Source organism: Benincasa hispida, chromosome 8, assembly GCF_027475165.1.
Source record: "Benincasa hispida cultivar pf3 chromosome 8, pf3_genome.v1.1, whole genome shotgun sequence".
Taxonomy (NCBI): Eukaryota; Viridiplantae; Streptophyta; class Magnoliopsida; order Cucurbitales; family Cucurbitaceae; genus Benincasa; species Benincasa hispida.
This window is the reverse complement of record NC_143485.1, coordinates 22,549,022-22,621,110: the sequence shown is the minus strand read 5'-3', so window position 1 is coordinate 22,621,110 and position 72,089 is coordinate 22,549,022.

The following is a 72,089-nucleotide window of genomic DNA, read 5'->3' as shown; positions in this document are numbered from 1 at the left end:
GCATTAGTTGCATGGTTTTTAAATTTCTGTGAATGATGGAATAAAAAGAAATGAACACTGCAAAGTCTTATCGACTTGCGATTTTGATGAATTAAAAAGAAAAAATAAAAATCAGTATGCATTGCGATGATGGGTGCATCTTGTGCTGACAAGATACACTTTGCATCCATCTTACACAAATTCATTGCGCTGAGGGGTGTGTTGCGCGTTTATGTATTCGACGCCCATCCTTGGCGAAAACGTACTATGTCGAGGTAGTGTTGCGCCAGTAGAAATATAGTGCGCCCGTCCTCCAGAAATGTGCCGAGTTGAGGGGTGTGTTGCGCTAATACATGCGTTGTTGCCTGTCCTCTGTAAATATGTATTTGCGGTAACAGATGCACTGTGTTAATCTTTAACCTTGCACCCGTCTGAACAAGATACAAAGGATAAATTCAATTCATTATTTTTAAGTATAGAAGCTATTCCTTGATTCTTTGTACATGCTCAAATTTTGTATTGCGTATTTGTAATTCTTTGTATACTTGGTTAATTTTAATACAACTGAGTAACTATTCTTTTCGTATGCGTTAGCCTCTTTACTTATCATCCTTTGTCAATTATTGCGATGTTCTTTATCTTTTATTTTGCGTTATTCATTGCGCTGCCATGATGAGTAATATACATACCCTTAGCAACATTTCCCACACTTTGTATTTTCTGACTAACACTTAAATAATTCGTAGCAATAACACTGCTTTACCTTTTATACTTAAAGACTCTGCTCAAACCTTTTTTTCAAAATTTTGACTAAGTGTTTTGTCCATTCTGTCCAAAACAACATAATGAGAACCTTGCGCATCTCTAAATTTGGGGGTGGGGAAGGTCTGAGCAGATGCGATCAAGCGGATGCAGTTATCCTTAGAAAAATACGTTCATTATATATAAAAAAAATCATACAAACTCCAATGTTAGCGCAAGGGAAAATCCCAATCTGATAAGAGCTAAGTCATGAAAGGAACCTACTCGTAGTTGGATGTTCGCATGACACCCGTGGGAGCAAGCCAAAAAGAAGGTGGGTTCCCAAGAACGACGCAAGATGAAAAGAAAAAAAAAGAGAAAAAAAGAATATAAGAGACAACTCTACTGACCAGCAAAAGTAAAACTTAGCTGAAAATCAAGAGTTGAAGTTGAGATTGGCACACAACCATAGTTGGATGCTCACTTGACACCCGTGGGAGCAAGCCAAAATGAAGAGTGTAACCATGATCAACAGTCTCTAGTAAAACGATGCAAACTAGACTACCGCATACAGACGCACCAAGTTGTTTTTGCAAGAAGAGGTAAACATTCTTTTCAAAACAAGAAGAGTATTTTTGAGTAGAGATTTGTTGTATAAAAGAATAAAGTAGAGCATGTTTATGAATTATTAAAGGATAGAAGGAAATTGCGTTGTTAAGTAATGTTGAATAGGTGGAGCATTCAGAGCAACCAATCGATGCAAAGTTAGGATAGGAATTGAGCGATAGTGCCTTAGTTGAAGATATGTTTGAGGACAAGCATATATCTAAATTTGGGGGTGTGATAACTTGCAGAAATACAAGTTATTTATACTGTTTTATTTAGATATTGTGGCAAAAAGAAAGGAAATTTGCATCAATAGTATACAAATTGGCTAAGAAATGCGAAAATTATGAAATGTCGTAAATACACCCACTAACACCATTGCGATGGCGAGATAGAAGGTTTTAGTTTCTGTTTTGCAGGAAATAAGTCACCGCATGCGTTCATGGCTCGAAGACAAGATAAACAACGCATCTACGTTGCATTGCGCTCATCAATCAAGAACGAAAAGATGATCAATGCAATGACGGCACATGCGACAATCAATCAAGAGCTTTAGCGATCAACGCAATTTCAATTGCATGCGGTAATAAAAAACAACACCGCATACGGCGATAGATCGAAGATGTGAAGAGAAACGCATTTGCGGAAGATTCTGACAAGTGTACAATTTTCAGTTGTGCATTTCTAACGAATTGATTGCATAACAGAAGGAATTTTCCATTCCGCTGTTTCAGGAACTACCATAACTATATAGTGGGTGATAACTTGTAGAAATACAAGTTATTTATGCTGCCTTATCTAGATATTGCGACCAAAAGAGAAGGAATATGCGTTGATTGTATGAAAATTAGCTCAGAAATACAATAATTATGAATATACGCAATTACACCCACTAACATCGTCAAGATGGTAGAAGAGGATATTTTTACTCTGTTTTGCAAGAAACCAAGTCACCGCTTGCGATCAAGGCTCAACGAGAAACTGAACAATGCATCTCTGTTGCATTGCGCCCGTCAATCAATAATGAAGAGACGATTAATGCAATGACGGCGTAATGCGACAGTTGATCCTGAGCTGAGTTTCAACCGCATACGATAATAAAAAAAACACCGCATGCGAGCAACCGATCGAAAGATGCAGCCGAGCAACGCAAACGTGGAGGATTGCGACACGTGTACAACTAACTATTGTGCATATTTGATGGTCTGATTCCATAACAGAAGGAATATTTATTCCTCCATCTTCAGAATTTCCATAATAAGAAGTGGGGTCCATAGCCAAGAGTCAAAGCTTTTCACCTATAAATACCTCAATAGAATTCATAAAAGATATACTTGATACGGGTATAATTTATACGAGGGCTAATTGCTACTAAATTACCGAGAGAGAGGCTAAGCTGAGTACTGATTAGAAGAAATCTGGGAAGAAAAGAGACAAGGTCGAGAGGTGAGTCTCAGTGCAAATCTACCCGATCCCTGCCGCGAAGCTCTATGCTTAGATCCTTGCTATGGGTTGAGCAAGCATGAGAGGGAAGTTCATCCTTCCGCACGATCCATCCACACCGGCAAGTAAATCTCCATCCAAATCGGCGTTAAGATGTTGGCGTTTATTTTTATTTGTTTCTAACTCTATTTTCATCAAGTGTATTTCACCTTCTTAACCTCTTCATTCACAAATCATGTATTAGACGCTGAATAGAAATATTGAATGTCTCAATCGATTTCATATCCCCTTCTCTGTCTATTTCTGTTCCTCTATTTATCACTTTCTTCATAAAGTCTTCTTAATCTCGTGGTAATTAATATGGATTAAAAGAGTAACTTAATCTGTGATAAGGAGATAAATACATTTAGCTAAGGCATGCTAGACACATCTTCACTTGTGAGAGCAGAAGTGAAGATGTCATTCTGATCTGTCGAGAGAAGGTTAGAAGAATGCGTTAATTAAAGTGAGTAGTACTTCCAGAGTTGGAAGCAACCTTGTGTTCATTATGTTTGTCCCTGTTTCACCACAGAGATGTGGGAACGTGGCCGATCACTGAGAGGTGTACGTCAAGGGAAAAAAGGAACCGTATTTATAACTTTAACGCAATTAAGGAACTTGCGATGTTTGTATTAATTATCTTTTCTTTTTCTGCTTCATACATAAGACTTGTCACCGCATTACATGATCTTTGCATAATCTTCACAGCCAACCTTGACCTTAGTATCTTGTATCATGAAACCTGTATCTTGTATCATCTTAGCTTAGATTTACTTTAACACAATTTATTTTACTATCGCATCTTTACCGCTTTACTTTACGTTGTCGCATGTTTATATTCTTGTACACAATAACTTCTATTAATTGGAAAAACTCCTGGTCGCATGTATCACAAACATAATGCAATAACCTCAAACAGTCCCTGTGTTCGACCTCGGATCACACCGAGAAACTTGCGGTGAAATTATACTTGGTTTCAATGCAAGGAAACTTGTGACAACGCACAACATACTACAAGAACATTGTTAATTAATGCATATCTAGAAGTAGTATCACATGGATTTGTACCTTGTGTGCATCATTTTATAGTTTTTTTCGTTACAAGTTTATGACGCCATTGCTGGGGAATTGGTAATGGGGACATGGACTTGAATCTTGCATCATATGCATCCATGCGTTGTATGACATAAGATCAATTTCTAAGTTACAAGTTTATGGCACCGTTGCCGAGGACTGATTAACGGTTTATTGTTTGAGTGTGTTTGTGGTATTTGCAGGACAAATATCATTGTACTTACTGTTCAACACAGAGAGCAGCTTGACGGTTTATGAGTACTGGTGCTGAACAAGAATTCAAAGTTAACCCTAAGATCGAGCGTACCTTTCGCGTATGGGCACATCAGAATCGGATAAGGTGAAAGAAAGCAGCGAGTATAATAGATAATAACAACAGTACGGTTCCCGTAGTAAATCAAGAGGCTGTTATGCCAGCACAGGATCCTGTTTTCTTGGCTGCTGACCGTAACATCCCCATGAGGAATTATGTGGCACCCAACCTGTATGATTTTTCACCTAGGATTTTGAGGCCTATTGTTGAGGAGAACGCAAGGGTCGAAATAAAGCCGGTCATGCTACAAATGATCCAAAATGCAGGGCAATTTAAGGGTCTGTAAAGTGAAGACCCGTATGTCCACTTGACCAGCTTTGTCGAAATGTGTGGCAACTTCTCATTACCTAGCGTAACCCTGGAGAGTATTAGACTGTATTTGTTCCCTTACACCTTGAGGGACGAAGCCAAGAGGTGGGCTCACTTACTAGAGCCAAACGAGATCACATCATGGGATCAACTGGTGGAGTGATTCATGAAGAAGTTCTTCCCACTTGCCGTCAACACAAGGCAACGATTGCATTTTGATGGAGACCTTTTATAACGGTCTGAACAGATCGACGCAGGTTGTTGGTGATGCCTCTACGGTAGGAGTTTTATGGACAAAACGTATACTGAGGCTAAAGTCATCCTTCACTGCATATCACAGAACATGGACGAATGGATTGATGATGGCTATGGAGGCCGAGGCGCCGAAAGAAAAATGAATGAAACTGCCATTGTCCCTGCAGAGACAATGACCACGTTGGCTGCTCAAATGGTTGTGGTGACCTCGATCCTTCAATCGATGGGAATAAATCAAGAAGCCATCTCCTAACAATCAGGACAACCCGTTGCACTGACTCAAGTGGCTGCAATAAGTTGCGTTAATTGTGGAGGGGCTCATGTAGCAGAAATGTGCCCATCGAATCTCCAGCAAGTATGTGCCATCCAGAACAACCCCTTCAGCAACACTTACAATCCTGGCTGGAGGAGCCATCCTAACTTCGGTTGGGGTGGCAATCCAGACCAAGGGGGGCCAATCAACCATTAGAGTGGCAGTCAAGGTAATCCTCCTTTTCACCACAACTCAAACCAGGGGCAACCAAGGCAATCACATAACCAGTAACCCTCATCATCAAACACCTCTAGAAGCTCATTGGAGACCCTGCTAAAACAATATATGGACAAAAATGATGCAGTGATGCAAGTACAGGCGTCTTCAATTCGAAACTTAGAGATCCAAGTGGGCCAGCTGGCATCTGAGCTAAGAAATAGAGTGCCAGGAACGTTGTCCAGCAACTCAAAAGCCCTAGGATCCAATGGAAAGGAGCAATGTCCTTAGAACATTGGGCAGGCAAGCCGGACAGCTTGCAGAGATGTGGATTGCACTCATTCAAAGAAACGCATCTTTCGGTCCATATCTCACAACTATGTTTAATGCTTTCTTTAATTTCTGTCTTATTAAATTCTTAAATTTTGTCTTTACTTCTGCATTTAATTTGTTTCATGACTTTATGAATTTAATTCTTCATTTATTTCCTTTGCATTTATTTTTATACCATCTTTAATTCTTTTAACTTTTCTGTAATTAATGCGTTAGTCTTTAAATGGTTAATGATTGATAAATAAAGAGTGCCACAAGTCTTAGCAACTTGCGTTGATGAAAAAATAATATTAAAATAAAATTAATAAAATGAAACAATCAACATTTAGTATGCAAGGCGATAATGGACACATCTTGAACCAAGTAAGATGCACTTTGCGTTCATCCAACTCAAGGGCATTGAAACCGAGGGGTGTGTTGTGCGCGTATATGTCCTTTGCCCGTCCTTAGCTATATGCACTATGTTGAGGTATCCTCCAGAAATGTGTTAGTTAAGGGGTGTGTTGCGGGGTTGTATACGTTGTTGCCCGTCCTCTGCGAAGATACATTTGCATTGAGAGCACATTGCATTAATCTTTACATTGTGTCCATTTGAATAAAATATTAAAGAAATTTTTTTTTGCATTTGAGAAGTCCAATCATTTCGTATCCCAAAGCAATGATGATTTTGTAGACGAAAGGACATTTTTCTGAAAATTCATAAATGAGGGAAGTTTGAACGACGAGCCTTTTGAGCTTTTCAAGGCATGTCGTTGCAAAAATCGTGTTGGGCCCACTGCGACCCAACTTATAAATAGAAACCCTTCCCCATCTGTGAGATTTTTACCTCATTTGCACTTTGAAAAACTCTAGCGCCAGCATATGAAACCTTCTTCCTCCCAAAACCCTAACGATTTTTCCAGATCTTTCAACCAAGCTCCCATGGCTGACCAAGCTTCCCAGTCTTCTGCTTCACCCTCAACCCCTTCCTCTGACCAAATCACCATACGAGAGGTAGCATTCCTTGCTGCCAGTCGCCAGCTTCCGGCCCAACCCCATACTGTCCCGAGAATCGCCAGTAGAACCCAAAGAAACCCATTGTCCGTCTAGCCTCCTCAGTTCAAGAGGGGGCATAGCACTGAAAATACCCCAGTTCCAACTCCTTCCGTCTCAACTGAGAGCGAGAAGAAGAGGTGTGATGACAAGGAAGTGTTTGACAACATTCTGAGTCATTTGGAGCAAGGAGAGGGATTACCCGAGGCAGGGGTTGTAAACCAACCACTGTCCACGGAGGAGGTGGCTGAAGAGGTGGCGGTGGCTGAAGAAATGGTAGTGGCGGAGGCAATGGTGGTTGAAGAAAAGGCAGGAAGAGACACTCTGACCTTAAAGACTTCTGAGGTAACTGCCAATGCAGAAACCTATGACAGACCCTCCAGAATTGCGATGGAGGAGACTAAGGAGGCTGAAGTTATGGTAGAGACTCCTGAAATTGCAATGGAGACGCAACCAGAAGGAGCTGAAGAGGAAAAGAAGAAGAGGAAAGGAAAAGGGAGAAAGGCTAGAGAAGCTGAATCATATCATCATTGCAAGGAGAAAAAGAATACAGAGAAGAAGAATGATGATGAAGATGAGGAAGAGAAGAAGGAAAGGAAAAATAAGAAGGAAAGGAAGAAAAAGGAGAAGGAAGAAAGAAGAATGTGCCAGCGTGAAGAAAGGCGCCTAAAAAAGGAAAAAGAAAAGAAGCAGAGGGATACGAGCCCTGAAAAGGATTGAGAATCAACCTTCGTGAGGGAGGATAGGGGGAAACAATGCAATTGATGGAACTGGCGCAATCTGAAACAACGAAAATGGTTGTGGCGGAAGAAGGCGAAGAAGAAGAAGATACCCCCCTGATGCGGCGTCGCAGGGAGAATGCGCCGCAAGGGTCTTCTGTTGACCCTCAAAGATTAATAATCGAATTAGAAGAAAAAGAAAGAAAAAGAAAAGAAGAGGAGTAGAAGCAGGAGAAAATGGAGCGAGCGAAACTTATCACCGCAGAAGGTGATAGAAGAAGAAAATTGCATGATGAGGAAGTTCACCGCAATAACGAAATCTCAAGGCTTGAAGAAATAAGGCGGATTGAAGAGGAACAATGCCTTTTGTTGGCCTCTGAGCAGTTTGTGGAGGAGTTTGAGAGAGAAGAAAGAGAAGAAGAAGAGGAAGAGAATAAGAAGAGGGAAGAAGAGAAGAGGAGATTGGAAGAAGAGAAGGAGAAGAAGTGCAAAGCTAATAGAAGGCGCTTATAGAGGAAGAAAGGCAAGGAACTTGCTGAGCGAGAGAAAAAGGAACAACACAAGGAATGGGAAAGAAAACAAAGGCAACAATCCCGCCTTGCGTTGGCCAAAGAAAAGGGCAAAGCGGTCACAGAAAGTAGCAAGCCCGCGATGTCAAAGGCACGTCCATCCAGAAAGAAAGAAACTGACGACTTGTTGATAGAGATGGGCTTTTACCTTGCGCCAACGCCACTACCTGACCTCATCACGAGCGTGATTGTGGAGCATGGCTGGGATACATTTTGCCAGTGCCCAGCCATTGTTGTTCGAAAGGTAGTGCGTGACTTTTACCATGGGCGGCTACATGGCACCAGGGATGTGGTGACCATAAAAGGGCAAGTGGTGCCTTTCAGCGGAAAGGACATTAATGAACTATACCAAATGAAGGATAACCCAGATGCACCGGGTAACAAAATCATTGATGATCTCACAGAACAACAGTTGGTAGATGCGCTGCGAGTATTAATACAACCGGGCACAAAATGGTTGGTTTCTTTAAAAGGCATTAAGACCCTTGCATCCAAGACTTTGCTTCCGTAGGCAAGGCTTTGGGCTTATCTGGTTAAGAAGAGGTTAATCTCAACTTCCCATGACAAGACCATTTCAAGGGATCGAGTTATGGCTGTATATTGTATTGCGCGCAACATTCTTATCGATGTGGGCTGGTTCATCGCAAGTCAAATTCGAGGCTTTGTGGGGACATTAGAGGACAATGTTTCTTTCCATGGACTATCTTAAGTCTGTGCCTGTTAGTGGAGGTAGGCATTGAGGAAGAACCCATGCAAGAAGTCCATGGCCTCATCAATATCAAAATCCTGAGGCTGCTCCTCAAAGACTCCCCACATTGCCCAGAACTACCTTTAAAGAGGCCCGCAATCGATCTCAATGCGCCGCAAGAACCCAGGCCAAAGAGACAGCGCAGAGATGATAGGGGAAAAGGGAAAGTCCAAGAAGAAAGAACGCAAGATCCAGAACCTTTGGACCCTTTACCCTTAGTAATCCATCCTCCAAGCCCTTCGAGCTCACATGCACAACCTTCTTCTCCACTCCATGAGCATTTCACCAACCTTCTCCTCATTCCAAATTCTCCAACTGCATACCCACCAATTTACTCACCTGCAGCTTCATCACCACAACCTTCCATTCCACTGCCGCATATTGATGACCCACACAATTTGGGTAAAGGTACTTCTACCCAACCCCAACACGATACTGGCGAGACATTGCAGGTGCAACAGTCCATCCCTTCTTTGGCTGCAGAGTTGGCTGAAATGTGGTCCCTCTTTTCCCAACAACAGCAACTTTTTGCTCAACAACAAAACTTCTTCAACCAAAGATTTGAGGTGGTAATGGTGAAAATTGATGATATATAGTGCAGTGCTGCCAAATCTAGGGAGGCGTTGATCAATATTTAGTGTAATACTTTTAAAGTCCATTGCCATCAAAGATAGATTGTGGAGCGAAACCATGAGTACTTTAATTTTCTCACAGCTTATCTTCATGGTCCCATGATGCCTCCGCATCTCAGACAGCAACCGAATTTTGAAGAAGCTCTTGTAGTACCACCTCAAAACCCTCATCCAGTTCCTTCGACTCCTCAACAGTAAGTTTTACATTTTTGTGGCCATTCTATATTTTTATTCAATTCATTATTTTAAAAAGTTAACTAAATTCTTTTAGTTAATTCTTAGTTTAGTAGTACTTTACCTTTTATCTTTCAAAGTTCTGCTCAAACCTTCTTTTTGAAATTTTTATTCTAAGTGTTTGTCTAGTCTATCCAAACAACGAATGAGGATCTTGCTCATCTTTAAATTTGGGGGTGGGGAAGGTCTGAGCAGATAAGATCAAGAATATGCGATGATTAAGACAATGCTTTCATTTTCCATTTCCAAAAAAAAAAAAAAAAAAAAAATCTTATGCCAAACTCCAATGTCAGCGCAAGGGAAAATCTAAAAAGTGTTCCCAACCTGATAAGAGTTTAGTTGTGAAAGGAGCCTGCTCATAGTTGGATGTTTGTATGACACCTGTAGGAGCAAGCCAAAAAGAAGGTGGGTTTCCAAGAACAATGCAATAAAAGAGAAAATAAAAGAGTGTAAGAGACAACTCCTCTGAATATCACGAGTTAAAGTTGAAATTGGCACACAACCGTAGTTGGATGTTCGCATGACACCCGTAGGAACAAACCAAAACGAAGAGTCTAATCATGACCAACAGTGTCTATTAAATAACGCAAAGTTTGACCACTGCATATAGACATATCAAGTTGTTTTGACAAAGAAGAGATAAACACTCTGTTTTCAAAACTAGAAAAGCACCTTTGGGCAGAATTTTGTTATATAGAAGAATAAAGTAGGGCTTTGTTTAGAATTAGCAATGATAGAAGGAAATTGCGTTGTTAAGAAATGTGCCTGAGTGTAACATTTGGAGCAGCCAATCAACACAAAAATATAGGAGAGGAATTTAGCATTATTGTCTTAGTATAAGATATGCTTGAGGACAAACATATATCTAAATTTGAGGGTGTGATAACTTGTAGAAATACAAGTTATTTATGTTGCCTTATCTAGATATTGCCGCCAAAAGAGAAGGAATATGCGTTGATTGTATGAAAATTAGCTCAGAAATACAATAATTATGAATTAACGCAATTACACCCACTAACATCGTCAAGATGGTAGAAGAGGATATTTTTACTCTGTTTTGCAGGAAACTAAGTCACCACTTGCAAAGGCTCAACGAGAAACTGAACAATGCATCTCTGTGACATTGCGCCCGTCAATCAACAATGAAGAGACGATTAACGCAATGATGACATAATGCGACAGTGAGTTTCAATCGCATGCGGTAATAAAAACAACACTGCATGCGAGCAACCGATCGAAAGATGCAGCCGAGCAACGTAAATGCGGAGGATTGCGACACGTGTATAACTAACTATTGTGCAGATTTGACGGTCTGATTGCATAACAGAAGGAATATTTATTCCTCCATCTTCAGAATTTCCATAACAAGAAGTGGAGTCCACAGTCAAGAGTCAAAGCTTTTCACCTATAAATACCCCAATAGAATTCACAGAAGATATACTTGATACAGATATAATTGATACGAGGGCTAATTGCTGCTAAATTACTGAGAGAGAGGCTGAGCTGAGTACTGATTGGAAGAAATCTGAGAAGAAAAGAGACAAGGTCGAGAGGTGAGTCTCAGTGCGAATCTGCCAGATCCTCACCGCGAAGCTCTGTGCTTAGATCACTGCTACCGATTGAGCAAGCCTGAGAGGGAAGCTCATCCTTCCGCATGATCCATTCACACCGGCAAGCAAATCTCCATCCAGAACGGCGTTAAGACGTTGGCGTTTATTTGTATTTGTTTCTAACTCTATTTTCATCAAGTGTATTTCACCTTCTTAATCTCTTCATTCACAAATCATGTATCAGACACTGAATAGAAATATTGAATGTCTCGATCGATTTCATATCCCCTTCTCTGTCTTTTTTAATTCCTCCGTTTATCGCTTTCTTTATAAAGTCTTCTTAATCCCGTGGCAATTAACATGGATTAAACGAGTAACTTAATCTGTGATAAAGAGATAAATACGTTTAACTAAGGCATGCTAGACGACATCTTCATCTGTGAGAGCAGAAGTGAAGATGTCATTCTGATCTGTCGAGAGAAGGTTAGAAGAATGTGTTAACTAAAGTGAATAATACTTCCAGAGATGGAAGCAACCTTGCGTTCATTACGTTCATCCTTGTTTCACCATAGAGATGTGGGAACATGGCCGATCACTGAGAGGTGTACGTCAAGGGAAAAGCGGAATCGTATTTATAACTTTAACCCAATTAAAGAACTTGCGATGTTTGTATTAATTATCTTTTCTGTTTCTGCTTCATACATAAGACTTGTCATCGCATTACATGATCTTTGCATAACCTTCACAGCCAGTCTTGACCTCAGTATCTTGTATCATGAAACCTGTATCTTGTATCATCTTAGCTTAGATTTACTTTAACGCAATTTACTTTAACACAATTTATTTTATTATCGCATCTTTACCGCTTTACTTTACTTTGTGGCATGTTTATATTCTTGTACACAACAACTTTTATTAATTGGAAAAACTCCTGGTCGCATGTATCACAAACATAATGCAATAACCTCAAACAGTCACTGTGTTCGACCTCGGATCACACCGAGAAACTTGTAGTGAAATTATACTTGGTTTCAACGTAAGAAACTTGTGACAACGCACATCATACTACAAGAACATTGTTAATTAACACATATCTAGAAGTAGTATCACATGGAATTGTACCTTGCGTGCATCATTTTATAGTTTTTTTCGTACAAGTTTATGGTGTCGTTGCCAGGGAATTGGTAACGGGGACATGTTGAACCTTGCATCATATGCATCCATGCATTGTGTGACATAAGATCAATTTCTATGTTACAGTGGGGACCAGAAATTCAAAGAGCCAAGTCTCGCCTATAAATAGCTTCCTCAAATTCGCTGAAAAATATACATGTATACATAGAGACATGCATATATTGATTCTAAGAGAAAGGCTGGTCTGAAGCGACTGTCCAGAGTAAATCGAGGAGAACTATGAGACAAGGCTGAGAGGTGAGTCTTCGTGCAGAGAATTCTTCCAATGCTCGTAGTTGAAGCTCTTTGCGAAGGTCAATTCTACTAGGAAAGCAAGCCTGAGAGGGAAGCTTTCCTCTCCACCACGTCCACACGCCGGCAAGCACAATCACCGATCGGGATCTGTGTCAAGACGTTGACACTCTTTCCATATTTGTTTCTATTCTCTATTTCATCTTCTGTATTCATCTTCTTTACTCCTTCATTCACAACATGTATCAAATGCTTAATTTTAGAATTAAATGTTATCATCGTCACCATTATCATCTCTCTGTCTCTTTCCACACATTCATAATCCATTTTCTCCATGATGTATTCCTAATCCCTGAAGTAAATAGCGAGAATTAATTGAGTGAGTTAATTCGTGTTAAGAAATCAATTAAGTTTAGCTAAAGCATGCTTGATGACATCTTCACTTGTGAGAGCAGAATTGAAGATGTTATTCCGCCTATCGAGAGAAGGTTGGAAGAATGAGTTAACTAAAGCGAGAAGTATTTCCAGAGATGGAAACAACCTTGTGTTCATCACGTTCATCCCTATTTCGCAATAAAGATATGGGAACGCGGCCGATCACTGAGAGGTGTATGCCAAGGGAAAGTGGAACCTTAGTTGCGTCCTTAACGCAATTGACAAACTTATGATGTTTTTACTCTTTACTCTTTCTCTTTCTGCTTCATTCATAAAACTTGCCATCGCATACATCGATTCATTGGTACAACTTCACAGTCAGTTCTCGATCTCAGTATCATGTATCATATTAGTTTAGGATTTTTCTTTATCAATGCATTTTTACTTTCATCGCAATTTATATTTATGTATAAACCAACATTCTTTATTCATTGTTAAAACCGATCACATGTATCCTATAAGTATCGCATTAATGATAACAATCCCCGTGTTCGACCTCGGAACATTCTGAGAAACTTGTGTTGGAATTATACTTGGTTTCAGCGCAAGGAAACTTGTGACACGCAATATTTCATTGCATACTACGAGCATATCACTATCAACACATATATTTAGACATAGTATCGCATAAAATTGTCTTTATCGCAAAGCACCTGAGCACATTATATATCATCATAGTGCATGCATAATAAGGAAATATACATTATCCTTACAAGTTTATGGCAACATGAGCTTATATCATTCATATTCATCACTGTCTATATGCATAAAGATAAAGCATTAAAACTTATGGTCATCAGTTACATGTTATATATGATTTAATATATGATATATATATATATATATATTACTAATTAAAAAAAGGAGGGGTGTTATTTTGATAAGTTCCCTCAACCCCCTTTAACCACTCTCTCATAGACGTAAAAAAAAAAAAAAAAAAAAAAACAGAGAGTGAGGCTACTATTTTTTATTAGGTTCAACTTCTTCCTTCTTCCTCTCTGTGAGATCTCTGTTTCTCTTAGAAAGAAAAATCTCCCTTACCAAAATTAAAGATCAAAAGCTCACAACTCTCTGATTGTTCCTCAACCTTGTGAATAACAAGGAAGATGTTGTGGTTGTGTGCCATGGCTAATGTACATTTTGGGTTGCTATTCTTGTTGAGGAGTTTTGCTCGAGGTCATGTTGTGTTGGAGAGGAAGTGAGAAGATTGTGTTCTTCAAGGGTGAGTCTCGATCCCTTCTCCTTTCTTAAATTCACAATAGAGAAAGCATGCTTAATTGATTAGCTTATCCCTATTTCCGTCCTCTGAGTTTTCCATGTTTTGTAAAATGAAAACCGAGATACACACATTCATATGCTTCCACTTCGAGATATTCCAAATCCTTTAATTGGTATCAAAGCCGTCTCGTGTCTCTGATTTTCGTTTTTGAACATCAATTTAAAGTTGTTGGTGGGTGTATGATCTGCATTATGAATGTATGTTCTGGATTTTGCTCATTGGATGTTTCGAAATTGGCATAGTTTTTTACTACTTTATTCAGTCGGTTTGTAAGGGCCCGATGTATTTTTGGGCATTTAATTCTTGCAATCGAGTATGTATTTAGTTCGTGTCATTTGTGGAGAGTTTTCGGCTTCAATTAAAAAAACTTTGGAGTAAGAACGAAACAAGATGGATGAACGGGTGAAGCAGAGGAAGCTTTCTGCCTTAAGGCGTCGTGAAGTTCGCCCTATGCTGTAAAATAGAAAGCCCTGCGTCACAACAGTAAAGTGATGGAATACGAGACATACAAAGTGGAATTGGGACCTACACACTCTAATTGCTTCTAAATTAAAGGATAATAGCATGCAATTGAAGGAAAAACAGTGATTAAAAATGATGAGATGCTACCTTTGAAGCTCCCGAACAATGCTTTTTCTCGCCGAATCTCGACCCGAACACGGACGGACCACCACTAGAGTTGACCTACTATCCTTTGGACTCAGAACCATGTTGTGGGACCCGGTGGATGAAGAGAACCGAGAGAGAGAAAAGAGATGAAAATAAGGTATGGAATTTTGAGTACGTTTGGGTGTTTCCTTTGTTCTTCACAAAGTTGTAATTTTCCAGCCCAAATATCAAAAAACTAATTTTCAAAATGGCAAAAGTCTTTTAACTAAATTGAAAAACCCAATTTATAGAAAAAAGGCATGCAACAATGACACGAAAAAACTTCACAAAAAAGACAACACCTAGAATCCACTCACTTAGTGGGCTTAATGTCTCCGCTATAAGCCAACACCGAGCCCACTATTTTGTTAGTGGAATTATCCAACAAAAGGTTAGATTTTCCCACTAACTATAGTCAAAGGGCAAAATTGTCATTTGGTCAAAGTCAAACTTTGACCAAAAAGTCAACATTTTGACTTTTTATGATTTTATCCGTGTTGACTAATTTTGACCTCCCGAGCATGAATCAGCATTCATTTTTTCCAAATTCAAATCACATTTGAATATAAGGTCGGTCAAAGTTTGACTTTTCAAAGTCAAAAGTCAACTCTTTAACTTTTTACAACTTTGACCATTTCCATCATTTTCCTTCTTCCGAATATGAACGTATTTATATTCTTGATATTTAAATCACATTTAAATATTAAAGTTGTATCTCTAAGCTAACAAAAACCCGACCACTATATCACATATACTTGTCGGTTTCTCTCTCTACCTAATTCGAACAATTCAAATTATTCTATCATACTGTTCTAAGTTTATTCCATATGAGCTAGTAGGGGAACCTAATGGACCTATAGATCATGGGCTCCAACGATCCAAGATTAGCTAGCTAAACTCTTTAGACGGAGCTAATCAACATTCGTTAACTAACGGGTCATTCCACTAAAGTCTCGTAGTTGCACTCCCCTCACTATAGATATATTTGTGTCCATTTGATATACCCATGATGAGTGAGTTAATCCTTCACAGGTTGTTCGTAATTTCGGTTGGGTCATAAAAACCGTTTTACCCCCAAGACTACATCTTGTTCCTTAAGTTCCACTGATCTTCTACTGAACAATTGGTTTAAGGTCCAACCTATAAACCAAATCCCTCTCGAGCCAAGGAGAGGGTGGGACCCCTTGTTCAAGACCTGGATTCAGTACTAAAGAGAACAACCTATCTACTATCCCTATAATGAGTAGGAGTGAATTCCGTCTTGCACCTTATATTCCCAGCTATCCACCCGATCTTACCCTTGAAATGGGAGGCTTATTGGGCCAGCGATATTGAGCTGCCCTCATCTATGCAGATCTAAGAATAATTTTGGGTGAACAGGAGTTCATAGTTAGCTCGGATTAAGACTAAGTTACCTAGGTTATCAATTAACGAAATAGTCAGTTTTATACATAAAACGACATTTAGAACATAAAAAGTGATTATTTCATAGTTCAGTCTTATGTAAACTATTTACATAGGATACCCCCACTCACATATCTCTATATGAACGATTCAGGATCACATCGTTTGTACTATCTACAAAGGCCGCATCTATAGTGTCCCCAGAATAAGGCGCCCAACCTTATTCATATACTATAGACCATTTTGGCTATATATTTGAACTTGATCCACATTTATGTCACTACATAAAGTTCAAATTACATTAAATAGCCTCGGAACTTTAGTTTATTGGATTCAAGATTACAATTTCAATAACAACTTTATCAAAAAACAAAATAGAATATATTTATTAATTTACAAACTACGAGTTTTAGGACATAAAATAAAACATGAAGGCATCGCTACGCTCCAGTCGCAGCATCACGACACTGCAAACAATGTAGGGGTATGATATGGCAACATAAAAGTCATCGTCACGATGCTTAACTAGAGCATTGCAACACTCTGGATGTTCAACGCGTGTCTGAGGCCCTTTCTAGATCGTGTTTCGAGTCCTTTGCAAGCAGTTTCAAGCAATTTTTGTATTTTTAATTATTAGTTTGTAATAATTGATTATTTTATTTGTTTTTCATTAATTAAATTAATATAAGTGTTATAATAATTTAACTAATGTTTAGGATGCCAATTTCAGTTAATTGTTGTTTTTATAATTTTATCAAATGTGATGTATAGTTTATTTATTATATTACATAGTGTATGCCATATAATATAAAAATCACATCATAGGATAAACATTTTTTCATGCATCATTTTAATATAAATGTTATATTATATAGTTACATGTTTTAATTAAACATGCTCATACATCATATTTAATATAATTGTTATATTATATGATAACATGCATTTATAACATGTACATGCATCATTTTATATTATAAGTGTTATAATATAAAGGATGGTGAAAGGAATCACAAACAAAGATCTCCATGAGCAGTAAAAGTGGATCGTTCCAAATCCCATTTAGATTGAACACAACGATTACAGTCTTAAACGGAAACAAAAAGATTATGCATCAACAGGAATTATAGCATGCTATAAGAAATTCAAGGGATAGAGTATGTGTGACGCCCTAGGCCTAAGATTCGGACCAGGATTCAGAATTTGGATTCGACCCCTAATGGCCCCGACATTCTGAATCGTGGTCTGAATCCTGGGCCTTGGGCGTTACAGATGGTATCAGAGCAGAACTTCTCCCAGTAAGATGTGTTTTGAGGATGAACCAAGCAGAAGTTGGTGGGCATGTAATGACCCGAGTTCAGGAAAGATACATGAATGAACCGATATCACATTTGAATGAGAGGGATCTTGAGGACATGAAAGTATGGTTAAGAAAGGCTTAAAAAAATTGAAAGTTACTACCTATACCAACAAGGTGCAACTTCCTTTTCGTTGGCTCAATCATAGGAACTCCAAAGTTAAGCATGCTTAGCTTGGAGCAATCCAATGTTGGAGGATGACATAACCAAGTTGCAGGGGAATGTCAGGGCCATTTGATAACGGGCAAAAATGCACGTTATCATAGTGCTAAGTTCTTAAACAATGTTGGCTTGAATTGATAAAACATGTTAAATTGCATCATTAAGCATCAATTTCATAATATTGTGGTCGCATGCATTCATCGCATTAGAACAGTTGATTTTTGTATTTTTGTGCAGAATATGCGATGACGCAAGGCAAAAATTGCAATCATAGGAAATCATTGGTCGAGCGCAGCATTACCGCAAGGCTTTGCGGTGATCGTGTTCGCAAATATTCGCCTGAGAAGGATCGCCACAACTTGGTCAGCGCAACATGGTGGGCATATTTGGGTGAAAGGCTAATTAATCATGATGGGACAGGAAGATGATGACAGTTGAATCCGAATTAAGTTGACAGTCGATAACAATCACAAGTACATTCAGCTTTTCAGTGACCATTATTCAACGCATCAGTCAGGAATTAAAGCCATCCCATATGTACAATCATGAGAGAGAAGTCGCCTTTCACCATGGATGCTCTATAAATACCAAGGGCATCCTTCAGAAAAAGGGGTTTAGCAGTTAGAGATTTCATACTTCAGTTCACACATCTTTATTCATAGTTTTCTTTCGTTTAAGGTGGAGTAAGGGAAGAGTGGTGATGCCGGAGATCGCTCAGTAAACTCGAGAGAGAACCTTGGGGCGTAGAAGCAGAGAACGGGCCGAACTCTCGCGAGAGCGAGATTATCTTTTGAGCACGAGTAGAAAAACAGTGTAAACGCCTGAGCAGCAAGAAATTGCTACCCGACTCTTTATTCTATACTTGCATTGTTATTTTATACTTCATCTTCATATTTATACAATGGAAGTCTTATTTCTACATCTGTTCACTCTCTTAATAACCATGAGTAGCTAAACTAGTCGAATGGGTTGAGAAGAACTAAGCTAACATGACCTAGGAAGTTCATTGCTTGCGATTGTCTTGTTTTATGCTGTGCAAAACACCCCTTTAGAGTTACTCGAGAGAGAGTCTGAAGAAAGAACCTAAGACTCGAGAGAGCTAGGTTAGAATCTAGACTCGAAAGAGCAAGGTTAGAACTGTATAAACAAGATATAGGGACTTAGAGATAAGCTCTATTTGTCAACCTACATCACATGCATCCTAGAGATAGGAATGATAGTATGTGGTCGCCTTATTTGTGTGTGTGTTATCTTGTCATCGCATAAATAAGAATAGAGGCTTATGTGTAGGTCCTATAGACTTATCTCATATATCGCATGCGTTCTAGCATTAGAAGCCGTAGCATTCGCATTGAGAGATGGTTTACTATTGTATGCATGTTGCATGGTCGCAAAGCACGAATGCATTCTAGTAAGTGTTAGCCGAAACCCTTCTCAACCCGTTCACCGCATATTCATCGCATCTCCCGTTTACCAACTCTTTTCAAACTCTGCCACAATTGTTATTTTTCTTCATTAACGTAATCAACAACAAACCAATTTATTTATTTGGTTACCACAAGGGTTTCATAAAAATTACCAACGCAATCTATTTTCATAAGTCCCTGTGTTCGACCCTGGACTTGCCAGGAAACTCAGAGGAATTTACACTTGGATTCCACTGAGGAAACATGAGTGCACAATGCAAAACGAATATCACCCACATTTCCACTTCATAAAATCGAGCATCAAGTTTTTTGGTTCCGTTGTTGGGGACTTCAGCAAAATAGTGTGCTAACAGTAATTTTTTTTTTATTTCTTTGCAGACTTTCAATCTCTAGCAAATTATGACCCGGAGATTGAGAAAACGTTTAGACGGAGACTGAGAGACCGCCAACAAAAACCACAATCAGATAAAGAAGAGATGGCGGAGCAGCCTGGAAACAGAGCACCAAATGATAACAATGTCATGGCGAATCAAATCCTGCTGTCAAACGATCACAATAGACCCATTAGGGACTATGCATCGCCAAACCTCTATAATTTCTCTCCAGGAATCATGAGGCCTGCCCTCGATGGAAGTAGATTTGAAATGAAATTGGTGATGCTGCAGATGATCCAGACTGTAGGACAATTCGAAGGAAGGCATGGCGAGGACCCGCACGCCCACCTCCGAAGCTTTATTGAAATCTGCAATACTTTTGTGTTCCCAAACATCTCTGCCGAAGAAGTTCGACTAACTTTGTTCCCATTTTCTCTCTATGATCAGGCTAGGAAATGGGCGTATTCTCTCGAACCGGGAGAGATCACTTCTTGGGAATAGGTCATGGAGAAGTTTATGAAGAAATACTTTCCACCTACTGAGAATGTCAGACGAAGGAAACTCATTACAAATTTTGAACAAGAAGATGACGAATCGCTTAGCGATGCTTGGGCGAGGTTTAAGCGGCTGGTAAGAGACTATCCACACAATTGCTTACCAGATTGCCTGCAAATGGAGATTTTCTACCAAGGACTGAATCCCTCTTCGCAGACCACTGCCAATGCGGCAGCCGCTGGTGGTCTGCTCGACAAAACATATGAAGAGGCCAAGTGTATACTTGATCGCATTTCCAAAAATCACGAGGATTGAAGAGAAAGTGATTAGAGATTAAGAATCAAAGATAATGGTGCAAACAATGAGGCCATCACATCCCTGCAAAATCAAATGACTGCGATGATGAGTTTGATACAAGGCATCGCAATTAATAATACGAGAGCGAAGAAAGGCCCCAGTGCAATTACTTAAACGACCGCAAGTTGTGTCATTTGCAGAGATGCTCACCCAATGGAAGAATGCCTAATAAACCCGCAGTCGGTATGCTTCATGAGAAATAGTCCCTATTTCGATACATATAACCCTGGGTGGTGAAACCACCCAAATTTTGCGTGGAAAAATCAACAACAAAGCTTTCAACCTGTGGCATAAAAAGAAGGGCCACCCGAATTTTTCCCGCAAAACAATGGTCCAGCGCATAGCCAAGCTAGTAGCCCACAACTGCCGCACTTTTCGTCCTTAGAGAGCTTGTTGAAGCAATACATTGAGAAAAATGAATCAGTGCTTCAGAATCAAGTTACATCCATTAGAAATCTCGAAATTCAAATGGGAAAAATTGCGGGCGAGCTGAAAAACAGACCACAAGGAGCATTGCCGAGCTCAACTGAGCTCCCTCGCAATGCTGGGGGTAACGGGAAGAAACAATGCTTAGCAGTCTCCTTGCTAAGCGACAACATGCCTACAGAAGTAGTGGAGAAGCCCATTGCGACCAACTTGAATGCGGTGACAACCGAAGACCCGTTGCTTATAGTTTGGAGAAGCCCGAGAAAATTGACCTTGAAGTTGCGTCCACCCTTAAGCCTCTAGATCTTGAGATAGAAGAAATCCAACCACCAGCAACTCCGCAAAGATTGGAAGAGGAACAAAATGAGGAAGGAAAGATCGCAGTAGTGGCTGTAGCGCAAAATGCTATGATCCCACCTAAAATGGGCGACCCAAGAATCTTCATGATCCCATGCTCTATCGGAGGGACCTATAGTGGCCAAGCACTATGCGATCTTGGGGCAAGTATAAACATAATGCCGCTATCAATCTTCAAACACTTGAATGCCGACACACTTACGCCCACAAAGGAAACTCTCCTGCTCGTGAACAGATCTCGAATACACCCTGAAGGAGAGTTGAAAAATGCTACAATTTCAATCGATAAATTCATCCTACTGGCAAACTTCCTCATTTTGGATTATAAAGCGGACGAAGATGCGCCCATCATATTGAGACGACCATTCCTTTCAACCAGTCACACTCAAATTGATGTGCACAAAGGGGAAATTGTGATGAGTATTCATGGGAAAAAAATCCGGATTAAGGCAGTAAAGATCCTAGAGGACAAAGAAAAGAGAGAAAAGCCACCATGGACGTGAACAAATCTATGACCGCAACTCCAATGCCAAATCGGTATGAGTTTAGCCTGAGAAAGAATGCATTGGTCGTAGTTGGATGTCCGCATGACACCCGTGGGGGCAAGCCAAAACGAAGGGAAGGCACTCGGATTAGCGCAAGGTCAGAAAAAAATATATAGCAATAAAGAAAATTTTTGTGCAAGGATAAATCTTTTGTCACCCCGGTAGAAAATTTTCTTTTTGAAATAAATCATGCGATGTTCCAAGAATTTAGTAAAGTCCTTTTGAAAGTTAAACTTGCAGTCCCTAGGTCTTAAAAATATTTTAAGAGTAGACTTGAATAAGACTTAAGAAAATTCTAGTATATAGGATTTGAATGAAGAATCCTTGAGAAATCTAGGAAAAGAACTTTGCGGCTACCTTGCTAAAGGAATCTTTAGCTTATGCTTGAGGACAAGCATTGTTTAAATTTGGGGGTGTGATAACGACAAAAATGCACGTTATCATAGTACTAAGTTCTTAAAAAATGTTGGATTGCGTTGATAGAATATGTTAAATTGCGTCAATTAAGCATAAACTCTACAATATTGCGGACGCAGCATTAGGGCAGTTGATCTCTATATTTTTGTGTAGAATAATGCGTTAATGCAATACAAAGAATGCGATCATAGGAATACATCGGTCGATCCCAACTTCACCGCAAGATTTTGCATTGATCGTGCTCGCAAACATCCACCCAAGAAGAATCACTGAAACATGGTGGGCGCATCTAGATGAAAGGACAATTAAGATCGATGGGACAGAAAGCTGATAGTAGTCGGATCGAAATTAAGTTGACAACCGATAACGGTCACAAAGTACATCCAGCTTTATCGGTGACAATTATCTAGCACATCAGTCAGGAATTAAAGTTGTCCCATCTATACAGCCAGGAGAGAAAAGCCGCCTTTCACCTTTGATGCCCTATAAATACCAAGTGCATTCTTCAGAGAAGGGGTTAAACAGTCGATTACTTCATCACCTTACAAGTTCATACCTCTGTTCATAGTTTTCTTTTCCATTTCACGACAGAGCTAAAGAATAGTGGTGACGTCGAAGATCGTCCAAGGTAGCTCAAGAGAGGACCTTGGGGCGTAAGAGCAGAGAGTGGGTTGACTCTCGCAAAAGCGAGAATATCATTAGAGCACGAGTAGAACAGGGTAACTCCTGGTGGCAAGAAATTGCTTCAGGCTCTTTACTATACTTGCATTGTTATTCTGTAATTCATCTTTTATCTGTTCAATGGAAGTTATATTTCTATATCTGCTCACTCTCTTAATACGCATGAGTAGCTAAACTAGTTGAATGGGTTGAGAGGAACTAAGCTAACATGATCTAGGAAGTTCATTACTTACGATTGTCTTGTTTTATGCTATGCGAAACATCCCTTTAGAGTTGCTCGAGAGAGAATCTAAAGAAAGAACCTAATGTCTCAAGAGAGCTAGGTTAGGATTTGACATGAAAGAGCAAGATCAGGCCTGCATAAACAAGAAATAGGGACTTGGAGATAAGCTCTGTTTGTCAACTTGCATCGCATGCATCTTAAGAATAGGAATGATATTATATGGTCGATATTTGTGCGATTTTCATCGCATAAATAGAAACAGAGGTTTATGTGTAAACCTGTAGACTTATCGCATGCGTTCTAGCCTTAGAAGCCGTGGCATTCACGCCGAGAGGTGGTTTACTATTGTATGCATGTTGCATGATCGCAAGGCATGAACGCAACCTATGGAGTGTTAGTCGAAACCCTTCTCAACCTGTTCACCGTATATTCATCGTATTTCCCATTGCCAACTCTTTTCAAACTCTGCTGCATTTATCATTATTTCATTAACGTAACAACAAACCAACTACCTTATTTATTTTACCGGCTACTACAAAGTTTTCATAAGAAAATTATCAACGCAAACTATTCACAAGTCCCTGTGATCGACCTTGGACTTACCAGGAAACTCAGAGGAATTTACACTTGGATTCCGCTGGGGAAACTTGAGTGCACAACGCTATCCATCAACATATATCATCCATATTCCACACTTAATAAAATAATGCATCAGTTATGCAGTGAAGACTGCATGTTATATCCTGAACAACGTTCCCTCAAAAAGTGTTTCTGAAACACCTTTTGAGTTATGGAGAGGCCGTAAAGGTAGTTTACACCACTTTAGAATTTGGGGTTGTTTGGCACATGTGCTAGCGACTAACCCAAAGAAGTTGGAACCGCATTCGAAGGTTTGCCTCTTTGTAGGCTACCCCAAGGAAACGAGGGGAGGGTACTTCTATGATCCGAGTGAGAACAAAGTGTTTGTTTCCACAAATGCAATCTTCTTGGAAGAAGATCACATGAGGGATCATAAGCCACGAAGTAAGCTCATTTTACGTGAGATCTCAAGTGAGAATGAGACTGCTGAGGGTTCAACAAGAGTTGCTGAATAGGTTGATAGATCAACAAGAGTTGTTGAGGTCGAAACATCTAGTCAACCAGCTCAAGAGTTGAGACTGCCTCGACGTAGTGGGAGGGTTATGAACCCACCAGATCGCTACATGGGTTTTACTGAAGCCCTAAACATCATTACACTTGATGGGGTAAGACCTATTGGGTGTAAGTGGATCTATAAGTGAAAGAGAGGTGTAGATGGAAAGGTGCAAACCTTTAAGGCTAGACTCGTGGCAAAGGGTTATACCCAAGTTGAGGGAGTTGACTATGTGGAAACTTTCTCACCTGTTGTCATGCTAAATTCTATCAGGATTCTCCTGTCTATAGCCACATTTTATGATTATGAAATATGGCAAATGGACGTCAAGACTGCCTTTCTTAATGGTAATCTTGAGGAGACCATCTATATGACTCAACCAGAGGGGGTCCATAGTTTCAGATCAAGAGCAAAGAGTTTGCAAGCTTAATAGATCCATTTATGGGCTGAAACAAGCATCTAGATCTTGGAACATCAGATTTCACTCCATTGTCAAGTCGTTTGGCTTTGACCAGAACGTTGATGAGCCTCGTGTTTACAAGAAGATCATCAATAGCTCAGTAGCTTTCCTGGTATTGTATGTGGATGATATCCTACTCATTGGGAATGATGTAGGGTATCTGACTGACATTAAGAGTTGGCTGGCTGCCCAGTTCAAATAAAAGATTTGGGTGAGGCATAGTATGTTCTCGGGATTCAGATTATTCGGGATCGCAAGAACAAACGGTTAGCCCTGTCTCAGGCATTGTACATTGATCAAATGTTGATCAGGTACAGGATGCAGGATTCCAAGAGGGGTTCATTACCCTTCAGGCATGGAATCATTCTGTCTAAGGATAAATGTCCAAAGACACCTCAAGAGGTTGAGGAAATGAGACAGATTCCCTATGCTTCTGCTGTAGGAAGCTTAATGTATGCAATGTTGTGTACTAGACCCGACATTTGCTATGTAGTAGGGATTGTTAGTCGGTATCAGTCCAATCCAGGATTTGATCATTGGACGGCGGTTAAGACGATCCTCAGTATCTTCGAAGAATGAGGGACTACATGCTTGTGTATGGAGATAAAGATCTAGACCTTACAGGATACACAGGCTCTGACTTTCAGATCGATCGAGATTCTCGCAAATCGACATCAGGGTCAGTGTTTACTCTGAATGGAAGGGTTGTAGTCTGGCGAAGCATCAAGCAAGGATGCATCGCGGACTCCACTATGGAAGCCGAATACGTAGCGGCTTGTGAAGCAGCTAAAGAGGCTGTTTGGCTGAGGAAGTTCCTTTCAGATTTGGAAGTTGTTCCAAATATGGATTTGCCGATCACACTGTATTATGATAACAACGGGGCTGGGGTAAATTCGAAGGAGCCTCGAAGTCATCATCGGGGTAAGCACATAGAACATAAATATCACCTGATCAGGGAGATTGTGCATCGCGGTGATGTGATAGTCACGAAGATCGCATTGGAGCACAACGTTGCTGATCCCTTTACAAAGGCCCTCACGGCTAAAGTGTTCGAGAGTCACCTGGAGAGTCTGGGTCTGTGGGACATGTGGCATCTTGTCTAGGGCAAGTGGGAGATGATACTGGGTATGCCCTAGTTTATTGTATATTGTACAATTTTATTTTGTATTGTACATTAGTCTCCCGAGTCATTATGACAAGTGAGAGATTGTTGGGATTAGTGTCCTAATTCTCTCGGAGTCTCGTTTTTTTTTGTAAAGATACATATTGTTCAATGAATAAAATAAGTGTTATTTAATTCTGGCATTTATTCATATTCAATAAACAAAGCTCCTTGGTTATCTTATGTGAACTTAAGAATGTATATGTGATATACAAGTGGATCATACCTTAAGTGATAACCTAAATAGGTCTGTAGTATAAGGATTAAGGTGGGATACCTGATCCTGGTGACATTACAGATACGACCCGCTTTGTAGAGATTTGCAAGTGTTGTAAACTACTACAGATGGTAGATCCTGACCATTCATGTGGAGATGTGCGAGCGGGGATGTTCTATACAAAGAGTTTGTATAAGACCTTGACCACGAGATGACTAGACTCTTTATATAACGCTGTTGATACTAGAGACTTGCATCTCACCTAAGCGACCATAGGTGACACGACCTCAATCCTAAGTGTTCTGAGAACTCCTGCCTTTGAGGGCGGTCCTTTGATTAGTATGGGTGAAAGTGGCCAGATTGCCAACTCAACATGTCTACCTTTTTGGGGACTTGTATGATCTGGGAGCTGGGAACTCAATCCACAAGACGAAATTCACTCCTTTCCCGAAGCAGGGATAAGTAGAGAGATTACTCCCTTAAGGCTGATTTCGGGGCTTGAACATAGTGGCCACAACTTCTCTTTGGAAGAGGACTCAGTCATAGTAGGACTATGACTTACGTTCATTAGAGGGATCAGTGGTACTTAAGGAGACAGATGTAGCTACAAGGGCATAACGGTTATTGGCCCAACTATACTTACGAACGATCTGTGAATGGTTATCGTACTACTGATTGGTTAAGATGGACACATAATATATCTATGGTAAGGAGAGTTCAGCTGTCGGTCTTTAGTGGAGTGCCTAGTAGTTAACGGACGGTGGATCCCGAGACTAAAGAGTTTAGTCAGTTATTCACGTACCGTTGAAGCTTCGAGCTTCAGGTCAATGAGGTCCCCTTGGTAACTCAATGGTTTCAGTTGAGGATCAGTTCTTGGTGTTGATTTGAAATGTTCAAATTGACAAGAAGTATTTTGATTATATATGATATAATCGGTATGATGTATGAGATACATCTAGTGGAGGATTGATGTAAATGAGATTTATATTAAGTACCATGGAATAGAAAAAGAACTATGATTTATATGTTTCATGAGATGAAATATTAAAACTATAGGTTATAAATATAGTATGATAAGTTGGTTATCATTTATGTTTATAATAATATTAATTATTGGATAATTAATTCTTTTTGTTTAAATAACCAAAGTAGTGAGTGGTTATTGGATCATGGTAACAATGAGTTTAAAAGGAAAATGGTTTTCCTATTTTCAAAAGAAGTTTTTTTGCAAACGGTAAAAGGTATTGAGTTTTTTCTCTCGCGCAAAAGAAACTCACGAAGTCGTCAAGTAAATTCGGATTTACTAAAGGATGGCTGGGAGAGCTAAACGATGAAGTAGAGCTAAACGATCGTGCAATATTTACTAAACGATCACTGGCCTAAGGTAAAGGATCTTGTAGAGTCTGTAGGTGATAAACCAAGCTAAATGATGAGCTAAACGATCGCATAGATTTTGCTAGACGATCACTTAGCTTTATCTAAACGATTGGGCATCGACCTATACGATAGGTCTCCACCATCTCCCACTTGCCCAGCCGTTTACGCGATCGTTGTTTCCTCCATTCGCCTGCCTCATACCAAGTCCGAACAGAGCCCACCCTCTGGATTCTAACATTGAGAATACCAAGGTCGCCTTGTTGGTGGTGTCGGACTCAACTCGACACCATCGAGGTTTTTTGGAGGCCGTTCGTGGTGCTATGAAGGCCGTTCCCTGTTGCGGAGGAGATCGTGACCGAGGAGATCATTGAGGACGAGTGCGAAGAGTTTGTGCTATGTTACGGTCGTGTAGATCAAGCGTTCGAGGTTGCTAATTATTCGAGCAATCGCGCAATGGAGCGTGGAGATGCATCTTCATATGTGCGTAGAGTTTCTTTCTGTGCATTGTAGTTTTTCATGCTGTAATTTCTCTATATGAATAGTATAATCATTTGTTTGAAGTCGATTGTAAATTTATTGTTCATTCATGATTGTAATTTGGAATTATCTTTCTTCCGCTGCTCATGGAAATCTTGATTCCGATTTCCTTCAAGTATCTGGTTTTATGAGCATACGTGAGTGATGTAAGGTAATAAAATGGTTTATCACCTAGACATCATAGGCTTGAATCCAATTATAAAAGTTATACTTGGATAAACCACATAGACTTAGGGTTGTTTTATTAGTCGAAAAGAACCTAAGTATAAATCTACCAAAATAAAACACTTCAGTGGTAGTTTAATAACTTCTATATGATATTAGAAAACTTCAGTGGGAGATTAATAACATATACAATACATTATTTTTAGCTTTCACATCTCTAAGAGTTCACAATCCAGAATTAAGCGGTACTTTGTATCACCTTGGGAGTGACCTCTCTACGGAGAGTATTTTTTTTTTATCTTAAATCTAGATTTCGGTGGATAAGAGGAAGTTGTTCAAATATAAGTCTATTATACGATAAATAGATTTCAACCGCCACGTCTTTACATAGTTTACACCGTGAGATTCATATGATGCTTCGTGTCACCCAGGGAGTGACCTCCCTATGGAAAGTGTTTTGTATGAGTCAATATCAAGGTAAATGGAGGAAGTAGTTCATAGTAAGTGGGTGAAGGATATGTGTCAATATATTCTATGGCCGCCTCCATTATTCTGAACCATGAGATTCCTATGTTGCACCTGCTGGTTAGCTTTAAGAGACCCTTTGTTAGTCGTTTAGCGACGGTTATCCCTATGGAGGGTTGTAACATAGGATCCGGAACAACCCAGGCTTCAGTAAAATGAATAGGGTTTTATAGTTTCATCTAGGATATTGTCTTCTATTTTGGAGGCAAGTTCATACCATTCTATAAGATTTAAAAATGGCGAGTCACACTTACAAGAATTACTAAGTTGTTAGTAAAGATCTTGACTGAAAACGATAACTAAATGACTATAGGAATAAGAGTTATTCCGAAGACAATAGGAATAAGAGTTATTCCAGAGATAGTGTTTGGTCAAAATTGTTTGCTTTAGGGAAGGAGTATCTGACTGCCCCATGGTAGAACATATTCTGACTCACTAAAGTATCGTTGCAAATAAATAATGGTTATGGGTACATTATTACTTTTTTGCTAAAACTTGATTTTGGATTTAGTTACAATTTGCTAATTAGATTTTTTTTGAATTTTATCAACATGTTGAATTTCTCTCGAATACTCACTTCCGATGTACATAACAGTAAAATCAAATCGACAAACAAATTACTAGCATTTGATTATACCAAAAGTGTTTTAACAGAGGATTGTCCTCTATCTCCCAACTCATCTTAAATTATGAATTATGTAGATGGGAGTGCTGAATTCGAACAACAAGATAAATATGATTTACTTGTTATCAAAGCATATTTAGTGGAAAACGATAAAATCTGAATAATTGATTTAGGTGCCGCTAATCATGTTTGTACTATCTCACAGGAAACAAGTTCCTAGAGATAGTTGATAGAAGGTGAAACAATCTTTAAGGTAGGGACCGGGGAGATTGTTTCAGCCAAAGTAGTGGGAGATATGAAGTTATTTATAGGAGATAAGTACATTTATTTGAAAAAAGTATATTATATTCCTTCTATGAAAAGGAATCTAATTTTTGTCTCTTGTTTGCTAGAACAAAATCATAAAGTTTATTTTGAAAATGATGAAGTGTTCATCAATATAGGAAATAAATAGATTTGCTTTATAAAGCTAGAAAATAACTTGTACATGTTAAGACCAATTGAGGTCAAAGCTGTTTTGAACATAGAGATGTTTAAAACTATTGGGACTCATAAGAAGAGGAAAATTTCTCCAAATGTCTATCTTTGGCATTTGAGACTGGGTCACATAAATCCCAACAGGATTGAGAGATTGGTTAAGAACGATCATCTAAATAAGTTGGAAAATAGTTCATTACCACCATGTGAGTCCTGTCTCGAGGGTAAAATGACGAAAAGATCTTTTTCTGGAAAAGGTCTTAGAGCCAAAGAACCCCTAGAGCTGATTCACTCAGACCTTTGTGGGCCTCTAAATTTTAGAGCGAGAGGAGGGTATGAATATTTCATCAGTTTTATAGATGATTATTCCAGGTATGGGCATATTTACCTAACGCACCAAAAGTCTGAAACTTTTGAAAAGTTCAAAGAGTATAAAGCTGAGGTTGAGAACCAATTAGGTAAAAAGATTAAAACACTTTGATCAGATCAAGGTGGTAGTATATGGACATGGAATTCCCTAACTATTTGATAGAACATGGAATTCAGTCTCAACTCACAGCCCCTGACACACCTTAGCATAACGGTGTGGCAGAGAGGATTGGACATAGTTCGTTCCATGATGAGCTACACTTAGTTACCAAATTCTTTTTGGGGACACGCGGTTGAGACTGCGGTGTATATTTTGAACATAGTTCTCTTGAAAAGCGTTTCTGAAATGCCTTACGAGCTCTAGATGGGACATAAAGGAAATTTACGTCATTTCAGGATTTGGGGTTGTCCAGCACATGTGTTAGTGCAAAATCCTAGAAAGTTGGAACACTATTCAAAAGTGTGCCTATTTGTAGGCTACCCAAAAGAAACAAAAGGTGGTTTCTTTTATTATTCTCAGGAAGATAAAGTGTTTGTATCGACAAATGCAACATTCCTGGAGGAAATTATATAAAGAACCATCAAGCTCGTAGTAAGCTAGTAATAGAAGAAATGTCCAGAGAAACGACAAATACATCAACAAGAGTTGTTGATAGAGTAGGTCCTTCAATAAGAGTTATTGATAGAGCAGGTCCATCAACAAGAGTTGTTGATGAAACTGATTCTCCACATCATTCTCAAGAGTTGAGAATGCCTCATAATAGTGGGAGGGTTGTGCAACAGCTTGACTGGTACATGGGTTTAACTGAAACTCAACTCATCATACCAGATGATGGTTTAAAGGATCCATTGTCTTTTAATCAAGCAATGAACGATGTGGACAAAGACCAATGGATTAAAGCCATGGACCTTGAAATAGAATCTATGTATCTCAATTCTGTCTAGGATCTTGTAGATCAACTAGAAGGGGTAAAACCCATCGGTTGCAAGTGGATCTATAAGAGAAAATGAGACCTAGCTTGTAAGGTACAAACCTACAAAGCTAGACCTATGGCAAAAGGGTTTACCCAAAGAGAGGGGATAGTTTTTGAAGAAACTTTCTCTCCAATTACCATGATAAAGTCTATTAGAATACTCTTGTCCATAGCCACATTTTATGTTATGAAATATAACAAATGGATGTCAAGACATCTTTTCTGAATGGCTATCTTGAAGAGAGTATCTATATGTCTCAACTAGAAGGGTTTATACAGTAGGGTCAAGAGCAAAAGGTTTGCAATCTTAATCGATCCATTTATGGATTAAAACAAGCTCCTAGATCCTGAAATATGAGATTTGACGTTGCGATAAAAGCTTATGGCTTTGTACAAAATGTTGACGAACCCTGTGTATACAAGAAAATCGTCAACAAAACTGTCACTTTTCTGGTGTTGTATGTTGATGATATTCTACTTATTGGGAATGAGGTAGAATATCTAGCTGACGTCAAGAGATGGCTAGCTTCGCAATTCCAAATGAAAGATTTGGGAGAAGCACAATATGTTCTTGGAATCCAAATAGTTCGGAATCACAAGAACAGAACAGTGGCTTTATCTCAAGCATCTTATATAGACAAGATATTGTCTAGGTATAAAATGCAAAATTCCAAGAAAGGATTTTTACCTTTCAGGCATGGAATTCACCTTTCTAAGGAAGAGAGTCCTAAGAAACCTCAAGAGGTTGAGGAGATGAATTGAATTCCATATGCATCTGCAGTTGGGAGTCTGATGTATGCAATGTTGTGTACTCGTCTTGATATATGCCTTAGGAATTGTCAGCAGATTTTGATCCAATCCTGATCATGACGATTGGACTACTATTAAAAACATTCTCAAGTATCTTCGAAGAACGAGAGATTATATGCTCGTGTATGGTGCTAAGGATCTAATCCTTAATGGATATACTGATTCTGACTTTCAGACCAAGATTGATTCGAGAAAATAAACTTCAGGGTCGGTATTCACTCTTAACGGAGGAACAGTTGTGTGAAGAAACATCAAGCAAAGTTGTATTGCGGACTCCACAATGTAAACTGAGTATTTATTTGCAAGCAAAGCAGTAAAAGAAGCAGTATAGCTCAAAAAGTTCCTGACAGATCTAGAAGTAGTTCCTAATATGCACCTGCTTGTCACTCTGTATTGTGACAATAGTGGAGTAGTTGCAAATTCAAAGGAACCACGAAGCCATAAAGGGGAAAGCATATTGAGTGAAAGTACAATCTCTGGGAAAGCATATCGAGTGAAAGTACAATCTCATTAGGGAGATTGTACATACAGGAGATGTAATTGTCACCTAGATTGCTTCCCAAGACAACATAGCCGATCCATTTACGAAGGTCCTCTCGGCTAAAGTGTTCGAAGGTCACCTATTAAGACTAGGTCTACGATTTTTGTATCACTAGGGCAAGTGGGAGAATTTATGGGCATTGTAATGCCCTAGTTTATTGTATTTGCATATTTTATTCTCTCCATGTAAACTCAACATTGTATATATTTGTATATATTGATCCACTGGAGTTTTAGTTCAAATGGGAGTATTGTTGAATTTTATTCCTAAAACTCGCAGTTTGTAAAATGATAAACATTTTCTATAATCAATAAACTTATTATTGATTTCATAAATTGTATGAAAGTCTAAATCCAATAAACTAAGACTCATGACTATTGTATGAGTACTTGAACTTTATGTAGAGACATAAGAGTGGATCAGGTTCGAGTAAATAGTCAAAATGATATATGGTACATGAATAAGGTTGGGTATCTTATTCTGGTAACACTATTAGATCCGACCTACTCTGTAGTTGTTACAAAGAGTTGTAAAGTGCTACATACAATGTGATCCTAATTCATACATGTTATGACATGAGGGGTGGGGGCGTCTTATGCAATGACTTTGCATAAGATCAGGACCAAGAAATAAGTCACTCTTACTTTATAACGTTGTATAGTATTTAAGATTGACTATTTCTCGGTGTGATCATAGGTCGAACACAGCAACTATTTTAGGTTATTGCATTATGCTTGCGATACATGCGACCAAAGGTTTTTCAATTTATAAAAGAATTTGTGTACAAGAAATTAAACATGCGATAAAGTAAAGTAAAGCAGTAAAAATGTGATAATAACATAAATTGCGTTAAAGTAAATCTAAACTAAGATGATACAAGATACATGCTTTATGATACAAGATATTGTGGTCAAGGCTGGCTGTGAAGATTATGCAAAGATTGTATAATGTGGTGACAAGTATTATGTACGAAGCAGAAACAAAAAAGATAATTAATACAAACATCGCAAGTTTCCTAATTGCACTAAAGATATAAGTATGGTTCCACTTTTCCCTTGGCATACAAGTCTCAGTGATCGGCCACGTTCCCACATCTTTATGGTGAAACAGGGATGAACGTAATGAATGCAAGGTTGCTTCCATCTCTAGATGTACTACTCACTTTAGTTAACCCATTCTTTTAACCTTTTCTTGACAGATCAGAATGACATCTCCACTTCTGCTCTCGCAAGTGAAGATGCCGTCTAGCATGCTTTAACTAAACGCATTTATCTCTTTATCATAGATTAAGTTACTCATTTAATCCATATTAATTACCAAGGTATTAAGAAAACTTCATGGAGAAAACGATTAATGGAGGAACGGAAGTAGATAGACAAGTGGTAATGAAAGTGATCGAGACATTCAATAAAATTATTAAGCATCTGATACATGATTTGTGAATGAAGAGATTAAGAAGATGGAATACACTTGATGAAATAGAGTTGGAAACAAATACAAATAAGTGCCAACGTCTTAGCCGATCTGGGTGGAGATTTGCTTGCCGGTGTGGATAGATCGTACGAATGGATGAGCTCCCCTCTCAGGCTTGCTCAACAAGTAGTAGGGATCTAAGCACAGAGCTTCACAACGGGGATATGGCAGAATCACACTGAGACTCACCTCTCGGCCATGTCTCTTCTCTTCCCGGATTTCTTTCGATCAGTACTCAGCTCAGCCTCTCTCTCAATAATTCAACAGCAATTAGCCCTCGTATCAATTATACCCGTATCAAGTATATCTTCTATGAATTCTTTGGGGGTATTTATAGGTGAAAAGCTTTGACTCTTGGCTGTGGACCCCACTTCTTGTTATGGAAATTCTGAAGATGGAGGAATAAATATTCCTTCTGTTATGCAATCAGACCGTCAAATCTGCCCAACGGTTAGTTGTACATGTGTCGCAATCCTCCGCCTTTACGTTGCTCAGCTGCATCTTTCGATCGGTTGCTCACATGCGGTGTTGTTTTTATTACTGCATGCGGTTGAAACTCAGCTCAGAATCGACTGTTGCATTGCACCGTCATTGCGTTAATCATCTCTTCATTGTTGATTGACGGGTGCAATGTAACAGAGATGCGTTGTTTAGTTTCTCGTTGAGCCTTGATCGCAAGCGGTGACTTGGTTTCCTGCAAAATAGAGTAAAAATATTCTCTTCTACCATCTTGACGATGTTAGTGGGTGTAATTGCATTAATTCATAATTATTGTATTTTGGAGCTAATTTTTATACAATCAACGCATATTCCTTCTCTTTTTGCCGCAATATATAGATAAGGCAACATAAATAACTTGTATTTCTACAAGTTATCACACCCCCAAATTTAGATATATGCTTGTTCTCAAGCATATCTTCTACTAAGAAAATAATGCTAAATTCCTCTCCTATATTTTTTGCGTCGATTGGCTGCTTCGAATGTTACACTCAGGCACATTTCTTAACAACGCAATTTCCTTCTATCCTTGCTAATTCTGAACAAAGCCCTACTTTATTCTTTTATATAACAAAATTCTGCTTAAAGATGCTTTTCTAGTTTTGAAAACAGAATGTTTATCTCTTCTTTGTCAAAACCACTTGATATGTCTATATGCAGTGGTCAAACTTTGCGTTATTTAATAGAGACTGTTGGTCATGGTTACACTCTTCGTTTTGGTTTGTTCCCACGGGTGTCATGCGAACATCCAACTATTGTGTGCCAATTTCAACTTTAACTCATGATATTCAGAGGAGTTGTCTCTTACACTCTTTTATTGCGTTGTTCTTAGAAACCCACCTTCATTTTGGGTTGCTCTTACAGGTGTCATACAAACATCCAACTACGAGCATGCTCCTTTCACAACTAAACTCTTATCAGGTTGAGAACATTGTTGAGGTTTTTCCTTGCGCTGACATTGAAGTTCGGCATAATTTTTTTTTTTTTTTGAAATGGAAACGATTGCATTTTCTTAATCATCACATATTCTTGATCTTATCTGCTCAGACCTTCCCTACCCCCAAATTTAAAGATAAGCAAGGTTCTCATTGCATTGTTTGGATAGACTAGACAAACACTTAGAATAAAAATTTTAAAAAGAAGGTTTGAGCAGAACTTTGAAAGATCAAAGGTAAAGTACTGCTAAACTAAGAATTAACTAAGTGTTGATCAGAATTTACAAAGCATGAGAAATGTTTCTAAGTATAAACATATATTACATCATGGCAACACAATGAATAACGCAACAATAAAAGATCAGAACATCGCAAATATTGACAAAGGATGATAAAGAAAAAGGCATAGGCAGAAAGCAGTGAATATGTACTCAATTGTATTGAATATTAACAAAGTATATAAAGAATTAAAAATTAACGTAATGCAAAAATTTTTGCCTATACAAAGAATCAAAGAAAATTTGATTCAGATGGGTGCATGCTAAAATTTGACACCCCACTTCTAATAACGCAAATACATCTTTGCTGAGGACGAGCAACAACGCATGCACCCCCGCAGCACACCCCTTAACTAACACATTTCTTGAGGATACCTCAACATAGTGCATTTAGCTAAGGACGGGCAAAGGACACATACGCGTGCAATGCACCCCTTAACACAATGTATTTAGGTGTACTAGACGCAAGGTGTCTTTTGTTAACTCACAATGTACCCATCATTGCATTACATACTAATTTCTCTTCTTTTTATGTCATAAAAAGCGCAATTCGAAAAGACTTTGCGGTGTATAATGTTTCATCCAATCATTCACAAAAATTAAATAACAACGCTATTAATGTATACAAACTAAATGAATTAAGCATGACATGAAAAAATAAATTGAAGAGAATTACCAAAAACGTCAAACGCTACTTCTAAAATGCAGTAAATAACATGATTTAGAAAGCAGTAAAAGAAAACTATAAAGAAAGCAAGTAAACATAGATAAGGATGATGATTGAAAGAAGTTCTCAGAATTATCGCAATCACTTCCTCTGCAAGCAGTTTAATCCCACTTGCCCAAGTCAATGGTGTCCATGCATCGCTCGAAGTCACCTCCGTAGTACGGCTTAATCCATTGACCATTGACTTTAAACGTGTTGTTCCTGTCTAAAGTTGTTAGTTCCATTGCTCTGTGAGGGAAGATAGTCTTGATTTTGAACGACCCTGACCAGCGAGATTTCAACTTTCCTGGGAACATTCGCAAACGAGCGTTAAATAGTAATATTTGTTGACCTTCGGTGAATTTCGCTCATTTATGCGGTCATCATGCCACTTCTTGGTTTTCTCCTTATAGATCTTGGCATTTTCATAGGAGTCCCTTCACCATTCGACCAACTGATTCAATTGTAGCTTTCGAACTTTCCCCACACTTGCTAAATCAAACTGCAGCTTCTTGCATGCCCACATTGCCTTATGTTCCAACTTGAGTGGCAGATGACAAGCCTTTCCAAAGACCAGGGCATACGGGGACATGCCAATTGGTGTTTTATAGGTGGTCTTGTATGCCCACAGTGCTTCATCAAGCTTGGGTGACCAATCCTTCCTAGAAGTATTGACTACCTTCTCCAGGATAGTTTTGATCTCTTGGTTAGAAATCTCTACCTGCCCATTAGTCTGTGGGTGATAAGCAGTCGCAACTCGATGGCTGACGTTAAATTTAGTCAACAGGTTGACAATTATGCGGTTAATAAAATAAAAGCCCTCATCTCTGATAAAGGCTCGTGGCGTCCCATATCGAGCAAAAATATTCTTCTTAAGAAACTTCGCTGCTGTGGTCACATCATTCTTGGCACATGCGATAGCCTCAACCCATTTTGATACGTAATCAACCGTAACCAAAATATAGTGATGACCTTCTGATGGTGGAAACGGGCCCATGAAGTCAATTTCCCAAACATCAAATAATTCCACTTCTAAGATTGATGTCAATGGCATTTCATTTCTCTTTGACATATTCCCCATTCTCTGACATCTGTCGCATTGCACAATGTGAGCTTGGGCATCCTTGAACAGTGTTGGCTAGAAATAGCCACACTGTAGGACCTTTACAGCAGTCCGCTACCCCCCAAAGTGTCCTCCATATGGAGACTCATGACAAAGCTCTAGGATGTGCTTGACTTCGTGCTTAGGGACGCATCGACATAATATATTATCAGGACCAAGTCGATATAGGAATGGGTCGTCCCAAAAATAAAATTTGACATCATGTCTTAGCTTTTTCTTCTGCTGGTAAGTATAGTCCTCTGGTATTTGACCGCAAACAATGAAATTCACGATGTCCGCATACCAGGGAACATTGATGCCTACTGCCATCAGCAGCTCATCAGGGAATCTTTCTTCAATATCTTTTTCTTTACCTTGAACCTCATAATTCTCCAATCTTGATAAATGATCCGCGACTTAGTTTTCGGTGCCCTTCCGGTCTTTGGTCTCTAGGTCAAACTCTTGCAGTAGCAACACCCACCATATAAGCCTTGGTTTTGCATTCTTCTTTGTCATCAAGTACTTGATCATAGAGTGATCCGTCTACACCACAATGTTTGTTCCAATTAAGTATTGTCGGAATTTCTCCAGTGCAAATACCATCACGAGAATTTCCTTCTCTGTGGTTGTATAGTTCTCCTGCGCCTCATTCAACATTTTACTCGCATAATAAATAGGATACAATACCTTGTCCTTGCGCTGACTTAACACTACACCCATAGCATATCCGCCTACGTCACACATCAACACAAATGGTTGCATCCAATCTGGTGCCACCAGAATGGGCGCGGTGATGAGTGCATCTTTCAATGTGTTGAATACTTTGGTACATGCATCATCAAAATTATATTCTCAGTCAGCTTCAAGGTGCGCACTTAGGGGCCTTGCGATCTAGGAGAAGTTGCAAATAAATCTTCTATAAAACCCATCATGTCCTAGAAAGCTCCTAAGTGTTTTTACGTTCACTGGTGGGGGTAATTTGGAAATTGCGTCAATTTTTGCTTGATCATCTTCCAATCCTACTTTAGAGATTTTGTGACCTAAAACGATTTCTTCTTCCACCATAAAGTGGCATTTTTCCCAGTTCAAAACAATTATTTTTGCCATTCATCTCTTCAAGACCTTTTTAAGGTTAGATAGACAGGAATCGTAATTATTGCCGAAGACTGAAAAATCATCCATGAATACCTCGGCTAACTCCTTCAAGTAATCTGAGAATATTGCCATCATGCATCGTTGGAAAGTGCCTGGCGCATTGCAGAGTCCAAATGGCATGCGTCGAAATGCAAACGTACCAAATGGGCACGTGAATGTTGTCTTATCCTGATCTTCTGGCGCAATTGCTATTTGATTGTACCCTGAATAGCCGTCAAGAAAATAGAAAAATTCATTCCCCGCAAGTCTGTCTAGCATTTGATCAATGAACGGGAGTGGAAAATGGTCCTTTTTAGTGGCCAAGTTTAACTTACGATAATCCATGCAAATTCTCTACCTCGTAGTCGTTCTTGTGGGAATTAATTCATTCTTGTCATTAGTGACAACTGTCATCCCCCCTTTTTTTGGAACACACTGCACTGGGCTCACCCAGCTAGTATCAGATATGGGGTAGATAACTCCTGCGTCCAGCTACTTCACTATTTCCTTCTTTACGACCTCCCTCATAGCCGAGTTCAAGCGGTGTTGCCTTTCTACCGATCTTGTCTTTCCTTCTTCCAAACAAATCTTGTGCATACAATATGAAGGGTTGATTCCTCGAATGTCCGCCAAGGTCCATCCTAAGGCTTTTGCATTATTTCTTAGGATCTGTATGAGCACATCTTCTTTCTCCTTACTTAGTAATGCGGAAATGATAACTGGTAATGTGTTGTTACGTCCTAAGTAAGCATACTTAAGGTGCACGGGCAACGACTTTAACTCTAGCATAGGTGGCTCCTCTAAAGATGGCTTAATGCATTGTGATGTTCGTTCAGATAACTTGAGCGGTTCAAAATTTGATTCCACAAGAATCGCCGCGAATTCCTCCTCCAATATTGCGCCAATTTCAAGATCTTCTTCCTCTAGCTCCTTCAGGGGTTCGTGCCAACGTTCTTCCTACAGTTCCTCAATATATTGGCAGTTTTCCATGTCACCTTGGTACTTCAACGCATTGAACACGTTGAATTTCACTTCCTGATCGTCGACCCTGATGGTCAATTACCCTTTATGCACATCGATCAGTGCTCGCCCTATTGCGAGAAATGGCCCGACCCAAGATGATAGGGACTTCTCTGTCAGCTTCGTAATCTAATATGACAAAATCTGTCGGAAATTTAAACTTGTCCACTTGCACGAGTACATCTTCTATATTGCCCTCAGGATGCTTTATTGATCTATCGGCCAACTGTAATGTAATCGTGGTTAGTCTTGCGTTGCCGATATCTAGCTTCCTAAAAATCGACAAGGGAATTAGATTTATACTTGCCCCTAAATCGTACAGCGCATTCTCGACCATCTTCCCTCCTATCGTGTAGGGCAATGTAAAATTCCTAGGGTTCTTCATTTTAGTGGGGATATTGTTTTGAAACAATGTGCTGCATTCATACGTTAACGCAACTATTTCATTTTCCCCAATCTTTCTTTTATTGGCTAGGATATCCTTGAGAAATGTTACATAACTCGACATCTGCTCTAGTGCTTCTATTAAAGGAATGTTAATGTGTAGCTGTCGGAGAACATCTAGAAACCTCTGAAATTATTTGCTATCATTTTTCTTCTTCAGCCTGGATGGGAAAGGTGGAGGATCCTGCCTTTCTCCTTGTTTAGTTGGCTGCTTACTGAGGTCCTGTTCTTGTTGTGTTTCATTACCTTGAGATTGAGTTGATTGAGAATTCAAGTCTTGAGGAGCTTCATCTTTTGTAGGTGAACTTGCTTTTGAACTGGTAATTTTTCCCCTATTAGTTGATTGATCATCATTAATAATCAAATCTACTGGTGTTGTTGTCGCATCTGGTACTAATGGCATAGGGGTTGTTGTTCTGCCACTTCTCAATGTTACTGCATGACATTGTTCTTTACCTCGCTGCCCCGATGCTCCTGAGTTGCTATGCCACATACTAGGTGCATTCTTCGTTAATTCTCTCGTAACCTGATCTATCTGCTCTTCCAGTTCTTTAAGGGAGTCAACTTGCGATTGTCTCATTGCCTCGCTCTTTTCAATGTAATGTTTTAATGATGATTCCAGAGACGAGGTGCTGCAAGAGGTATCATATAAGAATGGTTGGTCGCAGGGTGGTATACCTTGAGAATTACCTGGGTTACAGTCCGGAGTAATGAAGACCAGAGGGTTGCTTCTATCCCCTTGATAACTGTTCTGATAGAAACTATGGCTCTCCTGGTTATGATTCCCATCCCAACTTGAAGTTGGGTGATCCCACCAACCAAGGTTATAGATGTTGCCAAACGATTCATCATAGACAGAATATACGGGTTGTTGATTCCATGGGCAGACTTCTATTGGATGTACCTCCAAACATTGGACGCAATTCATTGCGGCCACACGAGTCACCGCATTAACTTGCGCTGATCCTCAAGAGAGAGTTCTCTGTTGATTAGCCACCATCTGAAGAAGTGAAGTCATTGTGGTCATTTGATCGACTAGTGCGCTCATCGCATCAATTGACACATTGGCACTTTCTACTCTTTCTTGCTCTAGACCTCTTACCTCAAGCCCGATATCAATCCACTCATCAGAATGTCACGAGATGTGATCCAAGATATTCTTTGCTTTCGTATATGATCTATTCATTAATCCTCCTTCTGTAGATGCATCAGCAACTGCTTGCGTTGATTGGTCTAAGCCATTGTAAAAGGTTTCCATCAGAATACTATCAGAAATCCCGATATGCTGACAGCTCTTCACTAACTGTCGAAATTGCACCCAAGCGATTCAATGTTTCATAACCCTTTTGCTCAAAATTCAACACATCCCTCTATCTTCTTGCGTTGACGGCTGAAGGGAAGAATCTGTTCATGAACCTATCAACCAACTGTTCCCATGCTTTAATCTCATTTGGCTCTAATGATTGAGCCCACCTCTTTGCTTCATCCCGCAGTGTGTACGGGAAAAGATAAATCCTAAGTCTCTCTTGAGTCACATCAGTCATGGAGAATGCGCTGCACATATCTACAAAATTCGTCAAATGTGCATATGGGTCTTTTCCTTGTAATCCTTCAAATTGACCCATATTCTAAATCATCTGCAGCATGATTAGTCTGATTCCAAAGCTTACATTCTCCTCAACCGTTGGTCTTGAGATTCTTGGTGAGAAGTTATAAAAATCCAGCGCCGCATAATCTCTCATTGGGACGTCATGATCAGTAGCAAGAAATATAGAGCCTTGCACTGACTCATTTTCCCTTTGATTCCCTGCAGAAGCCTCGTTATTATTAGCCATGCTTCTTCACCACTTAATTCGGCCCTGATGAACTCTTGTGCGAATAATACACTTGGTCTCTGGGTCCACTCAGTATTTATGGATTACTCCAGCACTCATAAGCCGTCAGACTGCTCTTCGCGTTGAACAGCCAGTACAAAGAGATCTGTCCTGGAAAATACCACAAACGTACTCAAACAATAAACCGTTAACCAATCCCCGACTACGACGCCATAAACTTGTAACGAAAATTTTTATGAAATGTTTCTATCTTGGGCATACGCATAGTGATGTATGATGTGTGATACTACTTCTAGATATGCGTTATTGACAAATGTTCTTGTACTATGCTGTGCGTGTCATAAGTTTCCTTGCGTTGAAACCAAGTATAATTTCACTGCAAGTTTCTCGGTGTGATCCGAGGTCGAACACAGGGACTATTTTAGGTTATTGCGTTATGCTTGCGATACATACGACCAGGGGTTTTTCAATTTATAAAAGAATTTTTGTACAAGAAATTAAACATGCGATAAATTAAAGTAAAGTGGTAAAAATGCGATAATAACATAAATTGCGTTAAAGTAAATCTAAGCTAAGATGATATAAGATACAGGTTTCATGATACAAGATACTGAGGTCAAGGCTGACTGTGAAGATATACAAAATTTGTGTTATATGGTGGCAAGTCTCATGTGTGAAACAGAAAGAGAAAAGATAATTAATACAAACATCGCAAGTTTCCTAATTATGCTAAAGATATAAGTACGGTTCCGCTTTTCCCTTGGCGTACACCTCTCGGTGATCGACCACGCTCCCACATCTCTGTGGTGAAACAGGGTTAAACGTAATGAACGCAAGGTTGCTTCCATCTCTGGAAGTGCTACTCGCTTTAGTTAATGCATTCATCTAACCTTCTCTCAACAGATCAGAATGACATCTCCACTTCTGCTCTCGCAGGTGAAGATGTTGTCTAGCATGCTTTAGCTAAACGCATTTATCTCTTTATCACAGATTAAGTTACTCGTTTAATCCATATTAATTACCAATTTATTAAGAAAACTTCATGGAGAAAACGATTAATGGAGGAACGGAAGTAGACAGAAAAGTGGTAATGAAAGTGATCGAGACATTCAATAAAATTATTAAGCATTTGATACATGATTTGTGAATGAAGAGATTAAGAAGATGGAATACACTTGATGAAATAAAGTTAGAAACAAATACAAATAAGTTCCAACGTCTTAGCGTCGATCTGGGTGGAGATTTGCTTGCCGACATGGATGGATCGTATGGATGGATGAGCTTCTCTCTCAGGCTTGCTTAATCGGTAGCAGGGATCTAAGCACAGAGCTTAACTACGGGGATCTGGTAGAATCGCACTGAGACTCACCTCTCGGCTGTGTCTCTTATCTTCTTGGATTTCTTCCGATCAGTACTCAGCTCAGCCTCTCTCTCAATAATTCAACAACAATTAGCCCTCGTATCAATTATACCCATATTAAGTATAGAATTCCAATCTCGAAAAAGAATTGATATCTTGGACTTGTTCTTCTTTGAATTCTATGGGGGGATTTATAGGTGAAAAGCTTTGACTCTTGGCTGTGGACCCCATTTCTTGTTATGGAAATTTCAAAGATGGAGGAATAAATATTCCTTCTATTATGCAATCAGACTGTCAAATCTGCACAACGGTTAGTTGTACATGTGTCGCAATCCTCCGCCTTTATGTTGCTCGCATGTGGTGTTGTATTTATTACCACATGCAGTTGAAATTTAGCTCAGGATCGACTGTCGCATTGTGCCGTCATTGCGTTAATCATCTCTTCATTGTTGATTGACGGGCGTAATGTAACAGAGATACGTTGTTCAGTTTCTCGTTGAGCCTTGATTGCAAGCGGTGACTTGGTTTCTTGCAAAATAGAGTAAAAATATCCTCTTCTACCATCTTGACGATGTTAGTGGGTGTAATTGCATTAATTCATAATTATTGTATTTCTGAGCTAATTTTCATACAATCAACACATATTTTCTCTCTTTTGGCCGCAATACCTAGATGAGGCAACATAAATAACTTTTTTACAAGTTATCAAAGAGGCCCTACCTCTCACTGGGTTGAGAGAGTTTGGTTTAGTGATTGGATCACAAACCAGTTTTTCATTAGAGGATCAGTAGGGACTTGAGGAACAAGACGTAATCTCAGGGATAAAATAGATATTTGACCCAGCTGTTATTATGAACAACCTGTGAAGGGTCGACTTGTTGATTATGGTTCAATCAGGTGAACATAATATATCTACAGTGAGGGGAGTGAAATTATGGACTTTAGTGGAGTGACCCATTAGTTATCTGGTCTAATGAGTTTAGCTAATTAATCTCGGATCGTTGAAGCCCATGATCTGTAGGTCCGTGAGGTTCCCCTACTAGCTCGTAACAGACTAGTTTTAGAATAGTGTGATAAGTTAATTTGAAACGTTCAAATTAGAATTAAGGTAAGTAGTAATTATATGAAATATAATTACATGTTTAATTTGAGTATTAAACGGAATAGGAGAATTTATATATTGAAATATGATTTAAATATATGAAGATGGATATGTGTTAAAATTAATTAATATTTGATATTAAATTAATTAAGTTTTATTTAATAATTAATTTATGAAATTAATTAATTTTTTTCAGTTTTAAAATCAAAATAGATTTTATAAAATCATTTTTGATTTTATGATAAAATTGGAAATTTAGAAAAAACAAAACAAAAAATGGAAAAGCTTGATTTTCCATTATCTATCTCTTTACTTGCTCAGACAAAATGCATTCAACTTTGCCTTGTCTTCTCCTAGCATGAGTTGCAACTCATGCAACTCTCTTCTATGCATGTTGATCTACAATATAATGAAGAGATTGGAGTGAAAATTGGTCATGCAATCTATAGAGAATTTTAGAGAAAATTCGGGTTGAAGAAAGGGTTCTTCAACAAGATTACTGTAGTGAGCATTTCTCATTCATCCCTTGATTCAAGCTTGTTTTGAGTCCTACAACTCAATCTAGAGCACCAAGATAATAGTGGGGAAGATCTTGAGGTGGTCTGCAACAAGATTCAGAGAAGATACCAACTAGAGAATGAGCTTTGAAGAAGTTCTACAAGAGGTATGTCTTGAAACTCACTTGTTTTTTGCAAGAGCATGCTTTATAACCAAAATTAGTGAATTAGAGTGCTTAGATGATCCTTGTGCTCCCGCTATTGCTGATACATCCTACACACTACATGTGAATCCTGAGCCCTAATTTCTCTACTTGAGTATGTTCCCTACTGAGGCTAGTGTGGTGAGTGGGTTGATGTGGAAATTAATGTGTAATTGTAGAGAAAAGGGTGAAAAATTAGAAGAAAAGTTTGAATTTGAAAACTTGACTCTTGGGTAAAGCTTGAAAAATTGACTAAGTATAACCTATGTCGGAAGCTAGAAAATTGGCTAAGTGTTATGTCATGCGTTGGCCTTAATCATTTTAGAGGTTGTTTGGGCGTTGAAGGAAGCCAAAGTGTGGCCAAGAGAAAAGCTATACGTGAGAAAGCATGTAGCATCCAATGTCTTGAGGGGTTAGCAAAGCATGTGGCAACCTCAAGTGTACGTGGGCATGGGTGCTGGGCGTTGGAGTTGCGCACGCTGGACAATCGTGTAGGAAATGAGCAGTGCTACACGATGAGGTAGACGATCCTCTAGTAAGTGAGTGGCGTTACACGATGAGGTAGGCGATTGTGTAAGCCGTCGCTGGATGATCGTGTAGGAAATGCATGGAGCTAAGTGATGCGGTAGGCGATCGTGTAGCAAATGCAAGGAGTTAAGCAATGCGGTAGGCGATTGTGTGGCAAAGTGCGGTGCTAGACGATGCGAAGGATCGCGCTAAACGATAGCACTATGCGTTAGACGCTAGTGTTAAGTGATGGGGCATTGGAACTACATGATCGGCATTAGTGCTAGACAATGACGCTAGGCGATGGCGCTACACGATGGGCGTGGGCGCTAGACGATAGTCGTGCTGTGCTACACGATGGGTGTCAGCACTACACGATGGACATCAGTGTGCTATGTGTTGGGTGAGATTGTCCGGTGACAATTATCAGCGTGAAGTCACTAAATGATGAGCTAAACGATGGGGCGGTGAGCTAAACGATTAGACTGGTTTGATTGGCATTAATCACCGATTAAAAATATCAGATGTCCTTAGCACCAGATTTGACTCTATGAAAGTTGAAGGTGTCGGGCTAACATTTAATGAGAGGCGGTGGAAAGCAGTATAAATAGGGAAGGTCGAACTTCAAAAGATCAATATGATCAATTCCTTCGTGCAAATTTAAGGTTCTTAGTGTTGTTGGAAAGCTCTGAGAGTCTATTTTTAGAGGTGACACTGCTGGAAGAAGTCCTCATCGGATTAAGGCTAGAGAAGGAGAAAAAAGACCAGAGGTTCTATTCTCGGTTGAATCCAGGCCATCGTTAAAGAATTGAGTCTCTAGGACAGATCACGAGAAGCCTGAAGCTAAAATTTTGAGGTAAGATTTCTGAGATGATTCTTAACAAGTCTATAAAAGGAAATTTCTTGAGATGAGCTCTAGAATTAGAGTTATTAATTTCGTAATATGAATATGAAATTTCATGAACAAGCAAGCAGCTGCTTGAGTTGAGTAAGCTGACAACTTGAAGGAAACACTTGGACAGACCAAGGGCTGAGTTTTTTCGTGCGTTGGACCTACTGTGCAGGTCGAGGAGAGCTTGCAGTGGAGTCTTGGATGCATAACAGCCTTGAGGATGACCATATGCAACTGTAAGAACACTTAGAGAGAATAGTGTTGGTTGCATAAGTGGTGTTACGTTTGTGAAGAGCGATTGGAAGCTTTGCATGAGCCAAATCTCAAAGAAATTCTTAAGTGTCTAAACCTACAACAAGGTGCGTTGTTGTGAAAGTCTTCAAGAGGAAGGCTAAACGCAAAGCTTACTTAAGGGTTAGTCTCAAAAGGGAGACTTATGCTAGTAGCTAATATATGCTATTGTATCCATAGGATTGACACCAGTAATAGAAGCATATCGACTCTTGAGGAATAGTTCTAAAAGTTGTGAGTGACTAAGTGTTTATAATGTTTTAAAGAAACCACATTTTAAAGAAAGATTATTCTCATGCTAGCAAGTTTTACAAAGTAATTTCCAAGCAAACCATGAGTTATGTTTTAAATGCATGCCATGTATGAAAGTTTATTGAAAAACTATTTATGTGTGTTTAAATACACCAAGCATGCATTAGTATCTTTAAATACATGTTTTCTATGTGTTATGCTTTACATGCTTTAAAGAGAAAAGCCGGTGTAAAAGTCTGGGAAGCAAGAGATTGCTACCAGACTCTTTATTCTCTTCTTGCATTGTTATTTTGTACTTCAACTTCAAATTCATACAATGGAAGTTCTTATTCTACATTCTGTTCACTCTCTTAGCACGCATGAGTAGCTAAACATATCGAATGGGTTAAAAAGAGCTAAGCTAACATGACCTAGGATCTTCATCGCATGTGATTATATTGTTTTATGCTCTGCCTAACATCCCTTTAGAGGCACTCGAGAGAGAGTCTAAAGAAAGAACCTGAGACTTGAGAACGCTAGGTTAGAATCTAGACTCGAAAGAGCAAGATTAGATCTGCATAAACAAGAGATAGGGACTTAGAGATAAGCTCTGTTTGTCAACTTGCATCGCATGCATTCTAGAGATAGGTATGATATTATGCGGTCGCCTTATTTATGTGTGTGCCATCTTGTCATCGCATAATGTTGGTTGGAAGATTAGGGATGGGATTGCGCACGCAATCATGCATTAGACATGGCTTAAGCTATTCGTTACGCCCATGCATCTAAGGTCATGCGTAGGAATGAAAATGCGTTAATCTAGTATGCAATGACCACGCGTTCCTATCATAAGTTTTCTTAACACTCGTGCCAAGTATAACGCGAACGCAAGTTTCTCGGGTAATCTGAGGTCGAACACGGGGACTTGTCACTCAATAATGCTTGTGAAGCAATGCGTTTGAGGCGATGAATAAAAATAAAAAGAAGAAGTTTAATGAATTTACACACTACTTCTACTCCTAACTAAACAGTTTGAGCAATAGAAGACTTGTGATGAGAATAGGTTCTACATAACAACCATTAACGCATAGTAATGTTTATTATCTTAAATCTCACGAGTAATACCAGCTCGTCACACTAACGCATCGCACACCTCTCGGTGATCAGTCGCATGACTATATCTCTATAGTGCATGGTTGCATCGAACATAAGATTGTGCCTATCTCTAGGAACAATGCATACTTTGCTTTAGTGTGTTCCATCTCTTACCTTTTCATGCAGTTAGACACGGCTATTTAACTTATAGAAAAAAAAATGCAACAACCCATAGACAAGCATTGCTACAGCCTTCCACCAAGCAAAGAGGATTAACTCATTATACTCGCACAATGCACACCTCTCTGTGGGTTGCTACATACATCCTATCTCTAGGTTACACGATTAAGTATGGGATCGCCTTTGATAAATAAACGATGAAGGTAAATGATGATAAAGATAAAGATGATGAAGAAGATGGCATTGAAGGGATCAAGAGATGCATTGATTACAAAGTGTCTTAATATCTTAAGCTAAAATGTAATACATACATCCTATCTCTTAAGCTGCCGATGGTGCCATGGATGAATGGTGGAGATGTCTGTCTCGAGCTCTATCTCCAACGAAAGCTTCGGTCGTCACTCAGTCTGGTTTGTGGAGGTGAAGAATTCTCACTAAAAATCTTGCTCAAGCTCTCATCTGTGATCGTAAACCTCTGCCTTGAGGCAGAAGTTCAGATGCTTTGAAATGAAGGTCGAAGGGGCTATTTATAGGGTTTAATGTTGACAGCTATCATGATTGCGTTATGTCTCACTACTGCCTTTGTCGTGGTATGGGCAATGTCACATCGTCTTATCTTGTTAATACTCCCAAGGTATGCGTCCGAGCTTAATTCAGCTGAAGTGTCAACGCGTTCTACCCATCTTGCGATCGTTCTTCTATTATGGTTGTCACTCCATGGCCGCAATTTCAAATAGATCACCGCATTTGCATGATCACCGCAACTTCCATGCGATGGGCGCATTCGATCACCACAACTTCCATGCGATGGACGCATTCGATCATCGCATGCATTTATCTATGCGATAACTCGATTTATAGCGCATGCATTTGTCTTTGCAATCGCCTGGCTTCAATGCATGCATTTGTCTACGATTGCTTAATTCCAATGCATGCGTTTGATTCCTGCGATAGCTACAAAAATAGACAATTTGGCAGGGAGTAATACATAATATTGGGGTCAGTGAGGATTTAGGTGCTAATCGACGAAAAAATCAAATTTTCGCCAATTCCAAGTATTATCACCGCATTTTCTACTTATTAGCCCTCATAATTCTAAATAAAAGGCTTATAATAACTAGAATTTTTTCCAGTTATCACAACCCCAAAATTAGAATCATGCTTGTCCTCAAGCATGCGTTATACTCAAGAAATTCTTAACTCACCTTCCGATGTTTCTTTGCGATTACCAGCCTCTCAGAATATAATTTACTCGTACCTTTGACCATGGACGCAATGCTCTCCTCCACTTCGGCTGCTTCTTCAAAGAAATCTTTTCTAAGTTAAATTTGGCAAGCCTTTACTCAAAAAGTTTTTCTTCATTCTCCGCAACTTTGTGTTCAACTCTTGAGAATGCGTTCGTTCAAAATAATTCAAAATTATGCGATTACTTATTCGAATGAAGCGTTGAACCTGGTTACGCTCTTCGTTTTCACTTACCCCCACGTGTGTCATGTGGGCATCCAACTTCGGGTGCATTCCATATTCAACTCAACTCATGTCTTGCTTAATTTGACTTGCACCTGACAAAGGAGTTGTGCTTATGCGTTGATTCTGGCAACTTAACTTCGTTTTGGCTTGCCCCCACGAGTGTCATGCAGACATCCAATTACGGGTAAGTGCCTTTCACAACTTAACTCTTATCAACATGGGTTTCTCTATTGCATTGACAACGGAGTTATTATTCTGATATTTTTGTTTGAATGAATCACCGCAATGTAATGAACGCAAATCTCCAAGACCCAAACTTAGAGGTTGGCAGCGTTCTCACCGCAAGCTAAAAGCAAACTCAAAGGAATACGGTAACAAACGTTTGAACAAAGGTTTGCGCGCAATAAAACTTAGTCTTTCAAAATTTGAAGAAGCTATTAAATTTAAGGAAAAACTTGCGATGCTTAGTTAGCAGATGCGGTGAATTATTTGTACCATCATAAATGCATCGCAAAGAACCGCAATCAAACATGGAGAATTCAAAAGGATAAGGCATAAAAGATAACAAGAAAAGAACCCTAAGTAGAATAACGCATGCGACAATGTGTTGGAATTCATGCGATTGAAGCCATGCGTTGAAGGATGTGGAGGATTCTTTCCTTGTAACTGCACACAAAGGAGAGTTATTGTCGCACCTATAAGGAGCTAACACACCACAACCAAAGAAGCAGCCGCATATCCAAAATAACAATAAAAATAAATTAAACTAAGAAAGCAAGGTAAAGATAGAGTAGAAGATGTCCCTAGAGAAATTGGAGTGTTGTCACCGCAAGGAGTCTCCCATGTAGGAGATGGTTCTCAATTTCTTGGGTCAAGGAGTTCGCCCTGACCATTGGAGCTTCCAGCAATTATTGGACGCATGATGGTTGACATGCGTCTAACTGCTTTCAGCTCATGAGACGGATAGCCTTTCTATCTCGAGATCAATATTTGACTTTCAACGCATCGCCTATACTTCAAATATTGTTTATAGTTTGGTCGCACAATCTACAATACACCTAAGATTGAAAGGGTGCATGCGAAAACACAAAACTTCATGAAACATTAGCTGCCAAGTCCTCGACAATGGTGCCAAAAACTTGTTTGTTGGAAGATTAGGGATTGGGTTGCGCACGCAATCATGTGTTAGAAATGGCTTAAGCTATGCGTTTATGCCTATGCGTCTGAGTTCATGCGTCGGAATGAAAATGCGTTAATCTAGTATGCAATGACCATGCGTTCCTATCACAAGTTTTCTTACACTTGCGCCAAGTATAACGCGAACGCAAGTTTCTCGAGTAATCCGAGGTCGAACACAGGGTCTTGTCACTCAACAATGCTTATGAAGCAATGCATTTGAGGCGATGAATAAAAATAAAAAGAAGAAGTTTAATGGATTTACACACTACTCCTACTTCTAACTAAACAGATTGAGCAATAGAAGACTTGCGATGAGAATAGGTAGATACACAACAACCATTAACGCATAGTAATGTTTATTATCTTAAATCGCCCGAGTAATCCCAGCTAGTCACACTAACGCATCGCACACTGATGACATGCAGAAATGCATGACATCTTAGGCCTTTTACTTTGAATTATGAAGATTGTTAGGCAAAATATGCGTCGATCATTATAGGAATTCACAAGAATATGAGCTTGCGTCGATCAACATATCGAATCTCAGCTAACTCGTTATTTTGCGTTAATTATGCGTTCAATGTTCTATTTTTGTAGCCAATGCAGGAAATGAATGCAAACGCGGGAACCAGACCATCACATAGACGGTCGCATGAGGAGAAACACTCCATCGCAAGGCAAACGCATCGATCAACGCATGGATGTTGCGGTAATCAACCGTATGCATCCATCACATGGGAGTTACGTTCATCAAGCGATTGCGGTCATCATGTAGAGTTACGATGTTAAGCAAATGCGGCCATTGAATGATTGCATCTTCGCGACAATGCATTCTAATGGGATCAATGTAAGGTAGAGGGAATGAACGCATCGACGAATCTACCTCGAGAAAATCCAAAGTTGATGTTGACATTTCACCTACCATGTCGTTAGTGGCAAAGGGTTAGAAAAGGACTAACGCGCGGAATGTCAGACTCAGAGCACTCCAATTAATGCTGTCGACGATCCAAGCTCTATAAATAGAGGTTGAAGAGCTGAAATTCGATCATCCGAAGATTATCCCTCAACCGGGGATTTTCCCCACGATCTAGATAAAAGCGTGAGAAGATGGCTGAGAGTTCTTCACCTCCTTCATCCATTCCGAGTGACGACCGGAGCCTTCGACCGGAGTTAGATCTCGAGAGAGTCAGCTCCTCCGCCCATCCATGGCACCACTGGCAGCCTTGACGCACATTTGCTGGAAGCAAAGTTTTGCTTCTAGCGGTCATTTCCTTTCCTTTCCTTTCCTTTTCTATATTATATTGTATGACATTTTGAATTAAGAAATTAATACAATGTGTTTTTCAATGCATTTCTTTATTCCTTCGACTTCATCTCCATCTTCTTGCTTAGCATCATTACTTTCATTGCAACACTTAGTGGGATTGCTTGGGTATTGCATACTTAGTCATGTGGATTAGGGATATAAAGCATGTAGCAACCCACCGAGAGGTGTGCGTTGCGCGAGTATGTGAGTAACCTTATTTGCTTAGTGTGAAGCTGCTACAATGTCTGTCTATAGGCTAACGCATTGCTTGTCTATGAGTAAAGTCAGCAACAACCACTGCCCAGAAAGGTAAGTGGTTAAACGCATTAAGCAAGGTATGCATTGTTCACTAGGGATAGTAACAATCTTGCATCGACCAAGTTCATGCGTTTGTCTTGTCTTATGTTGTGCCCAACACCCCTTTAGAGCTACTCGAGAGAGAGTCTAAAGAAAGAACCTAATGACTCGAGAGAGCTAGGTTAGAATAAAGACTCGAGAGAGCGAGATTAGATTGGCATAAGCAAGAGATAGGGACATAGAGATAAGCTCTGTTTGTTAACACTGCATCGCATGTACCCTAGGAATACGAATGATGATATATGGTCACCTTGTTTGTGTATCATCTTATAGACAAGAATTAGAGGCTTATGTATAGGCCCTATAGACACCTTTGCACATACATCGCATGCGTTCTAGCATTAGAAGCCGTAGCATTTGCATCAAGAGGTGGTTTTTTATTGTATGAGTGTTGCATGATTGCATTAGTTTGCGTTGACTAGGGTTGCCCTTGCAATCACTCTTAAGTTTTGCAATGAAAACATCTCCGCATTTTATCTATTTACCCACACATTTATTTCATGTCAAGGTTTGTCACATCTCTATCTTTCATGCATATTCTCATTGCGTTGTCTGATAGATAGGAGTAGGAGTAGGATTAACATAGCAAAATCCCCTCCATTCTTTTATTTAATTGCAACATGCACAATTACCGCAAACATATAGCTACAAGTCCCTATGTTCGACCTCGGATTACCCGAGAAACTTGCGTTCATGTTATACTTGGCGTGAATGCAAGAAAACTTGTGGCAGGACGCATGGTCATCGCATACACTCGTTAACGCATTTTTCATTCCAACGCATGACCATTGACGCAAGACTATCAACGCATATCTTAGGAACATGCAGCGCATAACGCGTCCAAGGGAAGTTGGTTGTTGATGCTTGGATTTATGAGGTGTGGAAAATATGGATGATATGTGTTGATGGATAGTGTTGTGTACTCAAGTTTCCCCAGAAGAATCCAAGTGTAAATTCCTCTGAGTTTCCTGGTAAGTCTAGGGTCGAACATAGGGACTTGTGAAAATAGTTACGTTGGAGATCTTTATGAAAATTTGCAGTAACCAGTGAAATAAACAAGTGTTGGGTGGTTGTTGCATTGATGAAAATAATAATAAATGTGGTAGAGATCGAAAAGAGTTGGTAAAAAGGAAATACGATGAATATGCAGTGAACAAGTTGAGAAGGGTTTCGGCTAACACTCCCTAGGATGCGTTCATGCTTTGCGATCGTGAAACTTACATACAATAGTAAACCACCTCTCGGCATGAATGCCACGGCTTCTAAGGCTAGAACGCATGCGATGAATATGTGATAAGTCTACAGGGTTTACACATAAACCTCTATCTCTATTTATGCAATGACAACATGACATTCACACAGATATGCGACCACATAATATCATTCCTATTCCTAGGATGCATGCGATGCAAGTTGACAAAGAGAGCTTATCTCTAAGTCTCTATCTCTTGTTTATGCAAGTCTAATCTTGCTCTTTTGAGACTAGATTCTAACCTAGCTCTCTCGAGACATTAGGTTCTCTCTTTAGATTCTCTCTCGAGTAACTCTAAAGGAGTAATTTGCACAACATAAAACAAGACAATCACAAGCAATGAACTTCCTAGATCAAGTTATCTTAGTTCTTCTCAAATCATTCAACTAGTTTAGCTACTCATTCGTATTAAGAGAGTGAGTAGATGTAGAAATAGAACTTCCATTGAATAGACATTAGATGAATTACAGAATAACAATACAAGTATAGTAAAGAGCCTGGAGCAATTTCTTGCCACCAGGTGTTACACTATTCTACTCGTGCTCTAAAGATATTCTCGCTTTTGCGAGAGTCAACCCACTCTCTGCTCTTACACCCCAAGGTTTTCTCTCGAGCTGCCTTGGATGATCTCCAGCATCACCACTCTTCTCTTGCTCTGCCGTAAAATGGAAAAGAAAACTATGAATAGAGGTATGAACTTGTAATAGTGATGAGGTAATCGACTGCTTAACCCCTTCTCTGAAGAATGCACTTGGTATTTATAATGCATCAAAGGTGAAAGGTTGTTTCTCTCTCCTGGTTGTACAGATGAGACAACTTTAATTTCTAACTGATGCGCCAGATAATTGTCACCAATAAAGCTTGATGTACTTTGTGACCGTTATCGCCTGTCAACTTAATTTGGATTCTGCTGCCATCAGCTTTCTGTCCCATCAATCTTAATTTTCCTTTCGTCTGGATGCGCCCACCATGTTGTGGTGATTCTTCTTGGGTGAATGTTTGCGAGCACGATAAATCAAAGTCTTGCGGTGAAGTTGCGCTCGACCAATGTATTCCTATGATCGCATTCTTTGCATTGCGTTAACGCATTATTCTGGACAAAATATAAAGATCAACTGCTCTAATGCATTGGACGCAAGTGACCGCAATGTTATAGAATTTATGCTTAATGGACGCAATTTAACATATTTCATCAACACAATCGAACATTGTTTAAAGATTTAGCACTATGATAACGTGCATTTCTGCCCGTTATCACACCCCCAAATTTAAACAATGCTTGTCCTCAAGCATAAGCTAAAGATTCCTTTAGTAAGTTAGCCACAAAGTTCTTTCCCTAGATTTCTCAAGGATACATCGTTCAAATTCTATATGCCAAAATTTCCTTAAGTCTTATTCAAATCTCTTCCTAAAATACTTCTAAGACTTAGGGATTGCAAGCTTAACTTTCAAAAGGACTTTACTAACTTCTGAAACATTACATGATTTATTTCAAAAAGAAAATTTTCCACCGGGGTGTTAAATGATTTATCCTTGCACAAAAAAATTTCTTCATTGCTATTTTTTTCTAACCTTGTGTCGATCCGAGTGCCTTGCCTTCGTTTTGGCTTGCCCCCACGAGTGTCATGCGGACATCCAACTATGAGGAATGCACTCTTTCTCAGACTAAACTCATGCCATCTTGGCAGTGGAGTTGCGGTCATTTATTTATGCGTTGATCCTGGTGACTTACTTTCGTTTTGGCTTGCCCCCATGCATGTCATGCGGACATCCAACTACGGGTAAGTGCCTTTCACAACTTAACTCTTATCAATCATGGGTTTCCCATTGCGTTGAGGTGGAGTTGTTTTTCTCAAAAATCATCTTTTTGTTTTTTTGTTTTTTTATTTTTTTGTAGCAAGTTCGGAAACAAATATCTCACCCCCAAATTTAAAATGTGGATATGTCCTCATTGCCAAAAGATTAAAATAAGTCATGCGATGGTCAAAAAATGCGTTGTAAAGAGAGTTTGAAAGAAAACTAACAAACCTCTAACTTCGAGAAATATTTCATGAGGTGAGTATCCTAAGATTTATGCTGACTCTAGTATATACGAAAGAGATAGAAGCATATTTTTCATCATTGAAATCATACTTGGCAAAGAACAACATGTGGTAAACTACTAAAGTTATCTACTGGTGATATGATTGTGGTAATCAATGAGGATGCGATGATAAAACTTTAAAAAATAATATACAATATGATAGCGCAAAATTTGAAGTCAAGATAAGGAAGAGTACACCCCCAAATTTAGCAATGTCGCCCACACTGTATTGATGCATCCATCTTGCGGCGATCATTCTTCATTGGGTTGCGGTGATGGAAAAAGATAAGTGTTGCTTCGCGTACGTTCCCGCAATCCAACGCCTCGATCCTTGTAAGGAAAACAAATGGAGGGTCAAATTATTTTAAACAAAAGAAAAAGTTTTTTTTGATGTAGAACTGAAAAATGAAAAGATAGCTAAAAAGATAGTGAACATTTTGAGTAATGGAGAAAAGAGTTGAAGACTTGAAGTTTTCTAAAACTTGCATCCCTAAGAAATTGCGATCATTTGACAATGCAGGGACCACCTACTTCCTTCTTTATTCAAAGTTTCTTAGTTCCATGGAGTCGACTTGGCGATGCCAGTCTTCTCCATGGTATGCCTTTACTCACTGCCCATTGACTTTAAATATGTCGGTACCATCATCATTTGATAATTCCACTATGCCATGTGGAAGTACTTGTCGAATTATGAACAGTCCAGACCAACGAGACTTTAGCTTTCCCGGGAAGAGTCGTAGACGTGAATTGAAAAGCAAGACCTTCTGCCCAACTTGGAGGTTCTTGCCGCATATACGTTGATCATGCCAGCGCTTAGTGTGCTCCTTATAAATTTTCACATTTTCATATGCGTTGTTCCTCCATTCTTCTAGCTCGACCAATTGCATTTTTCGTGCTTCCCCTACTTTCTTGAAATTGAAATTCAGTTTCTTGACCACCCATAATGCTTTATATTCCAGCTCCAAGGGTAAGTGACATGCTTTGTCGAATACCAACGCATAGGGGGACATACCTATAGTTGTTTTAAATGCGGTCCGGTATGCCCATAACACATCATCAAGCTTCATTGCCCATTCTATCCGCGAAGGCTTGACTACCTTCTCGAGTATCAATTTAATTTCACGATTGGACACCTTTGCTTGGCCATTTGTTTGCAGATGGTATGTGGTGGCCACTTTGTGGAGGATGTTGTACTTGCACAACAGCTCCTTTATATTGTGGTTGACAAAGTGTGATCCTTCATCACTTATGATGAAGGATCAGTGCCAAAACGCGTGAAAATATTTTTCTTTAGGAACTAGGAGACTCTGCCGCATCACTTGCGGTGTATGCAATTGCCTCTACCCACTTGGAGACATAGTCAACGACTAATAGAATATAGTGCTTACCGTTTGAAGGAGGGAATGGTCCCATGAAATCAATCCCCTATACGTCAAATAGTTCCAACTCCAAGATAGTATTCATTGGCATTGCATTCTTCCATGAAATGTTGTCGGTGCATTGACACCGATCACATTTCATTGTGTAGTCAACAACATCTTTAAATAATGAAGGCTAGAAAAATTCACTTTGTAAAACTTTGGCTACAGTATGTTGTCCTCCAAAGTGCTCTCCATATGGCGAATCATGGCACTGTGACAATATGCGTTGTTGTGCAGCATCTGGTATGCATAATCGAATGATTTGGTCTGCACCTCTTTTATACAGATTTGGCTCATCCCAATAGTAGTGTCTGCATTCATCCTTGAGCTTCTTCTGTTGATGGTAGGTGTAATCTTTAGGAAATTGTTCATAGACTAAATAATTAACAATGTCTGCATACCAGGGCAGTTCTTCTATGCGAAATAGCTGCTCATCTAGAAACACGGCTATCAAACCCCGCCCCAGACCACCCTCTGAGCATGAGAAAGAGTGTGATTGACAGCAGATATCAACCCTTTGGTCAACACTTACTGCCTAAAAACTCTTGTGAAAATAACTCTGATACCAATATACAAATTCATATACAGCGGACCGATTAAGTCAAGGAGGCAAACTACAATGATTTAAGTAGGCCCATTTCATTTTACAACAATGAAACGTTTATACAACTCCAAGATTTAATTACAAGTTTACAAAAACTGTAAAATCCTCCAAAAGTGTAACTGTGGCATGTGGCAGACCTTGACCATAGTAGCACCCTGGAACTCCTCACCTTCCGCTTCCCTGGGGGGGGGGGGGGGGGAACATAAAACATGGAAAACATGAGCTATAAAGCCCAGTGAGTGGTGCCTTTAGATAAACAAATAACTTTGTCAATAGAAATATATTTTTGGGAAAGCAATGCATAGTCAACAAGAACATTACCAAAAGTTCATTATTATTTTCTAGCCAAACCGCTAGACAATCCCCAGCTCGACCGCTGGTTAAAAAAAACAACCCCAGCTTGACCGCCGGTTATCACATAATATAAAAATCCCCATTACTTTCACACGTATACTAAGATAACAACAATTCTTGTGGAAACTTTCCCTGTACCCTATTATCCCGCCAATGTGCACATCGACCATTTTCCTGCTATCTACGCTTAGGTAACTTGACTATATTTCTCATCGGTCGTCACCGACTATAATTTCTCACCAACCGAAGACGACTATTTTTTCCCGCCAAGTACCTTTTCAAGCATGCTAACTATATATCTCGGGTACAATTCCAGTTTCCAACACAAACATACAAGCAATATCTTAACAAGCATAGTAATCAGATAAATATATATCCCCGATCATGCCAATTTAACATTATCCCCTATATATATTTACCTATATATAGAAATTATATCAACAATACAACACACAATAATCACTCACCTTGGTTGGTTAGAAACTTTCCTTTCTGAAGTTCCTTAGGTTTCCTTGGTTTCCCTTTTGAATCCTAAATTCCAGATTCAAATATCAGCTTAGATTACTCATAGTTTCAGACCTTATTTTAAGATATTTCTTTCTGAAAAAATGTTATAAAATGTCTCAAGAATCTTACCTCAAAATTGTAGCTCATAACTTCTCGTGATTTTTCCGAAATCATCAAAACATTAAGACTGGCCCAACTTACCCGACAGCTTGACCCTTTTGTCTTTTCCTCATTCTCCAGCCCAATTCCTTGGAACTTCTTCTACGAAAGCCCACCATGAAAACTAGACTCTTTTAGATTTCAGATGGCTTTTGAATCACATCAAACGCACGAGTATTCTGGGAGAACTCCTCATCCCAATTTGATGCTACTTTCTAGACTTCACTGTCCAATGCGTCCTCTTTGAACTTCTATGTACAACTCATGGTTTTTGCTCTAACGCAAGGTTTCCTCAACTTTCCCACTCTTATTAAATGTATTTTGAGTTGTGATCTGAAGAATGAAGTCTTTGGTTCTATTTATAGGCGTCCAAGATTGCTCTATTGCCGACACCTCCTACTTGGCCGCATGACCATGTGTCTCTTCCTTACACCATCAACGCAATCTTGCATCAGCACAACCCAATGTGACTTCTTCTCCTTTCACCAACGCATGGCCCTTACCTTTGTATGTCTTCTTATGCCGCCACCTCTTTTCTTAAGGCTTAAGAATTCTTCCTAACAAGCCACATGTCCGGATGACATCATCCATGAGTTCATCCTTCATATGCGTCCACAAACTCTTAGATGTTCAACGCATATTAGGCCATCAATGCATAGTAGGCCATCAACACATCTTCTTCCAACGCATTGGTCCCTTCCAACGCATCAACACAACTTCTTCCAATGAATTTTTCCCTTCCAATGCATCAACACAACTTCTTCCAATGCATTGGTCCTTTCCAACGCATCACACAACTTCTTCCAATGCATTGGTTCTTCCAATGCATCAACACAACTTCTTCCAACGCATGGCCCTTACCTTTGTATGTCTTCTTATGCTTCCACCTCTTTTACTTAAGGCTTAAGAATTCTTCCTAACAAGCCACATGTCTGGATGACATCCTCCATGAGTTCATCCTTCATATGCGTTCATAAACTCTTGGATGTTCAACGCATATAGGCTATCATTGCATAGTAGGCCATCAACACATCTTCTTCCAACGCATTGGTCCCTTCCAACGCATCAAAACAACTTCTTCCAACACATTGGTCCCTTCCAACGCATCAACACAACATTCTATACTTAGCCAAATTTCCAATTTTTCCCTTTTCCCGAGTACTCTTTCCAAGATCTTGTGGCCAATGCATAGCAATGCCTAGTCCAACACTTAGTCAATTTTCATGGATTTAAGCTTAACTCAAAGCTACTCACATAGCAATGCCTAGTCGAACACTAAGTCAATTTTGAAAATCTATTCAACACTTAGAAATTTCCTTTTTCTTCGACATAGGATTTAACTTTCTCCTAGTTAATCCCTTAATCACCTGATTAAGTAGGAAAAATGGAAATCCAGGTTTCACAACGGCACTTACTTCAGATTCATTGCGATCAACCTCGGCATTTTCCAGTCTGGACAAGTTATCCACAACTTGATTCTCTATCCCCTTTCGATCAATTATCTCTATATCAAATTCTTGAAGGAGGAGAACCCATCTGATCAATCTTAGATTTGCGTCCCTCTTTGTCATCACATATTTGATTGTCGAGTATTCAGTATGAATGAGTACCTTGGTTCCCAACAAATATGCCCGAAATTTTTCCAACGCAAAAATCACAGCCAGGAGCTCTTTTTTAGTGGTGGTATAATTAATTTGAGTAGGGTTCAGAGTTTTACTCGCATATGCGATGGGGTGTAAAATTGTTTTCTTCTTTTGCACTAGTGCGACTCCCATTGTATATCCGCTTGTATCGCACATGATTTCGAATGGTAGTGTCTAATCCGGCGCAATTAAGACGAGTGCGGTAATCAGCGCATCCTTTAAAATTCGAAATACGTTGAGGCAATTGTTGTCAAATTCAAACTTTATGTTTGCCTCTAGTAACGCACTTAATGGTCTTGCTATCTTAGAAAAGTCTTTAACGAATCATCTGTAGAATCCAGCATGCCCCAAGAAGCTTTGCATTGCCTTCACGTTGGTTGGAGGTGGAAGCTTTTCAATTGTGTCAATCTTTGCTTTGTCCACCTCCAACCCTTCTCGGGAGACCTTGTGTCCCAACACTATACCCTTTGTCACCATGAAGTGACATTTTTCCCAGTTGAGCACCAGGTTCGTCTCTTCACATCTTTTCAGAATTTTCTCCAGATTGGCCAGGCAGACTTCATAAAGGGTTCCCATAAATGAAGAAGTCATCCATAAATATTTCTACTGAGTCCTCGAGATAATTTGAAAAAGATCGTCATCATGCACCTCTAGAACGTGCTTGGCGCATTGAAGAGGCTGAACGACATGCGGCGAAAAGCAAATGTCCCATATGGGCAGGTGAATGTGGTATTGTCTTGGTCTTCAGGAGCTATCATGATCCAGTTGTATCCATCCAAGAAATAGTAAAAAACTCATTCCCTACTAATCTGTCCAGCATTTGATCAATGAATGGCAGAAAGAAGTGATCTTTCTTTGTGGCCGCATTCAATTTGCAATAGTCCATGCAAATGCGCCATCCAGTGATGGTCCTTTACGGTATTAATTCATTGTTCTCATTGGGGACTACCGTCATTTCGCCCTTCTTCGGCACACATTGCACGGCGCTGACCCACGTGCTATCTGCAATGGGGTAGATATTTCCCGCATCCAGCCACTTGATAATCTCCTTTTTTATGACCTCTTTCATCGCAGGGTTAAGTCTGCATTGATTTTCAATGGTTGCTTTGTGGTCGTCCTCAAGACGAATGTGGTGCATGAAGAATGCGAGGCTAATTCCTCTGATATCGATGAGCGTCCAGGCGATTGCTCGCACATGCTTTTTGAGAAAGCTCATCAACGCATTCTCTTGATCTGTGTTGAGCGTAGAGGAAATTATTACTTACAGCTTCTCATTCTGCCCCAGAAATGCATACTTCAGATGTGTAGATAGGGTTTTAGTTTCAAGGGTTGGTGGCTCCACGAGAGAAGGTTGCGCTATTTTTCTTTCTTCCTTTGGCTCTTCTTCTTGCGTGGCAATCGATCCTTCTTCCTTGTTTGTTTTTGTTACGATCGCATTGCAGGTAGCTACGGATGCGTCAGCATCCTCTTCTTCATACTCTTCATCAGACTTTTCTTCTTCAATCAAATTCAAGTCATCTTCCGAATCTGGCAGGTCTTCATACTCTTCATCACGAATTATATTAAATTTGAGCTTTTATCCATTTATGCTCAAAGTAATCTCACCCTTGTGCACATCAATTTGAGCACGACCCGTTGATAGTAAAGGTCGCCCTAAAATGATGGGCACATCTTTATCGACCTCATAATCTAGGATGATGAAGTCAGCTGGCAAAATAAATTTATCAATCGTGATCAGCACGTCCTTCACCTTACCCTCTGGATGAACCAGAGATTTGTCGGCTAGTTGGAGAGTCATGGATGTGAGCATAAGTTGCCTCACATTTAGTTATCGAAAGATTGACAGCGGCATCAAATTTATGCTAGCCCCCAAGTCACACAGGGCTTACCCAATATAGAGTCCTCCTATGGAGCAAGGAATAGTGAAGCTCCTAGGATCGCTCATCTTCGGTGGGATAATAGATTTGGAACTTTGCGTTAGTGCCACCGTGGAAAATTTTCCAGTGCCTTTTTTCTTGGTTACCATGTCCTTCAGAAACTTGACATAGGCAGGCATTTCCTTAATCGCTTCACTAAAAGTAATATTAACATGCAATTGTTTCAGCATAGACATGAAGCGTTGCTACTGTACCTCTTCGTTTTTCTTCTTCTTTAGCCTCTGAGGGAAAGGTGGTAACTGGACTTTCACGGTTCCCATTTCATTTGACTTTGAGGTTGACGCAACCTCAGGTTCTACTGCTTCATTTTCTTTTTCTTCTTCTTGCGTTGCCGCAATCTCAGGTTCAACTGCGATGGAGGTTGATCTGTTCTGCTCCTTCTTTTTTCTCTCCATAGTCTTTCCACTGCGCAATGTCACAACCTGACATTGCTCCTTACCTGAACCCTCTGGGTTGTGTGGAAGCTCAGTTGAACTTGGCAGCGCCCCTTGCGGTCTACTTTTGAGCTCATTTGCAATCTGACCCATTTGCAATTCAAGATTGCGGATGGATGTAGCCTGACTTTAAAGCACCGTCTCATTTTTCTCTATATATTGCTTCAATAGGATTTCTAGGGTAGAAGATTGTGATGGTTGTTGTGAGCTACTTGCTTGGTTGCTCTGTTGACCGTTGCTACGTTGAAAGAACACTGGTGGCCCTTCTTTTTGTGCCACAGATTAAAAATTTTGTTGTTGATTCTTCCAAGCAAAGTTTGGGTGGTTTTTCCACCTGGGGTTGTAGGTGTTGGAAAAAGGGTTGTTCTTTACAAGATATATAGACTGTGGGTTTTGTGGACAATCCTCCATCACATGCCCATCACTACAAGTCGCACACCTTGCGGTGTTTTGACTTATTGCGTTGATTTGCCCACCTTGCAGTGTTGGGCTGCTAATCGTCATTCCTTGAATCAAATTCATCATTGCGATCATTTGGTTTTGCAAAGAAACAATAGAACCGTTATTTGCATCCGAATCCTTGAGTCTTAATCTTTGGTCGCTCTCCCTCCAGTCTTCATAATTCTTAGAGATGCGATCCAGGATATTCTTCGCCTCATCATAAGTCTAGTCAAGCAAACCACCAGCTGCTGCTGCATTGGCAGCGGTTTGCGAAGCAGGATTCAAATCGTGGTAGAAAATTTCCATTTGAAGGTAGTCTGGCAGCCCATTATGCGGAAAATCTCGAACCAACCTTTTAAACCTCGCCCAGGCATCGCTGAGCGATTCATCCATATCTTGTTCAAAATTAATAATAAGCTTTCTTCGCCTAGCATTTTCTGTAGGTGGGAAATACTTCTTCATAAACTTCTCCACCACCTACTCCAAAGAAGTGATCTCTTCTTGGTCGTGCGAATAAGCCCATTTCCTAGCCTGATCACAAGGAGAAAATGGAAACAACGTTAGTCGAACCTCCTTAGCAGAGATGTTCAGGAACACAAAAGTATTGTAGATTTCAATAAAACTTCAGAGGTGGGCATGTGAATCTTCGCCAAGCCTTCCTCCGAATTGACCTGCAGCTTGGATCATCTGCTGCATCATTGGTTTCATTTCAAATCTACTTCCATCTAAGGCAGGCCTCATGATTCTCGGAGAGAAATCATAGAGGTTTGGCGATGCATAGTCCCTAATGAGCCTATTGCGATTGTTTGCCAATATAATCGGATTTTCCATGACATTGTTATTGTTTGGTGCTTCATTTCTAGGCTGCTCCACCATCTCTTCTTTATCGGATTATGGTTGCTGTTGGCGGTCTCTTAGACTCCTTAGAAATGTTTTCTCAATCTCCGGGTCGTAGTTTGCCAGAGATTGAGAGTTCTGCAAAAAAATTCACAAAAATTACCGTTAAAAACTATTTTGTCGAAGTCCCCAGCAATGACACCAAAAACTTGATGCTTAGATTTATAAGGTGTGGAAAATATGGATGATAAGTGTTGATGGATAGTGTTTTGCACTCAAGTTTCCCCAGTGGAATCCAAGTGTAAATTCCATTGAATTTCCTGGTAAGTTAAGGGTCAAACACAGGGACTTGTGAAAATAGTTGCATTGGAGATTTTTATGAAAACTTGCGGTAACTAGTGAAATAAACAAGTGTTGGGTGGTTGTTGCGTTGATGAAAATAATAATAAATGCGGTAGAGTTCGAAAAGAGTTGGTAAACGGGAAATACGATGAATATGCGGTGAACGAGTTGAGAAGGGTTTCGGCTAACACTCCCTAGGATGCGTTCATGATTTGCGATCATGCAACTTGCATACAATAGTAAACCACCTCTCGGCGTGAATGCCACAGCTTCTAAGGCCAGAACGCATGTGATATATATGCGATAAGTCTACAGGGTTTACACATAAACCTCTATCTCTATTTATGCAATGATAACATGACATTCACATAGATATGCGACCACATAATATCATTCCTATTCCTAGGATGCATGCGATGCAAGTTGACAAAGACGCTAAATATTAGTATTGAATCTCATGATCATTTTCATCTCCATCTTTCTGTCTATTTCTGTTCCTCCATTAATCGTTGTCTATATGATGTTTTCTTAATCCCTTGGTAATTACCATGAATCTAACCAGTAAATTAATAAGGGTTAAGGAAATACACATGTTTAGCTAAAACATACTAGATGACATCTTCACCTATGAGAGCAGAAGTGAAGATGCCATTCCTCCTATTGAGAGAAGGTTGGAAGAATGCGTTAACTAAAGAGAGAAGTACTTCCAGAGATGGAAGCAACTTTGCATTCATTACGTTCATCCCTGTTTCACCACAGAGACGTGGGAACGCGATCGATCACTGAGAGGTGTACGCCAAGGGAAAGTGGAACCGTAATTATATCTTTAACGCAATTAATGAACTTGCGATGTTTATATTAATTACCGTTTCTATTTCTGTTTCATACATGAAGACTGGCCACCACATAAACACGACCCTTTGTAGAATTATAAATGAATAAAAAACAAATGGAAATAACTCACAGTTAATCTCAAACTCAGTATCACGTATGAGTATCCTGTATCTTGTATCATAATAGCTTAGGTTTACTTTTATCGTACTTTATTTTATTATTGCAACTTTACTTTAACGCAATATTTTACTTTACCGCAAATTTAAATACTTGTACACACACATTCTTTTTATTAATTGAAAAACCCCTGGTCGCATATATCATGAACGTAACGCATTAACTATGTAATCCCTGTGTTCGACCTCAGATCACTTCAAGAAACTTGCAGTGGAATTATACTTGGTTTCAATGCAAGGAAACTTGTGACAACGTGTAGCATACTACCAGCATTTCATTAATAAGGCATACATCTAGAAGTAGTATCGCATAAAAGTCTGAATAAGCATGACACATCATCCACATCCACATCATCCACATTGAAGAGAAGGAAATTTCTAAGTGTTGAATAGATTTTCCTTGAGTATCTTTGAGTTAAGCTTAAATTGATGAAAAATTGACTAAGTGTTGGACTAGGCATTGATATGCATTGGCCATAAGATCTTGGAAAGTTTACCTGGGCAAAGTGAAAATTTGGCTTAGTATAGAATGTTGTGTGGATGCGTTGGAAGGGACTAATGTGTTGGAAGAGGTTGTGTTGATGCATTGAAAGGTTTGTTGGTGGATGGCATGCAGCATGCGTCGAGTAGCCTCGACCAGACGGCCAACCATGCGTCGAGCAGCCTCAGCCAAACTGCCCAGGCATGCGTTGATGCACCCAGCCCATGCATCGAGCACTGTCGAGCCTACCGAGCGACCATGCCTATGCGTCAATGCCATGAGCCGAGTGCCCTTGCCCAATGCATCGAGCGGCTAACCAAGCGCCCTTGCCCAAAACGTCGAGCAGCCAGCCTATGCAGCGAGCGCTCTGTTGAACGGCCATGCCTATGCATCGAAGCGCCCTGCCGAGCGGCCGTGTATCGAACACCCTTGCCATGCGTCAAGCGCCTTGCCAAATGCCCATTCGGCCAAGTATGCCCATACGGCCAAGCATGCCCATGTGGTCGAGCAAGCTTGCAAGCGATGGCCAGTGCCTATGCAGCATGCTCATGAGTTGAATGGCTAGCACCTATGCCAAGCGCCATGCGATCATGTCGAGCAAGCCTTGCGGTCATACCTAGTGAGCCGTGCATCATAGGCATACTAATATGTGCCGAAGAAGGGCAGAATGACGGTAGTCCCAAATGAGAACAATGAATTAATACCGCAAAGGACCATCACTAGACGGCGCATCTGCACGGACTACCACAAATTGAATGCGGCCACAAAGAAAGATCACTTCCCTTTGCCATTCATCGATCAAATGCTAGACAGATTAGCAGGGAATGATTTTTATTGCTTATTGGATGGATATGCCAGGTATAATCAGATCATGATAGCTCCTGAAGACCAAGACATGATCACATTCACTTGCCCATATGGGACATTTGCTTTAAGTCGCATGCCATTTGGCCTCTGCAATGCGCCGAACACGTTCCAAAGGTGCATGATGGTGATCTTTTCAGATTATCTTGAGGACTCAGTAGAAATATTTATGGATGACTTCTCCATTTATGGGAACACGTATGAAGTCTGCCTAGCCAATTTGAAGAAAATTCTAAAGAGATGTGAAAAGATGAATCTGGTGCTCAACTGGGAAAAATGTCACTTCATGGTGAAGAAGGGTATAGTATTGGAACACAAGGTCTCCCGAGAAGGGTTGGAGGTGGACAAAGCAAAGATTGAAGAAATTGAAAAACTCCCACCTCCAACCAGCGTGAAGGTTGTGCGAAGCTTCTCGGGGCATACTGGATTTTACAAACGATTCATTAAGGACTTTTCTAAAATAGCACGACCACTGAGTGCGTTATTAGAGGCGGACAGGAAATTTGAGTTTGACAACAATTGCCACAATGCATTCAGAGTATTAAAAGATGCACTGATTATCGCGCTCGTACTAATTGTGCCTAATTGGACAATGCCATTTGAAATCATGTGCGATGCAAGCGGGTATGCGATGGGGGCTGCATTAGCGCAAAAGAAGAAAACTATTTTGCACCCCATCGCATATGCGAGTAAAACTCTAAATCCTACTCAAATAAATTATACCACCACTGAAAAAGAACTTCTGGCTGTGATTTTTGCATTGGAGAAATTCAGGGCATATCTGTTAGGAACAAAGGTACTCATTCACACTGATCACTTGGCAATTAAATATTTAATGACAAAGAAGGATGCAAAGCCGAGGTTGATCAGATGGGTCTCCTCCTTCAAGAATTCAATATTGAAATAATTGATCGGAAGGGGACAAAGAATCAAGTTGCAGATCACTATCCAGATTGGAAAATCCCGAGGTTGACCGCAATGAATCTGAGGTTACTGTTGTGTTTCTTGATGAGTAGCTGTTCCACATAGAAGAATTGCCCTGGTATGCGGACATTGTTAATTATTTGGTTTGTGAACAATTTCCTGAAGATTACACATACCATCAACGAAAGAAGCTCAAGAATGAATGCAGACACTACTATTAGGATGAGCCGAATCTATATAAAAGAGGTGCATACCAAATCATTCGATTATATGTACCAAATACTGCTCAACAATGCATATTGTCACAATGCCACGATTCGCCATATGGAGGGCATTTTGGAGGGCAACGTACCGCAGCCACAGTTTTGCAAAGTGGATTCTTTTGGCCTTCATTGTTTAAGGATGTTGCTGACTACGCAATGAAATGTGATCGGTGCCAATGCACAGGCAACATTTCATGGAAGAACGCAATGAAAATGAACACTATCTTGGAGCTGGAACTATTTGACGTATGGGGGATTGATTTCATGGGACCATTCCCTCCTTCGAACGGTAAGCACTATATTTTATTAGCTGTCGACTATGTCTCGAAGTGGGTAGAGGCAATTGCATGCGCCGCAAGTGATGTGGCGGTATTCTCCTAGTTCCTGAAGAAAAATATTTTCACTCATTTTGGCACTCCCCGTGCCATCATAAGTGATAAAGGATCACACTTTTTCAATCACAATATCAAGGAGCTGCTGTGCAGGTACAATATCTTCCACAAAGTGACCACCACATACCATCCGCAAACAATGGCTAAGCTGAAGTGTCCAATCGAGAAATTAAATTGATACTTGAGAAGGTAGTAAAGCCTTAACAAAAAGACTTGGCAACAAAGCTTGACGAGGCGTTGTGGGCATACCGGACCGCATTTAAAACACTCATAGGTATGTCCCCCTACGCGCTGGTATTTGGTAAGGCATGTCACTTGCCTTTGGAGTTGGAATATAAGGCACTATGGGCGGTAAAGAAGCTAAATTTTGATTTGAAGAAGGCAGGGGAAGCGTAGAAAATGCAACTGGTCGAGCTAGAAGAATGGAGGAACAACGCATATGAAAATACGAAGATTTATAAAGAGCGCACCAAGCACTGGCATAATCAATGCATATGTAGTAAGAACCTCTGAGTCGAACAGAAAGTCTTGCTTTTCAATTCACGTCTGCGACTCTTCCCAGGAAAGCTAAAGTCACGTTGGCGGACCGTTCATAATTCGAATGGTACTTCCGCATGGCGTGGTGGAATTATCAAATGACGACGAAACCAACATATTCAAAGTTAATGGGCAGCTAGTAAAGGCATACCATGGAGAAGACTGGCATCGCCAAGTTGACTCCATGGAACTAAGAAACTTTGAATGAAGAAGAAAGTAGGTGGTCCCTGCGTTATCAAATGATCGCAACTTATCAGGGACGCAAGTTTTGGGAAACCTCAAGTCTTCAATTCTTTTCTCCACTACTCGAAATTTTCACTATCTTTTCAATTCTGATTTATCCTTACTTTACTACCACTATTGTTTCTAAAGAAAAAAAAATTGCGATAACGATTTTTATTTTGTTTTAAATAATTTGACCCTCTCTTTGTTTTTCTTACAACGATTGAGACACTGAATTGCGAAAATGTTACGGAAAGCAACACTTATCTCATTCCATCACCGTAACCCAACGAAGAGTGATCGCCGCAAAGATGGATGCATCAATACAATGCGAGCGACAATCCAAAATTTTGGGGGTGTACTTTTCCTTATCTTTATTTCCAATTTTGCGCTATCACATTGCATTTTAGTTTTCAAAGTTTTATCACCGCATCCTCTTTAATCACCGCAATCATTTGACATAGATAAATTTAGTGAGTTACCGCATTTTGTTTCTTATCCAAGTATGATTTCAATGATGATAAATATACTTCTATTTCTTTCGTATACACTAGAGTCAACTTAGTCTTAAAATAGTCACCTCATGAAATATTTCTAGAAGTTAGGGGTTTGCTAGCTTTCTTTCAAACTCTCTTTACAAGCATTCTATGACCAGCATGACCTATTTGAATTTCTTTTGGCAATGAGGACATTGCCACATTTTAAATTTGGGGGTGAGGTATTTATTTTCGACCTTGCTATCTTCTAAAAAAAAAAAAATTGAGAATAACAACTCCACTGTCAATGCAATGGGGAACCCATGTTGATAAGTGTTAAGTTTTGAAAGGCACTTACCCGTAGTTGGATGTCCGCATGACACACGTGGAGGCAAGCCAAAACGAAAGTAAGTCACCAGGATCAATGGATAAATTAATGACCGCAACTCCACTGCCAAATCGATATGAGTTTAGTCTGAGAAAGAGTGCATTGCTCGTAGTTGGATGTCTGCATGACACACGTGGGGGCAAGCCAAAATAAACGCAAGGCACTCGAATCAGCACAAGGTCAGAAAAAAATAGCAATGAAGAAAATTTTTGTGCAAGGATAAAACCATTTGACACCCCGAAAGAAAATTTTCTTTTAAAATAAATCATGCGATGTCCAAGAATTTAGTAAAGTCCTTTTGAAAGTTAAGCTTGCAATCCCTAAGTCTTAGAAATATTTGAAGAAGAGACTTGAATAAGACTTAAGAAAATTCTAGTATATAAGATTTGAATGAAGTATCCTTGAGAAATCTAGGAAAGAAAACTTTGTGGTTAACTTGCTAAAGGAATCTTTAGCTTATGCTTGAGGACAAGCATTGTTTAAATTTGGGGGTGTGATAACGGGTAGAAATACACGATATCATAGTACTAAGTTCTTAAACAATGTTGGATTGTGTTGATGAAATATGTTAAATTGCTTCCATTAAGCATAAATTCTATAATATTGCAGTTGCATGCGTCCAACACATTAGAGCAGTTGATCTTTACATTTCTGTGCAGAATATGCGTTAATGCAATATAGAGATTGCGATCATAGAAGTACATTGGTCGAGCATAACTTCACCGCAAGACTTTGCATTGATCGTGCTCGCAAACGTTCGCCCAAGAAGAATCACCGCAACTTGGTCAACGCGACATGGTGGGTGCATCCGGGTGAAAGGATAATTAAGAGCGATGAGACAGAAAGCTGATGATAGTCGGATCCAAATTAAGTTGACAATCGATAACGGTCACAAAGTACATTTAGCTTTATCGGTAACAATCATCCAGCACGTCAATTAGGAATTAAAGTTGTCCCATCTGTACAACTGGGAGAGAGAAGCCGCCTTTCACCATTGTTGCCCTATAAATACCAAGTGCATTCTTCAGAAAAGGGGTTGATCAGTTAACGGAGTTCACGAGTGCTTCTGTTCATAGTTTTCTTTTCCATTTTACAGCGGAGCAAAAGAAGAGTGGTGGCGCCAGAGATCGCCAAGGGCAGCTCGAAAGAGAACCTTGGGGCGTAAAAGCAGAGAGCAAGCCGACTCTCGCGAGAGCGAGAATATCTTTAGAGCACGAATAGAAATAGTTTAAACGTCTGGCAGCAAGAAATTGCGACCAGAATCTTTACTATACTTGCACTGTTATTTTGTACTTCATCTCATACCTATTCAATGGAAGTTCTATTTCTACATCTGCTCACTCTTTTAATACGCATGAGTAGTTAAACTAGTTGAATGAGTTGAGAAGAACTAAGCTAACATGACCTAGGAAGTTCATTGCTTGCGATTGTCTTGTTTTATGCTGTGCAAATTACCCTTTAGAATTACTCGAGAGAGAATCTAAAGAAAGAACCTAATGTCTCGAGAGAGCTAGGTTAGAATCTGGACCCGAAAGAGCAAGATTAGGCTTGCATAAACAAAAGATAGGGACTTAGAGATAAGCTCTATTTGTCAACTTGCATTGCATGTATCCTAGGAATGGGAATGATATTATTTGGTCACATATTTGTGTGAATGTCATGTTGTCATCACATAAATAGAGATAGAGGTTTATGTGTAAACCCTGTAGACTTATCGCATATTTATCGCATGCGTTCTAGCCTTAGAAGCCATAGCATTCATGCCAACGGGTGGTTTACTATTGTATGCTTGTTGCATGATCGCAAAGCATGAACACATTCTAGGGAGTGTTAGCCGAAACTTTTCTCAACCCGTTCACCGCATATTCATCATATTTCCCATTTACCAACTCTTTTCAAACTCTGCCACATTCGTTATTTATTTTCATCAACGCAAACAACAAACCCAATGATTTATTTATTTAACTGGTTACCGCAAGTCTTCACAAAAATCA